Source organism: Pinus tabuliformis, chromosome 3_2 (genome assembly GCF_031772625.1).
Source record: "Pinus tabuliformis cultivar Carrire ecotype Pingquan chromosome 3_2, CPIR1, whole genome shotgun sequence".
Taxonomy (NCBI): domain Eukaryota; kingdom Viridiplantae; phylum Streptophyta; class Pinopsida; order Pinales; family Pinaceae; genus Pinus; species Pinus tabuliformis.
Genome location: NC_142302.1, coordinates 1,230,852,426 through 1,230,924,514, shown reverse-complemented (window position 1 = coordinate 1,230,924,514; position 72,089 = coordinate 1,230,852,426). Strand labels below are relative to the sequence as shown.

Here is a 72,089-nt window from a genome sequence, read left to right as displayed (position 1 = left end):
TGTTTTCTTTGTATTTTGGCCAATCAAAACAACCGATATATACATAAGCCCGGTTTTTTCACAATTCAAAGTCTAACACAGTTAATTACGGTTAAAGCGGATTAAGAATTATTAAAACATCCATAGAGGAACTCAAGAGCCGATTAACAGAGCCGAAAAGCCAGTAGTTATCCTCATCTTCTAGTTCAATTATTTCTTGTTATTGTACGTTCTTTGAGTTGTCTTTTACCCTCTATAAAATTATATAATAATTTTTACTTCAGATAGTTAGAGAAGTAGTTAAGTATTTTTATAGTTTCAAAGATCAGTAACTATTCCCAATGTATAAAAGAGGAAAAACTACAAAGAAAAATGTTGTTGTTTGATTTTGGAGAACTCAGAGACTAGGCCACTGTATTCCTAATATAATTGTTGATTTATGAAAGAATCAAAAGTTTCTGTGAATTGTTGGGTATAATTTTGTAACTTCTTTGCCATGTGTCATCTTATGTTTTCTTCTTTCAAGTATAGTAATGAAGCTGCAGGTCTTTATTTTCTTATGTAGATAAAGTTAAAATTCCTCAAAAGAGTGCTCCTATACTTGAAGTTTTCACCTTCCTTTCTAAGTTATAGATAATAGTTTCTGTGTAAGGTAGCATATTATCTTTAACTTCTCCAAGGGTCACAGATAGTAGTTTCTGTGCTAAGCAGCATATTGTCTATGATTCAGTTCTCATTTTCATAATTCTTCTAAGTTACAAATAGTAGTTTCTATGAAAGACCAACATATTATCTTTAACTTTTCCAAGTGTCATAGATAATAGATTCTATGTAAAGCAGCATATTGTCTCTGACTTCTTCCTTCTTCATTTATCATTTATATTCAGCAAGTAAATGGCATTCTGAGATTTTCAGGTCACATATGTATTAATAGTTAAAAACCAAGTTTTCTAGGTCCTTCATTTGAGAACACAACATATAATCAAGTGACAGTAATTACAATCATTAATGTCTTAAGCACAATTTCTACATAGCCAGGAAATTGGTTTCTTAAGGTACAACATTAATTGGCGCCGTTGCCGGGGAGAGAAGACAAGAACACTTTTCCCTGGGTTTTTCAATATTTTCCTCTGGTTGTTCAGTGAGGAGGAAATATTTGGTTGTTTTGAATCAAAGTAATAACTCTGGCTTCAAGGAGACCCCATACAAGATCAAACACTTCACAACAGAAGGTTCAAGCTCTTTCAGATCTTGAAAGGCTAGTTTCTAGGAGGGCTGGAAAGTCTAAGATCCCAATTACACCCATCCCTACATTGTCTGCATCAGGCAGTAACTTATCTGAACATTCATATGATAAAAAGTCATCTTTTTCATCATCTTCATTTTAGGAACCTAACTGTCAAGAGCAATCTTTAGAGTCCGTTACTTTTCATTTACCTGCTATAATTATTCAACCTGAACCAATATCCACATTACCACCTCTGCACACTCCATTTACTTCTAAGTCAGGTTCTGCATTTGTTGGTAATCAAGATTCAATAAACATGGTGGTACCTGCATTCTTGATGAATAGGTATGCAACTCTTCAATTGCCACAACCGTTAAAACAAATGCCACAGGAATACCTCAAGATTCTTCCTCATATTAGAGGGGAAGATGAAAAAACTACAGAGAATCATGTGTTAGTATTTTGCAATTTTGCAGTAAAACAAAAATGTTGAACATGTAGATGTTGTTATAATACTTTTTGTTCAGTCCTTGGATGGAGAAGCAAGGAAATGGTTTAAAGGACTTCCCAAAAATTCTATTCCTTCTTGGGAAGAGATGGAACGTTTATTCATTTAGAAATTGGGAGACAAAAAAAGACCATGGGTATTCATTAACAAAGTTTAATGCGATAAAGAAGAAGTCTGATGAAACTGTGGTTGAATTTGTCAGAAGATTTAACAAATTTTACAATAGCATTCCAGCGGAGATTAAGCCTCCTCCTGCTGGTGCAAAAATAACTTTTGTAGGGGCATTTGAATCAAATTTTGTATTCACATTAAGGGAAAGAAGATCTCCAACCCTTGATCAAATCCAAACAGATGCATTAGAGATAGAAGCAAATCTGGTGGCTGCAGGAAAAGCACCAAAGACATAGCCTATCCAAGACAAGGGTAAGGCAAAGATGGAATCCTCTCAAAGTCAAGAATTGGAGGATATGTGTAATGTAATTAAAACTTTGTCAGATAAGTTAAATAAATTAGAGTTAGAAAATAAGAAATTTTAGAAGCACACACAATATAATAAGAACTTTAATCCCCAATATAGAAGACAACCTTTCCAAATCTTGTAGAAGGAAAGAAAAGATCAAAATCAGATTCAAGCACCATTATATATAGAAGCAGATCCTAGTGAAGAACATGAGCAACCTAAAGATAAAATTTCTACATTATATGCAGTAGATGAAAATGACCTTGGTATCGAAGAAGAAGAGTATGAATATGATGAAACATATGCCATTCATGATGAAAATAAAATTGATGAATATTGGAAGCAATTCTCTGATTTTATGCAGGCTGAACTACATAAGAAATATGACTTGAGATCGAGGAAAAGATCAAGAAATCAAGAAAATGAAAGTGAGCAGCAAGTTTCAACTTCCTCACCAAAGGCGACTCCACAAGAATCTCAGCCTGCAAAACAAGTGAATAAAGGAAAGCAGCAGCAGAATGCAAATGGCAAGACATAGATACTTCAAGGTGAGTCTTCTCAAGATCAAGTTGAAAAAATTCCTTTGGAGAAACTTGTTTCAATTCCTCAAGTAATTCTAGTCATGAAAAAAGGTGAAGAGGAGAACGAAAGGACTGCTAAACAGGTTCACTTGTTTAGTCTTACTAAGGAGTTGGAAAAGGTAAGAATTCAGGTTCCTCTTACAAAATTGACAAGAATACCTATTTATCAAAAGGAGATTGCTGAGTTTGTTAATTTGAAAGAAAATGAGATTATAAATGACATTGTAAATCTGCAGGAAGACAAACCAGTAGTGGTTTTTGGTCCACATGTTGAGGAAATAGACTCTTCAATACTGCCTTTTTATATTTCTTTATTGGTCCATGATTTCCTCTTACATAATTGTATGTTTGATTCGGGAGCTTCACACAATCTTATGCCTTTGTCAGTAATGAAGCAACTAAATCTACAAGTTACCAAACCCTATAGGGACTTTGAATTAGTCTCACATGCCTTCATGGATTTTGAGTCTTCGCCATTAGATTGCACATAACCAAGTCCAAGATTCTTGGCTCGTTCCTCAATAGAAAGGGGTTCAATCATGCCTTGTGCATGCTTTCCTAATCCTTTGCCTTCATAACCCATCTTAATAATTAACTTGGATCCTACTCCCCTTGTATGCTTTTCGAAAGATCCAACACATCTTTCTAAAGAGGAAGCTGAAGACAAATTAGAATGGATTACCCATTTCTCACGCATGTTCTTGGTCAAAGCCTCTTGGGCTTGATGAAGCTGCAACTCCATATCATGCAATCTTTGAAGAATTTATTCCTTCTCTTGCTTCATGGCCAACAATTTCTCATGAAGCTCCATGCTTTCCCTTTTATCCTCAAATAAGATCTGCACCATATCCTTCAATATAAGGAATTCACGCTTCATATCCTCATCGAAGAACCTTGTGAACGATGAAAATTCACTTGTAGAAGTTGTCATTATGATGTCAATGAAAAAATTAACTTCAACAATGTTCTTAAAGCTTTTCAAAACAAATTACAAACCTTTTTCACCCAAATGTCTTTACAGCCATCACATATTCAAGCAGCCAACAACACACAAATCAAGTGAAAATCTTGTTCAAGCAGCCAACAACAAACCAACTCAAGTGAAAATATTGGAGTGGTTTTGAGGTCCTTTGGGGTAAGGAAAATATATTCTATTCCTTTTTGTATTCTCCAAGGCTTAGATAATTAGTAGCTATCCCCAAACTTCAGCAAACTCAAACAACATGCAGTTTGTAAAATAGTAAAACAGTCAATATTCTACACTGCTTTAAACACCTTTCAAGCTATACAATCAAGCTATTGTGATGTCAATCAAGCAAACCAAGTGCTCTGATACCAACCTGATTTGAAAATGGAAGGTACTTGAAAAAGGGTGCAAGGTATCCATTTTCATTTATGTAAATGACTGCAAAAATACTCCAAGTTTAAATTTGAAAATGTGAGAGCTTCTTATTTCTAATACAAAGATAGACTGTAGGGGAATTTACTGGATATGTCACCTATAAAGAGAGGATGAGGTCCAGAAGGTACCTGGCCCTCTACAGACTCTGCCTAAAGAAATAATAGAAGTAAACACTCAGATTTAATTAAAAATACCTTGCTTGAACTTGACGTTATGCGGAATTTTAGCTTGAAATAGGTGTAAGTCTTTTCTTCTGTTTATGTGTTTTAACTTGATTTGTTTTAGCTGATATTAAACATATATATCAGACATATAAGGCAACAAATGAACATCACACATAACAATAAATTTAATAAGGAGTTAACCCCAATCTTGTGGGCTATGTCTCTTGTCAGCTCTAGTCAACTTGACCTGGATCTTTGGGATTATGGCTTGAATTCTCTTACAAGTTCCACACTCAACTCCAAAAGGTTACTGACTAAACCTATGGGCTTAGGAAAACCATATACATCCCTGTCATGGTTGTCCTCTTTGTGCAGGCAGATCTAGGCTCCCTTGGACTTGATTCCTTCAGTAGGTGCACTAAGCTTCCCTGAGCTTCTTAATGGCACAAACTCCTTTAGAATGCTTCAAATGTCTCTAAAACCTCTGCTAATGTCTCCAGCACATATTTGACATCAACAAAAGACTGTTCATTTTCTTGAAACGAGCTTTGCATCCTCGATTAGGCCTTCCTTCATGGATGGCTCTAGGCTGCCTCAAACTTATCCTCAGCATCTCAGCCTTTAGATGTATCCAAATGGTTATGAAAACACCTTCATTGGATTCAGAAGGTTCATTACAGTGAAAATGGGCTTTTGTTTCACCTCTAATGGTTGCACATAACTCAATGCATCTCCAACACAGAATAGGCCCTAGTGGCTCCTGGAACTTCCCTGAAGCAAAAACACCTATAAACAACCTTTGTTGGCTGTGAAACCTTTGCTAATTTATTCAGAAGGTCGAAAGACCCAAAATAAAAAGAAAAAAATTGTCTCAAAATGCCTTTCCTAGCCAAAGTTATGGCTCATTCAATGAACTGCCTGTTTTCCCCTAAAGAAAACTCCAGTTAACTTTAGTTGAGGGCCAGATAAGCCCGCCAAATATGGCGGGTCCACCACAAGACAAGAACGATAATGTTAGTCTGCAACTAAAAATTGGAGCCTCTACTAGTTCATCTCCTTATGGAGGCAAAAAGGATGAACATGCAAAGCAGCACAAGAGGTATACATCTTCTCATGATCAATTTGATTGTGTTTCTGCAAGGCATGAAAATTTTACATGTTACTGGAAGAAAGTTTTCTTGTACATATTGTGGTCAATTTAACCAGATGCTGGATGAGGAAGAAAGCACACATGAAGCAGATGAAGCAAAGACTACCTTCAAAGAAGGTGCATAAGATTTGCACTTTTTGCCAAAAGAAGGGACATGTTGTCTCTCATTGTTGGACTTTACATCCAACTTGTTGTCCCACACACATGCAGCAAGACGACGAGAAGATTGGAAAAGGTGGAACCACGGATTCCAATATTGATGTGGAAAAGGAAGGTTCACATGAGGAAAAGTTGCAGTAGCAAAAGTTGCCATGGAAGTGGCTTGGTGAGAAGTGTATGGACTTCTTGACACAATAAGATGTACTCCTTTTGTACATATGTAAATTTCGGATGTATGCATGTGTTATATGCTGTAATATCTTGTTTGTTTTGAGCCACCTTAGATCATTGATCAAGACAATGTTGTTCAGTTTCATTCTAGAATTTTCTCACCGGAAAATTTCTATGTGAGTGCAAGAAAGACAGTTGTGGACAAGAGGACAAGCGCATTCAGGAAGGGAAATGCCAATTAACCAACTTAGTTAAGAAATGGTTACGCGAACCAAACTCTATTGGAAGGCAGCTAAACATGTGTTAGAATACCTCAGAGGCACCACTCAGCTTAGTTTTTGGTACAGAGGGAGTGAAGTTGTATGGCTTCATAGATGTAGATTGGGCAGGGAGTCCATCCAACATTAAGAGCACATCAGGGGGATTCTTCAGTATTGGGTCAGAAACAATTTCTTAGTATAACAAGAAGTAGAGATCAGTTGCACACGATTAATGCCATGATATCGATGGTCAATCAACTTCAGTAGTTTGACATCCGCTTCTTTAGATGGCCCTTGGTTGTGAGGTATATGTAGTGTTCATGTACTTCTTTTGCTATGCATTGTGTTGCACAAGTCCTTGATTGATGTTTGATGTGGGATCCTGTTTCTTACTCATTTTTATGATTCCTGCTTGATGTGACGTGGAATCGCCTATGTGATGTACTTGTTGTCATGATTTGTCATGTTATGTTTGGAGATCCCTTTTTTGTATGTTAATGGGATACTCACGTGTCGCCATGCATGTTTGTTTTGAGATCGCTTTTATGCCATGTTGGCGGGATGATCATCGTGCATGAGTTTTGTGTCATACTGATAGGAGTCCTTTTGACTAAGGGTTCCTATAGTGGAACATCTATTAGAGCCACTCCTGCGTGAGGGCATTTTCCTTGTATGATCGCGACATCATCTCTTGTGTACATCATCGCTATTGACAACACTTAATGAAGTGGCCTACACCATCTTGACACCAGGGCCCGGAGACGTAGTCCCTCCTGGACGAATTTCGTTATCAACGCTTTTGTTTTTATGTTGCTGATGATTGACATGTTCCTCTTCTTTACAACATGTAGATGTATTCATTAATGTTCTTTTAAAAATGCAATTTAACACATCACGAAAGTAAAAGATCTTGGAAGTGTCCTTTGTCACACCCGGACCTGGATCAAGTGGTATCAGAGCGGTCTTTGCGTTGATGTGAACTGTAGTGTAAACAATGGAACATGCAACGACAGAGGATGAAAAAGCGATGTACGACAACATGCTCAAAATTTCCAAAAGAGTGGAAATCATGTATGAAACTCTACATAAAGAGACAGAGGAAAAGGAGCGATTGTAGCGTGAGTTGCAAGCCACGTAAGAGGGCCAGGAAGAACTGAAGCAAAACAACCAAAACCTTTAAACAAAGAACGTTAAATTGAAGATGCGTCTACATGAAGAGAACGAGGAGAAACATAGTCTGCTACGACAACTGTAAGGAAAGGACGAGGCCTTGGAAAAGCTGTAGCATGACCCATGTGAGGTAAAATGTGATTCTCTAAATTCATGTATGTGTCCTGAAGATGATTTCGCTATTTTTGAAAATCATGCCACAGGAATTGGCTCCAAACTGTTGACAAAAATGGGGTATGAAGGAAAGGGCTTGGGCATTAATGGCCAAGGCATTGTCAACCCCATCAAAGTAGAAGAATTACCCCGTTAGGTAGGACCTGGGTATGTCAGAAAGGAAGTTGGGGAATGTACCATGATAGTTAGCGAACCACAAACAACAGATGATGAGCAACCCTCATCACTTCTTTACAAATCGACAGAGGAGGTAAAAGATGTTGATTTCCTTTCGATTTGGTCTTCACATAGTATGATGTCTGTTGGAGATTTGGAGATACCAATTACAGGGACAAACATGAGGCTCCTTACAAGGACGAGGCATAAGAAGGAAGAAAAAATTGGTATTAACAATCAATACTTAACTCAACCATTGGAGGTTGTGTAGAGACCTCAATTTGTTGGCTCGAGATACACCAAAGGAGAATGCTCGAAGGTGTCAGGTTCTTCCGAGACATCGTCGAAATCGTCAAGGAAAGAGAATGATGGGAAAACATCCCCATCATCCCATGGTATTTCCCATTGCATGGAAAGAGCTGAGGCAAGCTCTCATCGCCTTACTTACACCAAAGATAGCAAGGGAAGGTATAACCACTTTCAATCTTGGAATGTTCATTTCGATTATGATCATGTTGATACTAATGAACGTAAAACATGGCATCAAAAATCATGCACCTTTTGTGGATTACATAACCATACATTTTCTAAGTGTTGGAAAAGAATGGCAACACACAAAAGGATGAGGCATGAAAGACCCTCTCAACAGCATGAAAAGAAACAGGTTAAGCAGATATGGAGGAGGAAAACCTACTAGTGTCATTGCAATAGAAGTGGCCATCAAAGAGCCACTTGTTGGAGGCTCCATCCAGAGCAACACCTTAAAGACAAAGCGTCGGTGCATGAACCAGGTGAAGCAGTTGTTCGACAAGCAAAACCACCTTAAGGAGGGGATCCATTCACATTGATAAGTGAAAAATGGTTTCAAGAAATGTTGTCATTTCATGGTCATTCTTTTGTAAATCATTTGTTGCATTTTAAAATGTAAAAGTGATGATGTGTTTCCATCACTTGTTCAGCAACAATGATGACTGGTCTTATTCTGAGTTGCATGATAAACTGTGAAAGTGATGTCGAGTTTCCATCACTTGCCAAAGAAACAATAGTGTTTGGCCTTATCTTTGTAAATCATGTGTTGCAGTGATGATGTGTTTTCCATCACTTGTTGAAGCAATAATGATATGTTGGCCTTGTTTTCATAGCTGGGGTATTATGTCCATCTTGATGTAAACTTGACCATCGAGTATGTGTCATAAACACATGGCAAGTGTGGGACGCTTGGGTCATTAGTTGGTCATGTCAATCAAGCATGTAATTTGCAAAACAATGTACTATAGGTTACAGAGGTTGTAGGTGTCATCTCACTGCTTATGGCTTCGAAGAACAAAGGTGAAGGAGAGGGAAGAGAGGCGTTTCAGGACGCTTGTGATGCAGACAAGGTACAAAGAAGTTGCAGATTATTTTTCATGCTTTTGGAGGACCAAAAGCTCCTCAGTGGGTAGGATTGATTCAGGTGGCTCCAGAGACACACATAGGACAAAGAGGACTCAGGAAAGTTCAAAAATCAAATTTTCTGGATTATGCTTGAACCAGGACCAGAGCGTAGATCTCGTCATCTTGATCACGGTGGTGTGAACGGTTCGTCAATCTGAGTCTGGGTGAGAAAGTTAGAAGCAATCAAAGTTGGGTTGTCTTTTTGATGACTAGGCAAGCTTAAGGAGGCCACACTTTGGACAGAACCCAACCATCGGATTCTAGCCAACTCTAGCCAGATTCTGGGCAAATTTGTGGCCCCGTTAAAAAGAATCCTAAGGCTGAAATTTGAATTTTTAAAAAAAAAGGCCATTTGTTTTATATAAACAAAAAAATATAAATATAGGGGGTGGGGGCCACCAACCCCACCACCCCCAACCACCATCATTCAGCATATTAAGGTGAGGCTGGTTGGAGTTCAACCCGCCCAGCCACGTGGGTCGGCCCACCGGGCGGCCTCATAGCCAAACCTTATACCATATAACGTACACCAAACAACCATGTAACAACGTTCCAACAACTAAATGCGCCCTATTTAAATGAGCTATAGAGATTATGGGGTGGGCTGCCTAATGCAGACCTGAGCCCCAAATAAAATTCATGCTATTTTTCAACAACAAAATAAGTTTTAATGTGGAGGGGTCAGGGTTTGAACACCCAACCTCATCCTTACTATTCAGGGATATGAACCGTTACACCAAACAATTTTGTTTTGATAAGTCCGCCTGACTTTTGATATATAAACCTCATTTTTCAGTGCACCAAGGAGGCAGATGGAGGAACCAAGAGCAGGCATGGCTTTTGAGAAAGAGGAGGCAAAATCTTGGCATACAGTTCGAGGCAACATTTTGCAGGACGGGTGAAATTTCATTTTGTCAGATTTCGAAAATTTTTGTGTTGTTTCAACACTTCTCAATGCCACGAACGCAATGGCGCTATTCGTGTCTCCATCAGAGTTTTGCATTTTTCGGCCATTTTCAGTATGAGGATGGAACCATATATATATATATATATATATATATATATATATATATATATATATATATATATATATATATATATATAGATATATATATATATATATATATATATATATATATATCTATATATATATACTTTGTTGCCAATATATAAATTTTGCTCTCCTAGGGATTAAAAAAAATCAATTGTGGTGAAAAATAAAAAATTCACTATGATATGTATGACAAAGGTAATACTTGGGGGAGTGTTTACTTGGGGAAGGTGAATGTGGGGAGGGTATATATGGGGTAGGTTAGATATGGGAAGGGTGTGATAACATTTGCAACATACCACATCTGTACATAAATTAAGAACTTTCAAGCATGGGTAGTTACAATGTTTGAAACATACCACATCTATACACAAATTAAGAAATTCCGACCATGGGCAATGGCATCATTTGTAGCATACCACATCTATACATAAATTAAGAAATTTTAACCTCTGTAATCCTATCCCTTGCTCGGGACATGACAAAAAATATTAACGACAAGGAAATACCATCAAGCAATAATAAGTGGAATCACTCACAAGATAATATTATATTACAAACCTAAGACAAGTGTTGTAACAAGATATCTGATTTCCTATGCAATTGTTGTGTAGATGGGCGATACTTCTAATTGGAAGGAAGAGACATCGACATGCAGTGCTTGCAAGAACTAGAGAAAGAAATGTATAGAAAAGATTTGTGCACCTTATTTCCCTCAGAACAATCACCAAAAATTCTTCTTGGTACACAAAGTGTTCAAATAGCGATTGCAGTGTAGTTATCAGAGTGATGCCCTGACTATTATCTTTAGAAGCATTTCTTACTTTCCATGAGCTTCCACCTTCAACGTAATAGGTATCTAGTAGGGAGAGGGTCGCAGGGAATGAGAGTGTCGCAAACCTTATGAAAAATGACCCGTAGCTACGAGCTCGATCCCTTGAATTGGTTCAAACGATGGCCTAATACAACAACGAGAGCAATGATAGAAGACCACAAGAGAGGATAGTTGGTGCTCTGATGGCTTGCTCAGAAAATGGCTTGCTAAGAAAATGGCCCAGTCGCAAGCAGAAGCTATCATGACAGAGAGCAAGGAAACACCAAATTAAAAAGGGCTTGGCTTTGGAAACAATGGTCAATGTACACAGTTTATAGCCAAGGGTTCGATAATGGTTATGCCAAGGATAGAGGTTGGGATCGACGTACTTAACTCAAACCACATAGGCTTCAAAAAAAGTATAACACACTCAAGGCAAAGTGATCTAGGTGGCTCTAGAGACACACATAGGACAAGGAGGACTCAGGAAAACTCAAAAATAAAAGTATTTTGATTATGCTCGAACTAGGACCATAGCGTAGATCTCATCGTCTTGTTCATGGTGGTGTGAACGGTTCATAAATCCGAGTCCGGATGAGAAAGTTAGAAGCAGTAAAAGTTGGGTTGACTTTTTGATGACTGGGCAGGATTAAGGAGGCTACAATTTGGACAGAACCTAGCCACTGGATTCTGGTCAACTCCAGCCAGATTTCAGGCAAATTTGTGGCCCTGTTAAAAAGACTCCTACAGTTGAAATTCAAATTTTTCAAAAAAAGGCCATTTGTTTTATGTAAACAAAAAAAATATAAATATAGGGGGTGGGGACCACCACCCCCAACCACCATCGTTTACCATATTAAGGTGAGGCTGGTGGGTGTTGAACTCGCCTGGCCATGTGGGCCGGCCCATTGGGCGGCCTCATAACCAAACCTTATACCATATAACATACACCAAACAACCATGTAACAATGCGCCTACAACTAAATGCGCCCTATTTAAATGAGTTGCAGAGATTATGGAGCGAGCTGCCCAATGCGGACCCGACCCCTAAATAAAAGTCATGTGGTTTTTTCAACAACAAAATAAGTTTTAATGTGGAGGGGTCGGGGTTTGACCACCCGACCTCCTCCTTACTATTCGGGGATATGAACCATTACACCAAACAGTTTTGTTTTGATAATTCCACCTGACTTTTGATATATAAACCTCATTTTTTAGTGCACCGGGGAGGTAGATGGAGGAACCAGGAGCGGGCACAAATTTCGAGACAGAGGATGAAAAATATTCACATGTAGTTTGAGGCAACATTTTGCAGGAGGGGTGAAATTTCACTTTATCAGATTTGGACAAATTGTATATGCTTTCAACACTTCTTGACGCCATGAACGCAATGGTGCTATCCGTGTCTCCATCATAGTTCTACATTTTTCGGCCAGTTTTAGTATGAGGATGGAACCATGATTGCTGCAAAACCAGGAAGCGGAACCATGATCCTTGCAATTTTCCTGAGGAGGTAATTTTTCTCCATGTCGGAATATAGTCAAGTTTACAGTTATTTTTCATGGTTTTTCTCAGGGATAGCAATGGCGATGTCAGATTTTCCTTTGGAGTTGCAGATTTCCAGTGACCCATGGAGCAAAACCTTTGAGGAATCTAAAAGATTCCTTGAGCCCCAGATTCTCAACTTCTTGGAATTCAAAGATTGGATAGTCGATTTTGCATTATTCAACGTCACAAATCTTATGGTGCATTTAGATTTCTCATTCTCTCATTCTATTCTTTGGCTACTTTTCTAAGTGGAATGCAGGTGTCAACATCCATGTGTGAGTAGTCATGCGATTAATGCCATGAGATCGATGGTCAATCAACTTCAGTAGTTTGACATCCGCTTCTTTAGATGGCCCTTGGTTGTGAGGTATATGTAGTGTTCATGTACTTCTTTTGCTATGCATTGTGTTGCATAGGTCCTTGATTGATGTTTGATGTGGGATCCTGTTTCTTACTCATTTTTATGATTCCTGCTTGATGTGACGCGCAATCGCCTATGTGATGTACTTGTTGTCATGATTTGTCATGTTATTTTTGGAGATCCCTTTTTGTATTTTAATGGGATACTCACGTGTCGCCATGCATGTTTCTTTTGAGATCCCTTTTATGCCATGTTGGCGGGATGCTCATCGTGCATGAGTTTTGTGTCATACTGATAGGAGTCCTTTTGACTAAGAGTTCCTATAGTGGAACATCTATTAGAGCCACTCCTGCGTGAGGGCATTTTCCTTGTATGATCGCGACATCATCTCTTGTGTACATCATCGCTATTGACAACACTTAATGAAGTGGCCTACACCATCTTGACACCAGGGCCCGGAGACGTAGTCCCTCCTGGACGAATTTCGTTATCAACGCTTTTCTTTTTATGTTGCTGATGATTGACATGTTCCTCTTCTTTACAACATGTAGATGTATTCATTAATGTTCTTTTAAAAATGCAATTTAACACATCACGAAAGTAAAAGATCTTGGAAGGGTCCTTTATCGCACCCGGACCTGGATCAAGTGGTATCAGAGCTGTCTTTGCGTTGATGTGAACTGCAGCGTAAACAGTGGAACATGCAGCGACAGAGGATGAAAAAGTGATGTACGATAACATGCTCAAAATTTCCAAAAGAGTGGAAATCATGTATGAAACTCTACATAAAGAGACAGAGGAAAAGGAGCGATTGTAGCGTCAGTTGCAAGCCACGTAAGAGGGCCAGGAAGAACTGAAGAAAAACAACCAAAACCTTTAAACAAAGAACACTAAATTGAAGATGCGTCTACATGAAGAGAACGAGGAGAAACATAGTCTGCTACGACAACTGTAAGGAAAGGACGAGGCCTTGGAAAAGCTGTAGCATGACCCATGTGAGGTAAAATGTGATTCTCTAAATTCATGTATGTGTCCTGAAGATGATTTCGCTATTTTCGAAAATCATGCCACAGGAATTGGCTCCAAAATGTTGAAGAAAATGGGGTATGAAGGAAAGGACTTGGGCATTAATGGCCAAGGCATTGTCTACCCCATCAAAGTAGAAGAATTACCCCGTTAGGCAGGACCTGGGTATGTCAGAAAGGAAGTTGGGGAATGTACCACGATAGTTAGTGAACCATAAACAACAGAGGATGAGCAACCCTCATCAGTTCTTTACAAATCGACAGAGGAGGTAAAAGATGTTGATTTCCTTTCGATTTGGTCTTCACATAGTATGATGTCTGTTGGAGATTTGGAGATACCAATTACAGGGACAAACATGAGGTTCCTTACAAGGACGAGGCATAAGAAGGAAGAAAAAATTGGTATTAACAATCAATACTTAACTCAACCATTGGAGGTTGTGTAGAGACCTCAATTTGTTGGCTCGAGATACACCAAAGGAGAATGCTCGAAGGTGTCAGGTTCTTCCGAGACATCGTCGAAATCGTCAAGGAAAGAGAATGATGGGAAAACATCCCCATCATCCCATGGTATTTCCCATTGCATGGAAAGAGCTGAGGCAAGCTCTCATCGCCTTACTTACACCAGAGACAGCAAGGGAAGGTATAACCACTTTCAATCTTGGAATGTTCATTTCGATTATGATGATGTTGATAATAGAGAATGTAAAACATGGCATCAAAAATTATGCACCTTTTGTGGATTACATAACCATACATTTTCTAAGTGTTGGAAAAGAATGGCAGCACACAAAAGGATGAGGCGTGAAAGACCCTCTCAACAGCATGAAAAGAAAAAGGTTAAGCAGATATGGAGGAGGAAAACCTACTACAGTCATTGCGATAGAAGTGGCCATCAAAGAGCCACTTGTTGGAGGCTCCATCCAGAGCAGCACCTTAAAGACAAAGCGTCAGTGCATGAACCAGGTGAAGCAGTTGTTCGACAAGAAAAAGCACCTTAAGGAGGGGATCCATTCACATTGATAAGTGAAAAATGGTTTCAAGAAATGTTGTCATTCCATGGTCATTCTTTTGTAAATCATTTTTTGCATTTTAAAATGTAAAAGTGATGATGTGTTTCCATCACTTGTTCAGCAACAATGATGACTGGTCTTATTCTGAGTTTCATGATAAACTGTGAAAGTGATGTCAGGTTTCCATCACTTGCCAAAGAAACAATAGTGTTTGCCTTATATTTGTAAATCATGTGTTGCAGTGATGATGTGTTTTCCATCACTTGTTGAAGCAATAATGATATGTTGGCCTTGTTTTCATAGCTGGGGTATTATGTCCATTTGATGTAAACTTGACCATCGAGTATGTGTTATAAACTCATGGCAAGTGTGGGACACTTGGGTAATTAGTTGGTCATGTCAATCAAGCATGTAATTTGCAAAACAATGTACTATAGGTTGCAGAGGTTGTAGGTGTCATCTCACTGCTTATGGCTTCGAAGAACAAAGGTGAAGGAGAGGGAAGCGAAGCGTTTCAGGACGCTTGTGATGCATACAAGGTACAAAGAAGTTGCAGATTATTTTTCATGCTTTTGGAGGACCAAAAGCTCCTCAGTGGGGAGGGTTGATCCAGGTGGCTCCAGAGACACACATAGGACAAAGAGGACTCAGGAAAGTTCAAAAATCAAAGTTTTTGGATTATTCTCGAACCAGGACCAGAGCGTAGATCTCATCATCTTGATCACGGTGGTGTGAACGGTTCGTCAATCTGAGTCCGGATGAGAAAGTTAGAAGCATTCAAAGTTGAGTTGACTTTTTGATGACTGGGCAAGCTTAAGGAGGCCACAATTTGGACAGAACCCAACCATCGGATTCTAGCCAACTCTAGCCAGATTCTGGGCAAATTTGTGGCCCCGTTAAAAAGAATCCTAAGGCTGAAATTTGAATTTTTCAAGAAAAGGCCATTTGTTTTATATAAACAAAAAAAATATAAATATAAGGGGTGGGGGCCACCAACCCCACCACCCCCAACCACCATCATTCAGCATATTAAGGTGAGGCTGGTTGGAGTTCAACCCGCCTAGCCACGTGGGCCGTCCCACCGGGCGGCCTCATAACCAAACCTTATACCATATAACGTACACCAAACAACCATGTAACAACGTGCCAACAACTAAATGCGCCCTATTTAAATGAGCTGCGGAGATTATGGGGCGGGCTGCCTAATGTAGACCTGACCCCAAAATAAAAGTCATGCTGTTTTTTCAACAACAAAATAAGTTTTAATGTGGAGGGGTCAGGGTTTGACCACCCAACCTCCTCCTTACTATTCGGGGATATGAACCGTTACACCAAACAATTTTGTTTTGATAAGTCCGCCCGACTTTTGATATATAAACCTCATTTTTCAGTGCACCAAGGAGGCAGATGGAGGAACTAGGAGCAGGCATGGCTTTTGAGACAGAGGAGGCAGAATCTTGGCACGCAGTTCGAGGCAACATTTTGCAGGACGGGTGAAATTTCACTTTGTCATATTTCGACAAATTTTATGTTTTTCAACACTTCTCAATGCCACGAATGAAATGGCGCTATTCGTGTCTCCATCAGAGTTTTGCATTTTTCGGCCATTTTCAGTATGAGGATGGAACCATGATTGCTGCAAAAATAGGGAGCGAAACCATGATCCTTGCAATTTTCCTGAGGAGGCAATTTTTCTCCATGTCAGAATATAGTCAAGTTTACAGTCGTTTTTCATGGTTTTCTGTAGGGATCACAATGGTGAGGTAAGATTCGCCTTTGGAGTTGCATAGTCAAGTTTACAGTCGTTTTTCATGGTTTTCTGCAGGGATCACAATGGTGAGGTAAGCTTTGCCTTTGGAGTTGCAGATTTTCAGTCCAGCCATGGAACAGAACCTTTGAGGAATCTAGGGGGAATCTAAAAGATTCATTGAGCCCCAGATTCTCAACTTCTCGGAATGCAAAGATTGGACAATCTATTTTTCACTATTCGACATCACAAATCTGATGGTGCATTTAGATTTCTCATTCTATCATTCTATGCTTTGGCCACTTTTCTAAGTGGAATGCAGGGGTCAACATCCATGTGTGAGCAGTCATGCAATTGATGCTGTGAGATCGATGGTCCAAACAGCTTCAGCAATTTGACATCTGCTTCTTCAGATGACCCTTGGTTGTGAGGTATATGCAATGTTCATGTACTTCTTTTGCTATGCATTGTGCTACACAGGTCCTTGATTGATGTTTGACGTGGGATCATGTTTCTTACTCATTTTTATGATTCCTGCTTGATGTGATGCTGAATCGCCTATGTGATGTACTTGTTGTCATGATTTGTTATGTTATGTTTGGAGATCCCTTTGTTGTATGTTGATGGGATACTCACGTGTCGCCATGCATGTTTGTTTGAGATATTTTTTATGCCATGTTGGCAGGATGCTCATCGTGCATGAGTTTTGTGTCATACTGATAGGAGTCCTTTTGACTGAGAGTTCCTGTAGTGGAACATCTATTAGGGCCACTCCTGTGACAGGGAATTTTCCTTGTATGATCGCGACATCATCTCTTGTATACATCATCACTATTGACAACACTTAATGCAATGGCCTACACCTTGACATCGGGGCCCGGAGACGTAGTCCCTCGTGGACAAACTCCGTTATCAACGCTTTTGATTTTATGTTGCCGATGATTGACATGTTCCTATTCTTTACAACATTCAGATGTATTCATTAATGTTCTTTTAAAAATGAAATTTAACACACCACGAAAGTAAAAGTTATTGGAAGGATCCTTTGTCACACCCGGACCTAGATCACAAAGATAATTCAATGTTCTACCAAACACACAGAAATTTGGGACAGAGGAACAATATGTAGCAGAGAATGAAAAATAAAATAAGAGTTACAGAGAGGAACAAACTAAAATTAGGGGTTGACTCTAATACCATGTCAGGCCAGGAGGTAACTCCTCAAATGAATTGTGTTTATTCATTAAGATTACTCGTCGTTATATACATGATGGGGTGACTCTTGGGCTTCATTTTCCATTATTTACTATTTACATGATATACAAGTGTTCACCCAATCCCAATGATTAGGTGTCAACAATGAGGATTGTCCTGGCATGTCATATATCATTGGAATCAACACAACTATGAGCATCAAATGAAAATGGTCACAAAGGTAAATTAACCGATCTTTGTCCTAAAAGATCTTCAACAAGTGCAGGGCTATTTGGAGCGTCAAGGTCTTTTAAATTTTTCATCCATTTATAGCTTCAATTGATACAAACCAATCAAATATTAAAAGAGTTCAAAACCCAACATTAGCATGAATGACAACTCTATTCAACATTAATAATAATTTGAAGAAAATTATAATTTAATTAATTTTTATGATTAGCTTAATTTTAGCAACATAATATTTATCATAAATGGTTTGATGCTTATCATAAATTGATACCTATCTACTTTTACAAACCATTTAATTTAAAAAAAAAAAAAAAAAAAAACAAAAAACTTGACCAAAACTTAAGCACTTCATCATTTTAACATCAATAAATAAACAAGATAAAAATCAAAACCTTAAACATAGTCGTTAACCTTGAACATTAATAAATGTGAAAATATTACTAAATAAATACAATATAATTAAATTTAATATTACATTCAAAATATTTAGATGATAAATATTTTGTATTTCTCATATGCATGAAAATTGAACAACCATAGTTGAAAAGTAAACATAAATCAAACATACTATTATTGAACAATCTCTAGGTTGATCGACGAAAAATTAAAGGATTCAAACTACTCCCTTAACTTTCAATATATTAATTGATTACGTCCTCAAATGCCAATACCATAATGAATCATCCCATGAATGTGATATGAAGAACTTTGCTCGTGTAAACAGACCTGCACAATTGGAGCTCATTGACATAAATGAAGTGTATTCTAATGGAATCATTGTATTTACATAGTTTGAATATCACAAGGTACATAAAAGCCGCGATTGCTCTTCATTTAAAAAAGTAATGTCATGTGTTACTTAAAACATCCCATCCTTAACAAAATATAAATAAACTGAAATTCCATACAACAATTTTTTTAGATATTAGTACTCTATATTAATTCAGATATATGTTGACACCGAATCCTCTGCGATTGGGTCAATTTGGAATGTGAGCAGTCATCAGAAGATGAACTGAGTAGTTACATCCTTTGTATATAACAATAGCTACCTAATGAAATAAATCGAATCAGTTTTCTGCCAAACTGGAGTTACTCCTGGCCTGACATGGTATCAGAGCCAACTCCTTGTTTTAGCTATTATGCTCCTTGTAACTCCTCTATCCTGGCCTTTGCCTCTGCCTCTGCTTTATTCCCTTCTGTTCTAAAATAATCTGCCTCTGTCGCACTGCACATCTGTCCATACTGAGACTTGACGGTGCCACTGTAGAGATACGCCACCAACTCCTGTATGCGTTGTTGAATGGATATACGAGTGGGACGTTTGAATGTGTTGTCTCATGTGGGCGTTGGAATTGAACCAACACTTCAAATACGCTGGGTATTGGAATGGATTTGTGATGACAAATTAACAGTACATGTGCATGTTTTCCTTCTTTTCCACACGACAGAGACTGATTGTATATGAGCTGTGCGATGTGGGTTGTATTAATGTTGTGGTTTATATGAGCTATGCGCTGTGGGTATATAGTATGCGTTAGTGGGTTATCAAAGCCTCTCATTGTTCCGGTATTCTCAACTGTTCAATACGCCTCTTATTATTCCGATATTCTCAATTGTTCAATACGCCTCTTATTGTTCCGATATTCTCAACTGTTCAATACGCCTCTCATTGTTCTGGTATATAGTATGCGTTATATGGTATCGACTGTTCAACGAAGCAGTAACAACCTAGTATATGGTATATGGTTGAGTGCGGAAGGGTTTTTGCATTCCCATTTGCGTTGAATGTTGTATATTAAATGGTATATATTGATTGACAATGGTGATCTAGCGCATTTTTTTAGTATGTCTTTAAAACGACTTTAACGTTGTCCCATATTTTAAAAACTATCCAGCACTTTAACGCTGCCATATTTTTATTACTGGCTTCAAAGTCTAGAGAATCAAAGGGATTTATGGTGATTTTTTTTTAGTCTTTTCAGTCAACTTTGAAATTGTAATACCGTTGCTACTCCAACTTTGTAGAGCTCGCGGTTGATGCCATTGCTGCTCCAACTTTGTAGAGCTCGCGGTGAATGATTGATTATTTTTAAACAACCAAAATTATTTCCCACAGAAATTTTTTGAGTACAATTTCACTTTATATCAGCAGAAGTTTTTTTTATCAGCAGAAGTATTTTTTTACAGAATGCATTCAATCATCTCTATGGTAGGAATAGTTCTCACTGGCAAGGAGAACTATCCTGAATGGTCCCGGATGATAAAACACACCCTCATCTTCAATGAGTTGTGGAAAGGAGTGTGTGTCGGAGAAGGAGACAATGACCCAGTGCAGCCTACATCAGACAAAGAGCTTGTCATTTGGGAAAACAAGAATAGCAAAGCCTATGCTTTAATCACAACATCTGTAAATGAAGAGGTGAGTCACCATATTTCATCATATTCAACTACCTTAAAAGCTTTACAAAAGCTAAAAGAACTCTATGACTCACATTCTGCACTTGAAGTTGTTCAGCTCATGATTAAACTCTTCACTCTTGAACTGAAAAATAATGATCCTCTTGCTCTTGCATCTGAAGTAAAATCTATAATGCATGATATCAAATCCACTAAGGTTGAGCTGGATATCCCTCTTATTGCTTTTCTGAAGGCACTCTATCCTACTTACTCCAATTATCTTGAATCTTTACAAGCAAATGGAAATCTTAAAGATATAACCTTTGACTCTCTTATGAAAAAGTCTGCTGAAAGAGAGCAAGCCTTTGGAAAGAAGACAGCCCCCAAATCTTCTGAAGAGACTGTGTGCCTTGCTCATAAAGAAAAGCATCTTGCTTAAGATTCTACAAGAGGAAGAGGTGGACGAAGAGGAAGAGGAAGATACTTCAGAGGCAGGGGGGGCAGACATTCTCAAGGAGAAAAGGTAGACTTACATTGCATTCGCTGCAAAAGAAATGGATCACATGATGCCTCTACATGCAAGCTACCATGGGACAAAATTGAGCATAAAAGAAACCAACAGAAAGGTAAAACTGATGATACAGACAAAGGTAAAGCACCTGAATCCGTTCACTATATTGAGGCACAATGTAACATTGGAGTAAATGAAGATTTGTTTAATGCTTCACTTGCTTCTTCGAAAAATGATTGGTTGCTTGATTCAGGAGCAACCTGTCATATGACTCATAGAAACGATTTTTTTGAAGATTTCACTGATAATGTTGATGGAGCAGTGTACTTTGCAGATCAGTCAAAAATCAAGCCATCAGGGCTTGGCACAATCAGGCTTAAACTGCCTGGTCTTCCAGACTTTCTTCTGGATCATGTTCTATATCTCCCACAGCTCAAGAGAAACTTGTTGTCCTTGGTCCACATCCGCCAGCAAGGTCACTCCATTCATATGTTTGATGGCAAACTTGAGGTAAGAAAAGCTTCTGACCACTCACTTGTCATGAGGGGAATAGAAGAAGAAAGGCTTCTCAAACTGCAAGGAACCTCTTCTCATGCACAACATTTCTCATATATTTCTCATCATGAAGAAGGTACACTTCCATCAAGTTTATTATGGCATGCTATATTTGGACATTTAAACTATGACAGTCTCCGCTTATTGAAGAAAAATGGTGTTGCTGGTTTGCCTACAATTCCTAGGAAACATAAGCAATGTGATGCTTGCATTCTAGGAAAGCATAGCAAACAGTCTTTTCATGATTCACATTCAAGAGCACATAGGAAGCTTGAACTCATTCATTCAGATTTATGTGGTCCAATGCCTGTTCCTTCTGCAAATGGAAATAAATATATCATGACATTTATTGATGATTACACCAGAATGTGTTGGGTTTATTTATTGAAGAACAAATCTGATGCTTTTCAAACATTCAAGAATTTTCATAAATGGATTGAAAATGATGCACAATCTCATATTGGGTCTATTCGCACTGATAATGGAAAAGAATATACATCAAATGAATTTGAAAACTATCTTCGCCAACATGGGATCAAACATCAAACAATTGTGCCTTATAATCCCCAACAGAATGGTGTAGCTAAAAGAATGAATAGAATAATCTTGAATATGGTACGATCCATGTTTTTCTTCAAAAATGTAAAGATAATGTTTTGGGATGATGCTGTTCTATGTGCTGCATATATAAAGAATAGATGTCCATCTAATGCTATAAGAAACAAGACTCCTTATGAATTGTGGTATGGACATGTTCCTTCGGTAAAACATCTCAAGATCTTTGGTTCCACCTGTTATGCTTTGATACCAAAGGTACATAGAGACAAACTTGGTGCTAGAAGTCGTAAGTGTATCTTCCTGGGGTATTCAAACACCTCCAAAGCATACCGCCTCTATGATGAAGCAAATAAAAAGTTTGTTGTATCTAGAGATGTAATTTTTCTTGAATCATCCAAATCTGACAATGTTGTTGAGCGGCAACTTGATCGCTTGGATAGATTCGCAAAAACGAAATCATTTCAAGAATTTGATAATCAGATTCCACATCTTGAATGGGGGATTCCTATACTAGATCAACATGTGGAATCTTCTTCTGAAGAACAATCTCCCCTGCATGAAACTCCAACAATGGATGATGCTTTAAGTGATGTAATTGATAGAATTGGGAGACTCAATCTTGATTCAGTCCCAACTCAATCAACAGAGCAGCCTGGACCATCTCAGAAAGGTCCCCCGAAGTGGCTGACAAAGACACTTGAAAGTGTTCATCCTGATGAAATTGGAAAAACAGGAACCAGAAACTCAAACCAATAAAATGGAGGTGATGTAGATGACTCTAATTCACTTGTTGATATGGATGTTACTTATGATTGTGAATTGAGCTTGTCTATAGATTTTGAACCAACTTCCTTCAAAGAAGTTGTTTTTCATGATGAATGGAAAGAAGCGATGCAAAAGGATTATGATGCCCTCATAAAGAACGACGCTTGGAAGCTTGTTGACCCTCCATTTGGAACCAAACCAATTGGCTGCAAGTGGGTCTACAAGAACAAGTACAAAGCTGAAGGCTCACTTGACAAGCACAAATCTAGGCTTGTGGCAAAAGGTTTTGCACAGAAGGAAGGGGTCGATTATGAGGAAACTTTTGCCCCCACAGCAAAATGGGCCACCATCCGGACACTCTTTGCACTAGCAGCTCAGAACGGTTGGAAAGTCCATCAAATGGATGTAAAAACTGCCTTCTTGAATGGAGATCTAAAAGAGAATGTTTTTATGTCCCAGCCTGAAGGATTTGCTGTGAAAGGACATGAACATAAAGTATGCAAACTTGTGAAGTCCTTGTATGGCCTCAAACAAGCACCGCGAGCCTGGTATGAAAAACTAACTGAGCATCTTTTGAAACTCAACTTCAATCATTTTGATCTTGATGATGCAACTTTATTTGTCAAGAAAGTTGGCAAAATAGTTGTATATCTTGTGGTATATGTAGATGACCTTTTAATGATAGGGAACACTGAAAGCTACATTGCATCCATAAAGAAGGAATTGGGGAAAAGTTTTGAAATGACTGATTTGGGCTATGCTCATTACTATCTTGGCTAGTTAAAACAGAGAGATACTTTTGATATTCTAGGGTGGGGTTGATGACCTCCTTATAATATCTTAATTTTCTTTTAGCTGCTAAATCTTTCTCACACCACATTTTTTCTTTGAACTTAGCAGTAACAATATTTTTAATATTATTAATGTTTTGCAATGCAACATTCTTATCGATCTCCCAATGGTTTAACCAAGCCCTGGTGTCTTTATACCAACCTCGTTTGAGCCTTAGGTGGTTTTGGCTGGAATTTAAGGCAAGCTTAGGAAGTCTATGGTCTCCTATGTTATTGAGTTTGTGCTTGTACAACAGAAGCCTAGTCATAGCTAGGCTCTCGATAGGGGAAAGACCCACTTCCATAAGGAGAAAAGGATAGGGTGTGTTGCTTTTAATTTTGAGGTTATACGTTATAAAACGCTTCTGGATTTGCTCAATCTTTCTCCAGGATTCTCTAGAGATGCTACAACCCCAAACCTCACATCCATATAAGATAACCGGAGTGACTAAAGTTTCAAAGAGGAACTTCTTTCTATCCCACATTATGAGGTTTGTCATTTTACAATTATTTTCAAGACCAAAATAAGCTTTCCATCCCCGATTAATCCTTTTCTCAATGCTATAGTTCCAGTTGAGCTTATGATGAATATCAATTCCTAGGTACTTGCAGGAAGACACTTCCTCCAAGTTACTATTGTCATACATAAAATTAGCGTAAGTGTCCTTCTTGAATTTGATAATCATAACTTTTCTTTTTTCAGTGTTAACAATCATACCCATGGTAGAGCAGAAATCCTTAAGAAGTATAGTTTCTTATCAAGATTAGATGGGCACCTTGCGAGAAGAACAATATCGTCAGCGTAGAGAACTATCCCATCTAAGATCATGCCAACACATCTTGCTTCCTCTAAACAACCTTCTAGCTTGTCGATGTAAATGCCAAATAGGGTAGGGGAGAGGGGGCAACCTTGTTTAACTCCGATATTACACTTAATATCTTTCGACCACCCCTCATTTCTCTTTAAATTGGCAATTACATTCTCGTATAACCTTATAGCGGCAACTCTCAACTCAAAAGGAACCTTTAGCTCTTCTAATCTATTCCAAAGGTTGTTTCTAGGAACTGTATCGAAAGCCTTTCTAAATGCCACAAAGCAACAAAAAAGACTGGATTTATTATTGCGGCATTCCTCCACAACGATCCTAAGCGTAACGAGGTGGTCTGTTGTTGAGTGCTGCTTTCTAAAACTTGCTTGGCCTTTAACAAATCACTTCACTTTTAACACTCTAGTAACTCAAATTATTAGAATATTTGAAAATCTATTTTCATTCCTAGAGCTTTAGTATTTAGTATATATCAATCCATTGTTATCTAGAATCAAGGATGAAAGTATACTAAGTGGATGGATCTTAAGATGGGATGAAAGTATGCTAAGTGGATGGATCTTAAGATGGAATGAGAAATGGAAGATGTAATTCTCTAGTTCAAAAGCAAAGCCTTTGGAAATTATATTGCAAAATTATGATATGAAATTAAGATAGGGTAGAAAATAAAAACTATTTAGAAATGGTAGTGAAAAGCGATATTGAAATTTAAATAGTGTTTTAAAAACTATATTTTTCTTTAATTGATGCTATCAATTAAAATTTTTACATAAGAAAGAGCATGTTAGATCTATATCTACAATAAAACCACAAACAACATATTATGGCACTACCCAATCTAAAAACAAAAATGAAGCATTGAATATGAATGATGGTAAAAAGAAGAGCCTTTATTAGCTTACTTTAAAGGAAGGTGTAAAAAGAAATTAAATTTTAAAATTAGGGGAATTCATGGATTGTAGCATGGCTTTGTAACTTGTTATAAATGAAATGAGATTTCAAAGTAAAAAAATTATTCCGATTCATATTTGTCATCAAAATTAAATTACTTAGGAAAGAAACTGAAGCCAACCATACAAAACAACACAAAATAATGAAAACCCAAAAAGATAAATCTTAGGCATTGGTATTTCTGATAGTGTAAAAAGTACTAATTTTTTGAATTCAAAGAAGTGTATTCCTTAACATGAAAAACCCAAATAGATCAATCTCACACATTGGTATTTCTGATAGAGTAAAAAGTACTAATCTTTGAATTAAAAGAATTGTATTCCTTAACATGTATAATTAGACAAGATACTAACAACAAAATTGACTTTTAATGTTTTAAAAAAATACTAAATAGATAAATCTCTCTCATTGAGTAAAAAGTACAAATTTTTGAATTAAAAGAATTGTATTCCTTAACATGTACAATTAAACAAGGGACTAACAACAAAGTTGAATTTTAATGTTTTTTAAAAATAGTATTGGAAGATGTTTCCAGGGATTCAAAATAATTATAAATTTTATAAAAAAAAAATAAAAATAAAAATTTGAAAACTTATTGTATAATCTAATTTAGAACATTTTGACATTTATTACTTTTTACTATATTTATAAAAAAATCATTAAAACAATAAATTTCTTAAAAAACTGATGTTTTGATAAGACTGAAATAAATAGAGAAATAGCCCTAAAAAGAACCAGTAAAAAGAACCAGTGAAGGTATACATGGTTAATATATAGGAAAATGGAAATAAACACACTATATAATAAAATGATAAAATTCTATTATTAATTGTTAAATTATTACCATATTTAAAGTTTATAATTTCAAAGTAATATAATATTAAAATTTAGAGATTTTCTAAGAAAAATATAATATGAGATTTTAATTTTCTGTAACTTGATACTGATGTGAAAATATAAAGAATCGATATTAAAACATAATATGGATATTAGGATTTATTTTTTGTTGTTGTAGATTTCTCGTAAGGAAGCATATTCTATGCTTCTCTGGTTAGTACTTTAAATAAAGATTTGTTGGTTGGAAAAAAAATGGATTTTTTTCGAAAAAGAAACATTCGATAACCTGAAGTGTAAACAAGACGCATTATATTTGTATTTTGAATAAAAATTTGTTGGTTAGTAAGGGAAAAAAAAAATGTGTGATGAGTTTGACTGAGTTAATACATATTATATATTTGTAATATTATGATAGATTTATTTTAAATACAAATTTAATATGTATCTATAAAGATTTAATTTTTTTATGTCTAATTTTTTTTATGAGTCAATATTATTTAAATGTTTGTATAGTTATTATTTTTATTTAAAGAATATATATTTTAATTTACATAATAAAATTTCAACTTTGATTACAGACAAACAAAATTACACATCATACTAGCTTAAAAATAAACTGCTCAACTTAAAATATCAAATTCTGTAAAATTAAATTAAGCAATGCCCGTGAAAAAGTGGTGTATTGCCTTATATGATACAAGATACAATCCGAAAGAGGAAAACAATGCTGCAAGACGATTACGATTCACGAATCGTGTTTATTATGCAAAAGATTCCTTTATAATGTAAAAGGATGAATGTGTCACTTCAAAACTACTCAAGCATGGTGTCAGGTTTCGTTGTCACCAGCCTCTGCTAACGCCGTGCTCAACACTGAAATCTTATTTACATTTCTCTCTTGCTCCTCATGATCACAAGACTCAACTCGCTTATCACCCTTCCTGCTACATTTTGACTTCGCCTTCACATATCCCTCAGTGGTACTGTTATCTTTATTCATCTGCCGCACAATGGTAGCATCCCACCCTCTATCCCTAATCGCAATCCCTGAGAAAGGAAACTGAAGCAAAGTACCACTGGAACCTGGGTTGGTAGTCCTCTTGTAAGAACCCAACCATTTGGCCTTCATGTAACGATACTTCCTCCACGGCGGAATGCTCATATCTCTCTCTCTCAGCGACTTCCTAGCTGCGTTGCACATGATCTTCACGATGCCACATAACTTGTCTCCTTTCCCCACGAACAGATTGGGAATCTTGTGGAGTAGGGCATTGTATTCATTAGTAGCTCGGGCAATTTCGAATTGTGCCCTGAAATCGATGTCCACGAACAAACGCTCGTTTTTCAACTTCGATTCCTCGGTAATCACATCAATGAACTCGTAATCGCCTGTACACCCAAGCCCACACCAAGTCTATACGGCCTCAGAGAGATGAACGACGGGCGCAAGGCGGGCGCGAAGTAAACGACGAGGGCATGTGTGAGAACGCACCCGCACTTGGGCGAGCCGACATTGGAGGCAAGCTAAACGTGGGCGTTCGTGTTAATAATTGGAAGGTCGCCCGAGGATGGATTTGCGACCTCACTAGCATATATATATTGAATGGACTGCGATTCATTTCAAACCATCGAACATATCTTCGCACTATTCATATGCACAAGGGGTAAAACAACGCAGGGGTAAAGAAGACTGCGCATATCTCATGCGCAGCACTTCTAAGGTGCAGTTTTGATTTTAAGTGCGGTTTGGGTGAGGCAAGCGTGCCGAGGTGGGAGTTATGTGCAGATAATTGTGTGCAGGATTTGACAAGGTGAAATAGGTGGCTCGGGTGAGCATTCCACTTTGTGCAAAGGTGCACATAATTTGTAAAAGGCTGGTTTATGAAATTATTCTAAGTATTGGCTTGGAGATTGCCAAGCATACTTGTATTGTAATATTAAAGAAGCTGTTATAATATATTGTTGGGCAGACTTTCTGGGAGTTGCCCCTCCCTTTGTACTTGCTTATTGTTGATGTTTTCGGTTTATTGTTCATGGTTAATAATTGAGAATGGTCTTCACTAAAGTATAAAGGATAATGCTTTATTCAGTTACAAAAACATAAGCTAAGTATGTTCATGTTGAAGTAAGCATAGTCCACGGGTGTTAGTATTGTTAAAAAGAAAGCGCTCAGTGGTGTCGCACCTCGCTACAAGCGGTTGGAAGATCACCGCAGGTGTAGGGGCGTGACAGTTGGTATCGGAGCTCAGTCGAAGCTAGTGAGCAGGGTTGCTCATGGCGGGTGAAGATGATGCAAATAAGGTTATGGAGAAATCATGGATGAACAGTCTGGGTTTCATCGACTTGATGGTTCATGGCAAGACCATTCAAGCTCTGGTAGACACAGGTGCTACACATAACTTTATGACGACACGGTTAGCAAAAGGGGCTGGACTGATGATCTCCCCATCAGATATGGAGGTCAAGGCAGTAAACCCTAGAGCTAAGGTGGCAGGTTTGGTACATGATATACCTGTGCAGATAAAAGGCTGGAAGGGTCAGTTGGACTTCACAGTGATGGAGATGAACGACTTCGATGTGATACTTGGACAAGATTTCTTGAAGGGCAACAAGGCTATTGTTGTCCCCTTCTGTGATGAAGATGTTGCAGGCATGACTACGATGGAGGATGAACTTGAGGCTGATCAAGTTGAACCAGGATCGTGCAGTTTGTCAACATGGATGGATGAGGTCACTCACATGGAGGAGCCTCATGATGATGAAGTAAGTAATGATACTTGTGTTTCATTTGGGCATTTGGGAGATGGACCATGTGCAGTGAAGGACAAAGTCAGTTTGCCAAGGCAAGGGGACATCTTACCATGGATGACTATGATGGAACCTTGTATGGAAGAGCAAGGATTGTCAACTATTGCAGGGCTTGTTGGGGCCACTTGTGACTTTGTGATGAAAGGTGCAAGGACCCGGGACAAGGGTGGAACTTGATGATCGTTGTGGAGGATTGGGTCATGCTTTAGCCACATGAAGGATTGGCTAAGTGCCCGGCATGACTCATGGACAGATTGAGGAGGGCACACACTTGTGATGTTTTGGGTGGACTTGTCATGGCCGAGACCAAGAGTAAGTCTTGATGGACACTTTGGTGGAGGAGCTATGATGAAGGGACTCATGACATGATGATGAGATGGTTGGGTGACCGAGTTCACTAAACCGAAGATCGAAGACTTGGATGAGATGGCCAGATGTTGTGATGTGTCTACTTGGTTGGACTACATGGGCAGCTTAGTCATGGACATCAGGTTGGAGACTTGAAGACATGAAGCATGGTAGACCTATGCAAGGACATTGTGTGGAAGCTCTTGTAGAGATGTCAAGGGGCATCCAAAGAGGAGTGCTAAGGCAGGAATGTTATGCAGGAGGACTTGCTAGTGTGACATGGGAACTTGAGGATGGCACATTGCAGATGATGAAGAGGACTTCATGGACCTGAATGGGGCACATCGAGAGTTGGTAAGATTGAAGACTTGGATGGACTTGTGAGCAGCTATGGAGCATTCCTACTACATGGAGAGCTGAGGCATCTTGTATGTTTGCTAAGGTGTTGATTGGGGATGGGTTATGGGGCTCATGAGGACATGAGATTGTTGTGACTTATAAGACTTCATGTATGATGGACTTAAAGATCTAATACATTGAGGAGCTGAGGTCAGGTGACTTTGATGCAGTATGGGATGCATACTTTCAAAGTGCATGTATGGGCATGGCTTGGAAGGGTGACTTGATGTAGAGGATCGGTATGAGGCACTTTGGAGTGATGGAGTTACAACGATGATGATGATGATGCCTTGGTTGAGCCGAGACTCAACTACTTTCTACACATGGGCACTGATTTGATCAAGGATCATGGGCAGCACATGGATAGATGAGACAAGTGCATACTTGTTTCTATGAAGACTTGAGGATGGCACATTGCAGATGATGAAGAGAGCTTCATGGACCTGAATGGGGCACATCAAGAGTCGGTTTGAGGAGATGTTCCCTTCACTTGGAGGAGACACACATATGGGCAACATGTTGCAGATGAGATGGATGGAGTTTCCATGGACCTGAGCATGGATTATGGAGATACATACTTTGGTATGGTGAGCTTGGTGGCAGCGGTCACTAGGCCGGGACATAGTGGAGAAAGAGTCTCTACATATGTTGCAAGGATGTTTGCCTTGTGTAGAAAGGTCGACATCGTGTATGAATGATGATCTTGGTAGAGAGCTAGCAGGATGATATGTTGTCGAGGACGACAACGATTTCAGGTGGAGGAGAATGTAAGGCCTTCGAGAGATGAACGACGGGCGCAAGGCAGGCGTGAAGTAAACGACGAGGGCATGTGTGAGAACGCACCCGCACTTGGGCGAGCCGACATTGGAGGCAAGCTAAACGTCGGCGTTCGTGTTAATAATTGGAAGGTCGGCCGAGTATGGATTTGCGACCTCACTAGCATATATATTGAATGGACTGCGATTCATTTCAAACCATCGAACATATCTTCGCACTATTCATACGCACAAGGGGTAAAACAACGCAGGGGTAAAGAAGACTGCGCATATCTCATGCGCAGCACTTCTAAGGTGAAGTTTTGATTTTAAGTGCGGTTTGGGTGAGGCAAGAGTGTCGAGGTGGAAGTTATGTGCAGATAATTGTGTGCAGGATTTGACAAGGTGAAATAGGTGGCTCAGGTGAGCATTCCACTTTGTGCAAAGGTGCACATAATTTGTAAAAGGCTGGTTTATGAAATTATTCTAAGTATTGGCTTGGAGATTGCCAATCATACTTGTATTGTAATATTAAAGAAGTTGTTATAATATATTGTTGGGCAGACTTTCTAGGAGTTGCCCCTCCCTTTGTACTTGCTTATTTTTGATGTTTTCGGTTTATTGTTCATGGTTAATAATTGAGAATGGTCTTCACTAAAGTATAAAGGATAATGCTTTATTGAGTTGCAAAAACATAAGCTAAGTATGTTCATGTTGAAGTAGGCGTAGTCCACGGGTGTTAGTATTGTTAAAAAGAAAGCGCTCGGTGGTGCCGCACCTCGCTACAAGCGGTTGGAAGATCACCGCAGGTGTAGGGGCGTCACAAAGTCTCTCCCACATGAAACCAAAACATAAAAATGACCGCAATTATTAAATCTAAATGCGTTGTGTTTATAGTGATAGTACGGACAGACCCAAAAACAGCATCAACCCTCTCTCGACACAATCACGGTTTTATGAGGAAACCGTAGGTTAAAGGTTAACTAAAAAGGATTAATAGTTAGACCGTAGAGGTAGTGCTATTTGGAAAAGACACAATACTGACCTGAAGGATGCCCAATCGTTTGATCCCACCGTGACTTGCAGACGGCCGCGTTGTATCCTGCTAACCGGAGACTCTCCATTACGAATCAGCGAGAACGACTCTTCTGCTCCGCATTCTCTACAACATTAAAGCCCGCTTTTCTCTCAGCTGTCGCTACAGCTTTCTCTGCATCTCGCAAGACACGCATCTCAAAAGCAGAGCTGCTGCTCCAGGAAACACACTGTACACGCACCGAAATCTAGTTAGGGGTTTTAATGAAATTTATAACTTACCTCCGCCGCTGGCCAGTAAACCCTAAAATTGGCGTATTAACAGAAAGACAATCGTTGTGGCTAGTGCAGTATCTAGAACCAGCTATGAAACATTCAATTTGAAAGATAGAAAATGAAATAGCACGCTGGGGAAAGATCCTTCAAAGTGTTCAACATTAAAGGGTTAGAAATAATTTGTCATAAGGGTTCAACAGTACAGAGTGAGAAATAATAATTGATAATAAGGGTTTTTTCCCTCTGTAAGATGTTGATAACTATAATGTTTGAGGGATCTTCTCCATGATAAGGTCTGTTGCGGGATGGCCAAACGAAAGTCTAAAACCAATGATTTCCCCTGGAGCTGACAACGTATATAGGGTTTTATGTAAAACTAAACTGTGTCGAGTACAAATAACCCAATTCTCAAGAGAGCTACGAACTCTTTATATGGGCAGCCTTATGGTCAACGAATTATTCCACATTAAAGAGGGATTATGAGAAAAGGATGAGGCCAGAAAATGTGAAAACGCAAATGAGTATGGCTGATATACCTCCAGTATCTCGCAGAGCTGTTCTCTGAAAATCGCCATGAAATCTCGAGGATTTGAGGCCTTGGCATCGTCTTCGCTGTCTTCTGTGAAATTGGAAGGCGAACATTCTTCGTGTGATCCATGCCGGTTGACAGTCCCATGTCCGTAAACAATGTCGATCGCACGGTCACTACCGCTGGTGCTACTGCTGCAGTGAGCGGCCATGGTCACCAATAAAGCTTGGCCTGATAGCTTCATTAAGAGGGTCCGTGGCACACTTGGCTTTGATGGGTTCTAAATGTGAGTGGAGTGAGGAAATACGCACGTTGGGTTTGTGGCATCTCTCAGGCTTGCTTGATGTTTGCAGCAGTGTCCAGAGTTTTCAGGTGCGGCTGCTCGCTTGCGATAAAGGTCGATGCCGCAGGCTTGACCTTTGAAGGCGAGACCGTTCGCTGAATCTCCGCCGCGCAAAAGTCTGAGGATGACTATAAAGTACTATCAGGTGGGTCGGCAGGCAGTTGCCAAAGGGCACATTCTTCGGAACCTTGGCTCTTCGCGTAGCGAGGGGTCAAAGCAAGCTCATGCAATAATTAAAAGCGTTGGGTAAATAAGTTAAATACTGTAATTCTCAGTGATTATCCACGCTAACAACATTATGAAAGCGGTGTAGAATTTGGTTTACTGAAACAGTTCAGACGTTTGGTAGATGGGTCAAATGTTAATCTTCAAAGGTTCCAACTAAAACCAATACGGCAGGAGTCTATATATAATTAATTTAAAAGATTATTTTTCAAATAAAATGTAATAATAAAATTGGGTAGTTCTTTTTACCTTTTCACTTTCCTCCGTGTTGAGTGTTTATCTTAAATATTGCAAATTTCAACTCTTTACCACAAATTTTTCCATGAACTAATTCTGCACTATTGCCTTAAATGTTGCAAATTTCAACTCTTTACCACACATTTTTCCATAAACTAATTCTGCACTATTAATCACAATTGTGAAATCTGCATTCAAAAATTAAAAAAATATTCAAAGTCATGTTCATTTAAAAATAAATTAAAATGACCTTTAACTTACCAACATCAATGAATTATATTTTTAAAATTTTAATATATAAAAATATATTATATATTTAATATTTAATCAAATTTTAATATTAATATTATAAATTTGAAATTTTATTTTTTTAAATTATATAAATATTTATTTTTATCTTTAATTTTTTATTTTCAAATTATAAAATATTAAACTTAAATTTAAAAAAAAAAATCTAGAATATTTCATTTATATATTTTTTAAATCTAAATTTTTTACACTTATAAAGAAAAGGAAAAATCAATTACAAATTCCCCGTCAATCCTCTACTTTTATCGCAGATGAGAAACAAAGTCAATCCTAGATCTCTATATCTAAATTATTTACACCTAAGATAGACCGTGGAAAACAAATTAATACAACTTTCACATTAATAATTAATATATATATATATTTCTATATATATATATATATATAAAATTTTATCATTCTTAATTATATGGAGTTAAAACTAAGATTTAGTTAATTAGTGATACAAAAAATGGTTAAATTAAATTTACTCTAACTTACCAATTAAGTGAACCTTCTTGATTCATTATAAACTATTAAATTTAATAATAACATTAACCAAATTAACTTTCCCTATCCATATCCCTCGGTCCTAATATAGTTTCTTGGTTAAACCTAGCCGTTTCATGGTCAAATATAGTTGTTCCTCGTCCAATACAGTCGTTGGATGATCTGCTCTCTCTATTTAATTTGCTGCCTTAGTTTGATTCTTCAACGTGTCTTGACGATGAACCACACTTGTTGATTCGAAACTCGTCGACAAATATATCATGATGTGATTTCACCAAAAAATCTTCTCAAAATTATATCTTATCAATCTTTTACAAGTGTATTGACTTAACAATGTCATAATAAAATTTCAACTAATAATATTATTTGAATCAAATTTTATATTACAAACACTTATTTCAAAATAATTTGATTTAACAATAACCACCTTTAAACCAGAGGAAAGAGGGAGAAAAGTAAATGAATCTCATCTAAAAAGAAATAATTAATATTAAAAATATGTTAAATGCGTTGATTGAAAAAAGTTTTATAAATTAATGATTTATTTTGCTTTCAGTAGACGTTAATCATCACATCACATCATATCATATATATATATATATATATATATGCAAGCTAGTTTAATAAAATGAATTTTTACGTTAAAAACTATATGTTTTTAAAATAATGAATTTTATATTTTCTTATTTAAAGAATATCATGTCAGGAGTATTACTAAGTTTAAGAATATGTAAATTATGGTTGTAATTTTTAATATATATTATTTTTTATAATTGAGATTTCATGTATGATTATATTATATTTTATGATTTCTTGTTTTTTAATTTTGTCAATTACTATATATTTATTTTTAATAGGTTTACTTATCACTTTGGTAGAGTTGATTGTGATATTTTAATATTTGCAAAGACATCAACCATGATGATTTTTGAGATTTTTGTATCATAGTTTTAACCTATATGTGATGTTCTTTATGTTCCTAATAAAAAGTATTGTAATATTATTACAATTTTTTAAGTGATATGAGTTGTTGTTGGAAGGAATATTAGGTAAATTATAATATTTTATCTAATATTCTCCCAACCAAATTTATATGAGTAATTATAATAAATTACCTAATAGCTTAAAATCTACTCAATATTTTCCCTTACCCCCATATAAGTGGGGGCTCTTGTAGGGGTGAGAGGAAATGTTTGGTATATTATAATAACTTACCCAATATTTCCATGTGCTCCTGCCCTCAGATAAGTGAGATGATGAATGTTGGGTAAATTATTATAATTTACCCAATATTTCCTATAGCCCTACCTTCTCAATATTTCCCCCAACCCCACCCCAATATTTCTTGCTACATAATAAAGTCACTATTAATATGGTCTTGTATATATTATTATGGTTTGGGAGTTGAGGTTAGATAATTTTTTGTCTCATTGTCGTTACACTAAAATAAATAAATAAATAAATAAATAAATAAATAAATAAATAAAATATATATATATATATATATATATATATATATATATATATATATATATATATATATATATATATATATATATATATATATATATATATAGCTTAAATAAGATTATTATAAATGATTTAATAAAATGGAAATTTCTTTCTTAGGAAATCATATTAAATTTGGAATTTTAGAAGTGATTTTTCATGTATCAATTATTATGAAATCATAACTAAGATTATTTTTACACCAGACAAATGCAATGACATGATATAAGTTTTACCTCCCCAATGCACCCCCCAAAGCAAGGATTAAGCTTATAGGAACATAAAGCAGTCAACAAGCAGCTCACTTAAGTCATAAATTGACAACTCAAGGATGAAATTTATGATTGATTGCGCATAGCTTGGTAGAGATACATTTACACTTCAAGGATCACCACTTATAACACATAGAGATACTTTTAGACTTGCAAGATCGCTACTTCTAACCCTCATTAAAAACCCATAGATGGTCAAGTATCATACTTGAAAATGATGAACCTATACAAAAATTTGATTCACTTTTATATCATGATGAAAACCCATAGATAATTAAGAATCATACATAATAGTAGCATCCGAGTTTCCCAACCATAATGATCACGATTCAAACAATGAACATTCCTATGCCTAGTTGGGAAGGTCCACTATAATATAATTTACCCATAAATATTAGGAGATAGAAGCTATTATATTTCATTATAATTCATAATCTAAATCTAATTTTTTATCAAAGAAATAATTTAATAATAATCCAATTGATGCCCTCAACTAATCAAACATCATATTTTTTAATATCTCAAGAATAATAAGTCCCTTTGAACAATGTATCTTCGCCTTCTTATTATTGCCATCAAGTCATACATGGGGCAAAATTAACCTCATGTTTAGGAAATCAAGTGCTATAATTATCCTCACATTTTTTACCATAGCTTACTTTAGCAAGAATTTTAAAGGTATTTTCCCCTTTACACGACACATTAAATATAACCCTCCTTTCCCTTAAATGAAATCTCCACCACTTTATTAATGGTGTAGTCTAACTTTTCACCAAAATTCACCAACTTCGGGCAATACAATTTGAAGATTTTTTGTTTTTTAAAATGCATTTTTGAATGCATAAATGGATTCAACACCATTGAAAACCCATGGAGCACTCAAATTATGCTATTAAAAAATTTAAACTCAAGTTTTTAAAAACGTCTCTCAAATTTTGATTAAAATTAATGAGAAAAATGATCATGAAAAATGTCATATCGTCTATAAAATTATTTTTCCACCGAAAAAATGCATTATTTTTCCTTCTCCTTTATACTTGCATTATTTCCATACCAAAGAAAAGAGAGAAAATAAGCCTCACCTTCTACTTTGGATTTCTCTCATAAGGATTTCCTAGATAAAATGTTTGTGTTCATTGTTAATGGTGTGTGATTCTATTTGTTTTCACTATTTTTTGTATTTTATCTTTTTTCATTCATAAGAAAATAGCTAACGAATCTAGAATCAAAAGGAATTTAACCCTCATAGAATACATTTCAATTTATCTTATTAGATATGTTGTGATAAAATATCCATTGTAATGTCCATAACAATTTTATAGATCAAATTGGTATCATAGTAAGTTTTTTGGTGGATATTACAGGAAATTGTAGGGTATTCAAAAAAGGTTTTAATTAGAATTTCATAGAACTTTATCCATGGAAAACAATTCTATTCATAACAAACTTGATTTGAAAGAAGAGAGATTCATGATGCTTAAGTGAAAGTCACTTATGTTAGCCTCAATGTTATCCTTCTCACGGTGACCCTATCAAACAGGCTTGGAATTGGAGAAGATGGAGGGTCTAACTTAGAGATAAGATCAGAGGGTAATTTGGGGTATCATGAAGACCTAGAAAAGGAGTTAAATGAAGAACTCAATAAAGAGTAGCCAAGTTTGAGTGCCAATATCCATTTATATTTCTTATATAAGACATAAGTAAAGGTCGAGATAATTTTGTACCAAGGTGAGATCAATGCCTTAAAATTAAATCATTAGTTTTAGGAATCTAATGTTTAATTTATTCTTTACCACATAGACGAGTAGAAAATATATTTTTTAGACTAAGGTTAGATTGTCATGCTCTAACTTGGTGGGAAATCCATATAGACACACTTAGGTTGGAGGGTGATCTTCCATTAATCATGTGGGATGATTTCAAAAACCTCATAAATCCCCTAATATACCCTATCTTGTATGTAAAGGAAAAATGGATCTGATGACACTAATTTAGGTAAAGGTAGGGTAGGAGTGTATAGGAGTACACTATTCAGTTTATCAAGATATTCATAATGATGGGTGTCTCTCCTAATAGCCCATATGTACTCCTCACATTTCTTGAGGGTCTACACAACCATATACGAAAGTGAGTGATGATTTCCAAGCCAATAATAATGGAGATGGGCTGTGTGTAGGAAACATATTATATTTTAAGCACAAACATAAGATCCAAGTGTGAAAAGATACTAGACTAACTACTGCAAAACAATAGAGAAGAGAGAATAAATATGTTGAGAAAATTGACAAAGTAACTAATGAGATAATTTGAATTACTTGTGAAACTCTGATATGGTATTATTGTTGAACATGAATACAATATATAACCACTTTAGGAGATAAGAAATTTTAATTAGGTTGGGCCTCCCTAATGCATGCATTCAATTAACTAGTTAACATTCCTATGATAGCTAGTAAGTCAAAAAATAGAATGGGAATCCATAAATTAGAAAAATATCTAATGATATGGTTAAATAAAATTAAGTGGAGATAACAATTATTTAGAGTTGATGTGATGAACCTCACATGCAATAACTACCCATGTAATCTCAAAAAATAAGATTGAAAGTCAATATATTAGGTAGGTAGGTGTGTGGATAAGGCGGTTGGGTAGGTTATCGTAGTTATCAACATGGGATACCTCTAGTAACATTAACACTAGGTACTTCAATTTATCAGTTTTGGTTGTGCCTCTATTTTCTATTGATTTTCATGGATCCTAGACAAATAATTCAAAGAAGTTAATGAACCATATGGCTTTTCTAGTTATCATGTCTGTGGAAAGTGCAATTGGTTTTCCATTTGGACCTTCAATCTTTACAATGTTGATCCCTCGACTCTACGATACTCACACATTTCCCTTTCTTAGTGTTTTGCTCATTACGCACCAGATAATTTTTGTTTTCATGGCATCTTTATTGAGCCACAAAGGCCTTTCTCCCATTCACTACAATAGCGTGTTGAATCTATTGCGAGAGAGGTAAAATAGGATTTTGACTATGTATACTCCCCTGTGGATCAAAAATAAAGAAATCTTTTGGGAGCTAAGGTCTAGTGTGAGACACTTTTGGTTGACGATAAGGAGATTATGTCACAAGCAGCTGAATTTCTTCTTCATATGAGAACTTGTCACACCTATGAGATGAAAGTACTATTGCACCCTTGAAACATATCAGCAAACCAAAATGTTGATTTCTCATGCTTTCCTAGGTCAGGAGGCAAGCATATTGATATGAGGGCTCATTTGAATAGAATGAAGAAACAAGGTGTCTTATTTTGGCTCTATGCAAGTTGTTGGTTAGAAAATGAGGGCTTGTACTTAAGAGGTTGGTGCAAGCTCCAAGGATAGTGATCAGGTGCTCAAAATTATGCTCAAAAATCAAAGTTGTCAGAATGGTGTGGAACTTGAATGACCGTGTAGTGCTCGTCATCATGAAAGTGGCCCAACTCATTTCATGCAAAACGGATACTGTATGCTCCCAGAAAAGTGATATTTTCACTTTGTCAAATAGGTAAAAATTTGCAAGTGGCTGACAGGGATGCTGACTGGGCATCCATACCGCCTAGGTGGAAAGTGGAATATTCTCGAAATATTCTTAAAATATTCCTAGAATATTCTCAGAATATTTCTTTGAGTTGGTAAAGTCCTATTGGTCCATGTGTTTGGGTTCGGGTCAATCAGGAGGTGACACGTGGCTAAGTCGGAGGTCGCCACGTGTCCTCCTAAATCATTTTAAAATTTTATGGTGGATAGAGTGGAGGTCGGGCTCAACCCTGCGACCTCCCTTAACACAGTGCATCACCTTACCACTCTGCCTACGGGTTGTTTCTTAACATATAATGGCTTTGGGTTAATGTTAAAGTGGACTAACCACAAGGTTGGGGGATAGGCGGACTTAAACACCCCCCCATGTGAGCAAAATACCGCCAAGCTGCAACAGTTATGGCAACCGCTGATGGTGACTGTAATCGTCACCACCACCACAGACCACCAGAACATATGTGAACACTATGCCACAAACTAATAGCCTTAAATGTGACCGTCGGAGGGAGGGGTGCCAGCGTCGAGGGCTAGACCCTGGGTGCATGGCCCCCATATGACCCAGATTTTGGTTCTAAGGCCTCGACGAAAAAATTAATGTTCCTATAAATTCACCCGAAATTCAGGGAATTTGTTGCTCCGTTAGCGGGAAATGAGGCGAATTTGTAGGATGATGTCGGATTTGGTGCAAATTGTGGAGAGAATAGTGGAGAAACTAGGAGAGGTCATAAATTCTCTAGTTTTCGATCAAATTGGATGCTTAAAGAGGCTAGGTAGCCATTTTTGGACATTCTTGACTCACTGGAGTAGGTTTCAGAAGCATTTGAGCATTGTAAACACATGTTTTTACACTTTTGAGCATAATAGAGAGGCCCAAGCCATTGGAAGCTGGAGCAAGGAGACATAGCCCAGGAGGGGTGAACTCCTTTATGATGTTCTTGTTGTGATGTGTTTTTGGTGTTATTATGTACATGTTTATGTTGTTTTTTAGTCTCTTATTTATGTTTAATTTTCTCATAAAATTAATATAAAAACTCATTTTACAATTGCAAAATTCATGAATCCTTAAGCACAATGAAATCATTTTGTTTCTAATCTAAGGAGGATCTTAGCACAACAATCTAATATTCTAAATCAAATAAATTTTGGTATTAGAGAACTAGGTTTGCTTTGTTAAAGAAGGATTTAACTGTTTGCAATTTTATGTCATGCTTACAAGGTTAAAACTCAAAAGGTGAGAAGGGAAGCTGGTTGGAAGCCCTAAAGTTGGGTCAAGGGGAAGGAGAGAAATATTACCACAATCTCCAATACCAGTTTAGCCTCAAGTTGCAGTTGAGACTTCAGAGAGAATGTCTCATGAAGGAGAACCTACAAACATGACAGAAGATGAGAAGACCTTTAGGAAGGCTTTCTTTGATATGGAAGAGATGGTGAAGGTCCTCTATGAAGAGAGGAATATCAAGCTGCAAGGGGAAAGTTCCAAACCTCCCAAAGGAGAAGGTTCTTCAAGAGGAGGTAATGAAAATGGAGACAAACCTCCACCCTCTCCACCATATTCTTGATCTTCTCCTTCACAAGCAAATTCACCCTCTTCCACTGATCCAAATGGAAATCCACCCATGAAGGTACCCATGGTATTTACCCATGGTAATGATCTAAATGGAAATCCGCCCATGGTATTTCCCACCCATGGTAATGTAACTAAACAATGTTATAAATAAGGAGGCTATTTTTGTAAGAGGACATATGATCCAGCACAATGTAGTTGAAACAATCATTTGTTGATCCAATAAAAGTTAGTTACTGGTTTCTTTTCTAGTTTGGGTTTACTTTCGTTCTTTTCCTGTTGTGGCAATTACTCAAATCTTGGGCCCCCCAAGATCTGGATCAGTGGTATCAGAGAAGGCATTTCCTAACTTAAGGTTTTTTTCCTAGATCTACAAATCTAATTTGGTGATGATGGTTTCTATTTAACATAGACCTTGAATGAGTTCTTGATGAGTTCATAATATGCAGATTTGGTTGTTTGATATCAAGTTTTGGCTGGAAATTCTGTGTGTGGCTGTAAGACGTCAATGTTCTACAAGAGCTTATTCAATTGATTGGGTCACTGGTTGTGAAAAATAAATATTTTAAAGTAGTATAAACCCACTCTCTGCTAGAACTTGGGTCATTTTTAAATGTGACGATATTGACCTGCTTGGATCTATGATGTTTTGTCTAAGTTGTTCATCATGGACGAGACCAATTTTGTGGCCGAATGATAGTGGCAAAGGGCTACCTCTTCCTATATATTTTTCTTCCATAATAAATTGAGTATCAAAGATACCTAGTTCTTTGAAATTTGCTTCAATTGTTATACCTTTGACAGAGCTATGTGACCAACACCATTTCCAGTAGGGTTTAGTGCAAGGGCCTTGCATTCTGGTCCATCTAGAAGAATGGAAAAACCAGAGGGTCAGAGGGAAACATCAGATGGATCACCACCACTCATAACCACGTGCATGGTTGGGATGTCCACTGGATTATAAACTACAAGAGACCCCGATGAATTTGTACAAGTCTCTTGCAGGATCAACATGTTTCTACTTTGGTTGGAATTCATGGTGCTTTGTATTATAAGATAAAAACAGTTGCGAGGATCTTGTCCTTTTGGAATGTGAGCAATTTGTTGCATTGGGCCTCCATTTTTTAGTATATCCCACTCGCTTCTGAGTCTCTCATCCCTCAAGAAATTAAATAATCTTTGCGGAGAAACGAGGAGCCACACTGATGTGGTTGCGCTCAGTACGACGCTAGGTAGCTCTCTAGGGTCATCAACGCTCTTTCGTTTCATAATACAAACATCACCATTATTTCTCATATGTTTTATGTGCATCGATTAATCGATCATTGTCGATCCATAAATCCATAGACCATACATTGCACCTATTTATTGCAGAACTTCTGGCTCTCTTTTGGTATCAAGATGGAGCTCACTAAAAATTCTGGTGTCACGATGCCTGAGAAGATTGAAATCGAAGGGAATGTAGTCGGTATAATTAGCTTGAATTTCCTGTTTTGTAAAGCTGCCAAGGAATTTCTGAAATAAGGAGTGATCGCAGTATCTGGAAAGTAGAGCTCACACACCCACAACATCAAGCAATGGTTATTGCATGTGCTGAATGACTCAGAGATACCCATGTCAGGCATGACAATTTTGTGCCACTTGCCTTTCCCAATTCAATTGAGTTCATTGTTCTGTTCATGGTTGCATCGGTTCTAGAGGCGTACGCCATGACGGAGGCTTCTCACCAGATGACCTCCAATTTGTTGCTCCACTGCGGGGGATGCAAAGTGGGCTCCATCGGCATGGAAGCTGACATAGATCTCACCATTTTGGACGAGAACGGTGTACCCTAGTCATAGGGGTGCACAGGGTATGTCTGCATCCATGGCACTAACATGAAAAATGGATACCATAACAATCCTGAGGCCAATGAGAGCACTTTTCAGTTTGGATGGTTTCACACCAGAGACTTTAGATATCTCGACGAGGAAGGGTATCTATTCTTAAAGGGAAGAATAAAATAAATTCACTGCTATTGCACACAACCAATCCAAATCTTCTTGTATATGGGCTTTCTCATTGCGAAGGTGTTTCTCTCAAAAGAAATCTTGCCAAGAACAACAAGATGTGGGCACTCTTTGAAAAGCACCTCCAATTCTTGAATTTGCTGAAAAGTGTGTGTGTGATAGCATTTCTTGCGAGGGGGATTATCTATTGCATCGCGGTCATCTTGAGATACACCATCCATATTGTCAGCATTGCTAGATCTACTCTCATACTCCTTATCATTGCTTTTTCCTTGCTCACACTCACCAAAACTTGGTCCAACCTCGCCTTGCCCTTCAATTCCACTCGTCAAGGCTAGTGAGAGGCACAGAGAACTGTAAATATTTCTAGTTGGTCCATGCAAAGTCATGACATGGGGAGAAACCAAACGAGATTGAACTATTTCACAAAAGCCATGTTGTGATCAGAAGCATATATCGGCTTTCCATTGGAACCACTGTCTAGGAAGCCCCCAAAACTCATTACTCATGAAGTCCATTTTCTCGGCTAAACATTGTCTACCTCATAGTTGTCCCACCAACATTATAGGGTATCTCTATCCTTGGCTCTTCGTTCATCATGGTTATGGGTCAACCATGAAAACCCTTGCCCATGAAATCCATTTGCTTGGCCACACACTGTCAATCTCATAGTTGGATCACAAGCATTACAGGGTATCTCTATCCTTGGATATTCGTGCATCATGGTTATGGGCCATCCACAAACCCTCAGTTATGTGTCAACCACGCAAACCCTTGTTTTTGATAGCACTTGGTCATCCACAACTCGTCTTCGACAAAAGCTTCCCCGAGGGAACTTCACACAATGGGACCATTGTTTCCTAAGGAGGGAGGAATGATCCGAATGGAAATCCACCCATACAGGTAACCATGGTATTTACCCATGGTAATGATTCGAATGGAAATCTTCCCGTAGCACTTTCCCACCCATCGTATTCACCCATGGTAATGTAACTAAACAATGTTATAAATAATGAGCCTCTTTTTGTAAGAGGACAGATGATCGAGCACAATGTAGTTGAAACAATCATTTTTTGATCTAATAAAAGTTAGCTACTGAATTATTTTCTGGTTTGGGTTTACTTTCGTTCTTTTCCTAGTGTGTTAATTACTCAAATCTTGCCCCCCCCAAGATCTGTGTCATCTGCTAATACAAATCTAATTAATACTCATCATCATACTTCAAAAGGAACTGGTAAATCACCTTTTTTAAAACATGATGTTAAATTTGAGCTCCCCATGTATAATAGTGAAGTGAATGCAGAGAAGCTTGATAATTATATTCGTCAGTTGGAGGTCTATTGCAGAATTCAAAACCTTCAAGAGGATGACATAAAGATTCTATTAGCTTCCTTGAGAATGGAGGGTGCAACACTAGTATGGTGGATAAAAGAACACGGTAAGTTCTCAATTTCTTGGATTGATTTCATTACTACAATCAAAAGACAATTCTACCCTATAGCTTATATGGAGAAAGAAATCATGAATTGGTAGAACTTTAGACAGCTTAAGGGTCAAAATGTGCAAGATTACACCCAAGAATTCAGAAAAAGGTCTTTAATGTTAGGTGTAGATTTGCAATCATAGGACGCGTTGCTAAATTACATAGGGGGTTTACACAATTACCTTTGGCATACTATCTTAATGCTTAATCCCAATAATTTATATGATGTGTTTGTGAAAGCCACTCATCTTAAAGCAAGAGGGAAAAAACTCCAGAAGAAGGTATTAAAAAGCCATTTAAGCGTAAAGGAAAAGAAAAGGGTTTCAAAGGGAAGGGAAAGAAAAATGCATCTATCAAAAAAGGAGGGAAAGTAACATGCAAACATTATTCCAGAGAGGGTCATGATGAAGCTCATTGTTGGAATATTCATCCCGAAATGAAACAAAAAAATTCAACAAGGTAAAACAAAAGACAAGTGAAACCACTCAACATGATTTGGGATCTGATTCGAGTGATGAAACTAAAATCACAGCCATGGGCAAAAAGGAAAAGAATCCATTGCTAGCACTAATTCTTCAAATTCACAAAATGAAACTCCAAATGAAAAGAGGAGAATAGAACTTTTTCACATAAGGGTGATCTCAAAACATATCAAGTTTGATATACTTTTCGATAGTGGCTCTCAAGCCAATCTTATCTCTAAAAACATAGTCAAAATTTTAAACTTGGAAACAATTCCACATCATAAACCATATCCACTTGGATGGGTGTGTGACAATGCACAATTGCAGGTTACTAGAAAGTGTAAACTGAAATTTGCCATTACTACAAATTTCATAGATGAAGTGGAGCTTGATGTTGTGCCATTAGATATATGTGGCATAGTTTTGGGCAACCCATACCTTTATGACAGAAAAGCTATCTTCCATAGACATGAAAACAAATATCATTTGTTCAAAGATGGAGTAGAATATATTGTGAGAGCTCATAGCAAGAAACTAAATCTTTCACTTGTTAATGTGGGGTAGATGAAAAGACTAGTGAATTCAAGCAAGAATTTTGTGCTTCTAATGATCAAACCCAAGAATGATGTTGATAATGAAGCTTTTAAAGGTTGTGATTAAAAATTGAAATTTGAATTGGTTGATGTAGTTAACCAATATGATGATACATTTCAGGAACCAAATGAATTACCTCCCAAGGGAGGAATCCAACATGATATATAGTTGCAGCAGTATTGTGCTCTTCCTAATATTGCATGTATAGGATGTCAGTGATGGAAAGTGTAGAAATTAAGAAGAAAATTCAAGAGTTGTTGAATAAAGGGATCATCAAACCATATTCCTTGCCATGTGGTTCACCTATTTTCTTGGTGCCAAATAAGGATGGAACATGGTGCATGTGTGTGGACTTTTGTGCATTGAACAAAATTATGGTAAAGAACAGTTACCCACTACCTAGAATAGATGATTTACTTGATCAATTGAAAGATGCAAAGTATTTTACTAAGTTGGACTTAAGGAGTGGCTACCATCAAATTAGAATAGCTGAAGGAGACATTTGGAAGACAACATTCAAAACAAAACAAGGTTTGTTTGAAGGGCTAGTTATGCCTTTTGGTCTATGTAATGCTCCTGCTACATTCATGTGTGTGATGAATGATGTGTTGAGGCCATTCCTTGATGAGTTTGTTATAGTCTATTTAGATGACATCTTAATTTTCAATAAATCTCGTGTTGAACATGTCATGCATGTAAGAAAAGTACTTGATGTTTTGAAAAAAGAACAGTTGTATCTTAAGATGTCAAAGTGTGAATTTGGAAAAAATTCTTTAGTTTACTTGGGTCATATTGTTGGAGTAGGTGAGTTGAAAATAGATCCCTCCAAGGTTGATGTCATTTTGAATTGGCAAAGGCCCAAGACAATTACTGAGGTAAGAAGTTTTTTGGGAGCAACCCAATATTGGAGGAAATTCATTGCTATTTTTTCTCTTATAACATCTTCTTTGCATGCATTAACAAGTGTGAAAATGGTTTTTCGGTGGGGAGGAAAATAGCAAAAGGCCTTTGATGCATTGAAGTAAAAGATTAGTTCAGCTCCAGTACTTTCACTTCCAGACTTGAGGCAGTCATTTGAGATTTAGACTAATGCTAGTGACTACACCATGGGTGCAGTCCTCATGCAACATGGTAAGCCCATCTGTTTTCATTCAGAAACTTTTAATGGTGCGGTGATTAACTATCCTAAATATGACAAGGAATTTTATGCATTGGAGAAAAGTGTGAAAAATTGGAAACACTACTTGATGGGTAAGGAAACAATCATTCACATTGATCATCAACCATTGCAATACTTGCAATCTCAATCAAAGTTGTAGCAATCAAGGTACTTCCAATGGATGGGTTTTCTTCAATAATTCCACACGGTAATCAGGTATAAGAAAGGTATCTACAATAAAGTTGTTGATATTCTTTCTAGGCCTATTATTATTGCAACTAATTTACTCAAGAATATTGTGTTTTACATGAAATTTATATTGAGAAATATACATTAGATAATGACTTTCAAGATGTTTATGCAAGCTTGAGTGAAGCTAGCCAAGTAGAGGAATTGGATTATCATTTGCGTGATAACTTGTTGTACCATATTGGCAAGCTTTTTATTCCACAGGGAGAAAGAGTAAAAATCATAAGAGAGGCACACACTTCTAATATTTCTGGTCATTTCGGTGTAAGTAAGACGGTGGCACATCTATAGAGGTATTTTCATTGGCCTTGTATACTTGAAAGTGTGTCTCGTTTTATTAAGGGATGTTCATTATGTGCAATTAGTAAGGCTAGAAATAGGAAGTTAGGATTGTACACACCACTTCCGATTCCTTCACGACTATGGGAGATTGTTTCTATGGATTTTATAGGAGGTCTTTTGTTATCAAAAAGAGGTCATGATTATTTGTATGTAGTTGTGGATAGGTTCAGAAAAATGTGTATTTTGATGCCATGTTAAAAGCAAATTACATCTGAAAAAATTGATCATTTATTCATTCAGAATGTATGGGTTCATTTTGGATTGCACACATTCATTGTTAGTGATCAATATTCTCGCTTTTTTAGGAATTTTTGATCAAACTTGTGGGGATTCATGGACACCAAACTGAAAAAGAGTACAACTTTTCATCCACAAATAGATGGTCAAACAGAGGTGGTGAACATAGCAGTAATACATCTTCTTCGTGCTTACTTCAGCAAGCATCCTAAGTTGTGGGATGAACATTTTCAGAATATTCAACATGCTTACAACTAGGCCAAGCACTCTTCAACTCAAACATCGCCATTTGAGGCATGTTTGGGATACTTGCCTAAATGTCCTTTGGATTTTATTTTTGGAAAAGATGTTGTTATTAATGGTCATTGTGACATAGACAAAGCAAGAAATTTCATTCAAAAAATACAATTAGTACACCAAAGAGTTCAAGAACAGCTTGAAAAGAGCCAAGGCAAGTATAGAGCAAGGCAGGACAAGCATCGTGAAGATCACAAGTTCCAAGTCAGTCATGAATTTTGGCTTTACATTAGCAAAGAGAGGCTCCAAGGAGAAGGTAAAAAGCTAAAACCAATTAGATATGGTCCATTTAGAATTTTGGAAAAGATTGGTAACAATGCCTTCACGTTGGATTTGCCTTCATATATGCAAATTTAGGTTTTTGTTAATGTTGAGAATTTAAGGTTGTAGGAGCCTCCTTTGATTAAATATCAAGGAGAGAATATTCAAATTCCATCTATTGAAGACTTTTCTCCATAATTCCTTGATGAGCTTCAACAAGACACTATACTTGATAGAAGAACAAGGACATCAAAAAGGGAAAGTGTCGATTATCTTCGAGTGGGGCTCAAGGGTAAAAATCCTTCAAAAGCCAAATGGATAGAGATTCGAAGGGTGAGGGAATTGTAACTTCACCTACTGGACAAATGAAAGTGATATTTTGGGGTCGAAAAGGCTTCCAGTGGGGAGGAGTGATCAGGTGCTCCAAATTATGCTCAAAAATCAAAATTTTCAGAATGGTATGGAACCTAAATTACCACGTAGTGATCATCATCCTGAATTCAGCGCAACGTATTTTGTGCAAAATGAAAATTGTATGTTCCCAGAAACGCGATATGTTCGCTTTATCAAACAGGTAACAATTTTGTAGGTGATTGAAAGGGATGCTGAATGGGCATCCATACAACCTAGGTGGCAAGGGGAATATTTTTGGAAGATTCCTATCATATTTTTAGGATATTCCATTGAGCTGGCGAAGTCCTATTGGTCCATGTGTTTGGGTTTGTGCCAATCAGGAGGTGACACGTAGTTAAGTCAGAGGCCACCACAAATTTTATGGTGGACAGGGTGGAGTCTGGGATCGTCCACGTGACCTCCCTTAACACAGTGCATCACCTTACCACTCTGCCTGCAGGTTGGTTCATAACATATAAAGGCTTTGGGTTAATGTTAAAGTGGACTAACCACAAGGTTGGGGGACAGGTGGACTTAACTACCCCCCCCCCCCATGTGAACAGAATACCGCCAAGCCGCAGTAGTTATGGTAACTACTGAGAGTGACCACAACTATCACTGGCATTACCAACCACTAGACCACATGTGAATACTATAACGCAAACTACTAGCCTTAACTGTGACCGCCAGAGGGAGGGGGAACAGTGTCAAGGGCTAGCCCTTGGGCGAATGACCCCCATATGACCCAGATTTTGGTTCTAAGGCCTCGACAGAAAAATTAATGGTCCTACAAATCCACCCGAAATCCAGGGAATTTGTTGCTTTGTTAGCGGAAAATGGGTTGAATTTGTAGGATGATGCTAGATTTGGTGCAAATTGTGGAGCAAATAGTGGAGAAACTAGGAGAAGTAGTAACTTCTCTAGTTTTCATCCAAATTGGATGTAGAAAGAGGCTAGGTAGCCATTTTTGGACATTCTGGACTCATTGGAGTAGGTTTCAGAAGCATTTGAGTATTGTAAACACCCAAGCTATTGGAAGCTAGACCAAGGAGATGTATCCCAGGAGGGGTGCACTCCTTTATCATGTTCCTGTTGTGATGTGTTTTTGGTGATGTTATGTACATGTTTATTCTACTATTCAATCTCTTATTTTTGTTTAAATTTCTCATAAAATTAACATAAAAACTCATATTACAATTGCAAAATTCATGAATCCTTAAGCACAATAAAAGCATTTTGTTTCTAATCTGAGGAGGATCTTAGCACAAAAATCTAATATTCTAAACTGGATCAGATAGCCCTAGAGACACACCAAAGGGTGCTCCTACAAGCTCAACTCCTTATCAAGTATTATTTTCCAATTGTTGGTGTATAATGGTTTCTTTTTCTATTATGGGTTTACCAAAATATATTGCTATAAAGGCTCTTGATTTCCATAAATGGAAAGACCTCTCTCTCTCTCTATGTGTGTGTGTGTCTAGCAATTACATTTCCAAATTTTAAAATTTCTATTGTTTTGTATGACAAGCTTTGGAATTTTACTTTTCATATTTATATAAATTTTTATAATACAATGAATGTCTCCTAACTAAACAATTTTTGACAGCAAATATATAAATATAAATGTACCTCCTCAAAATGTTTTAAACTAATTTATCTCTCTAATAATTAATAGAAATATTTCCTATTAATCCACCCGAAAAAATATAATTAATAGAAATATTTCTTACTAACCCACCCAGAAAAAGAAGATAATTTAAATCCTTATCACCCTTTCAAAGAAAATCAAAATAACTAAACTTCACACAGAATTATATTTCTTGTAAAAACACTTCCTATAAATGAATATATCATTTGAAGTTGGTGGTTGAATCCCGTTCTGAGATTGAATTATCTCATTATGGGTCATAATGATGAATTGCTTGGAAAGGAGTGCAACTTGTCGAAATTATGCTTTCAAATGGAGCAAGGTGGGTGGGTTCATCAAGCTCCACCTCATTTATCTATTGCTTAGAAGTCATTGTATATTTATTTAATATCTTCTGTAAGGGACTCCCTTTCTTCAACCATTTCTATAATGTTTATCAACAATGGATCATGGGAGGGAGGCGAAAGCCTAGTTTCTCTATCCATTTGAGGTTCATCTGAATTTAGATTTTCTTCACCAAAAAACCTACCAATACCCTCGGAAGAGGACAAAGTATAAGTTGTTGGAAATATTAATCCCAATCACCACGTTAAACATTGTGATAGTAGCCATACTTTTCAAAAGTACTTTTGCAGGTTGTGATTTTGTTTGCAGGCAGAAGGACTAAAGTCTAAGTAGAAGTACAGTGCTGACCATTCCGAAACTCAGTAGAGAATTTAAGGCACTTAATGAGTTTTGGTAAATAATTATGGGCAAGCATTCACTTCGCGACTATTACCCACACTCCACAACACCTGCAAGTTCAGAAAACCATTTATTACATAAAATCACCCATGTTGTGTATTAATGTTTTCTTTGTCATGCATTAATGAGTCAAATGTATGTTTTGTATAAATTCATTTGCAAGGTTGAGCAAGAGAGAGGGTGAAAGTCTGTGAGGTAGTGAGGAGAAAATCGTGGAGAAATTTGTGGTGGGCGGGTGAACACAAGTTTTACCAAGTTTTACATAAAGTTACTCTGCAACCCAGTGAAGCGTAAATCACAGTAAGTTTTTGTGTTTTCACTTGGAGCTGAAGCCTCCATTTATCACGTGAATGTATTTTCCTATGTTTTGAAATATAATCTAAAGCATGGTTTGTTGCGATATGGTTTTAAACCTTCATGAATAGTTTTACTCTGTTTTGATGTGCGTTAAATTTCTATTTCAATCAAGCCTCTCTATAGTTGTGATTTAAACCTTCATGAATAGATTTACCGTAACCTTTTTGGTTTTACTCTGTTTTGATGTGCGTTAAATTTCTATTTCAATCAAGCCTCTGTGTAGTTGTGATTTCCTTGCCGCAATTATAATTTTGACTTGGTGCAACCGATTCCTGAGTGAAACTCCTCTCCTCTTCCCTTGTAAAATTTTTCTAACATGGTTTAGGAGCGGGTTAAATCTTGTTAGTGTAAAAACACGTGTTTTTACTAGCAATTAAAAAAAGTTGTTTTGAGGGAAGATTGTTTTTTCCTTTGCAGCATATTTACCAGTAGGTAGAAAGTATTTTTTACAGTAAAAAATGGAAACATCAAGAAAAAGCTTGACTAATCCTCAGATACCCCAGTTTAACGGAAAAAATTATGATTATTGGGCTATTCCAATGAAGGCCCTGTTTTCTTCTCAACACATTTGAGATTTGGTGGAGAATGGTTTTCAAGAACCAACAGATGCAGCATCATACAACACCTTGTCTCAAGAAGAAACATACAATGCCTTGTCTCAAGAAGAAAGGGATTTGTTGAGGGATAACAAGAAGAAGGATGCAAAATACCTCTTCTACAATTTTCAACCAGTTCATGAAAGTATTTTCCCAAGGGTTGTAGCAGCAACGAAGTCCAAACAAGCATGGAACACCCTCCAGATAGCCTACCAAGGCATGGAAAAAGTCAAGACAACAAAACTGCAAATGTTGAGAAGATATTTTGAAACACTTTGTATGAAAGAGTCTGAGAATGTAGACTCATTTTTTACACATGTAAATGGGTTGGTTACTCAAATAAGGTCTCATAATGAGACAGTTGAAGAAAGGAGAATAGTTGAGAAACTTTTGAGAAGTTTTTAAGCAAGGTTTGATGCCATTGTTGTGGCCATAGAAGATACAAAGGATCTCTCACCGTTTTTAGTGGATGAGCTTCATGGATCACTAATTTCTCATGAACATAAACTTAATAGAGAAACATACTCCTCATTGGAGCATACCTTCATGTCATAAGTTTCATTTGGTCAAGGTCGAGGCAGAGGAATATCATATGCTAGAGGAAGAGGAAGAAGCCCACACAGAGGTGGAAGAAGCAACCCTTCAAGCTAAAGTGGAAGGGGCAACAATCAAAATCCAAGTCAAGGCCCAAACCAAAATCAAACACAAGGTCAGAGGTATGATAAATCTCAAGTTCAATGTCATTATTGTAAAAAGTATGGTCATTATGCAAATGAATGTAGAAGGAAGCAATATGACATTAGTAACAAACCAAGTGTAAATTTCACAAAAAAAAAAAATCAGAATGTTTTTAGCTTGTAATGTAGCATATGAAAAACAAAGTGATGTATGGTATCTAGATTCAGGGTGTAGAAACCACATGTCAGGGAACATAGAAATGTTTTCCAATTTAGATGAAAGTGTGAAATCTGAAGGGACATTAGGGACTCATACAAAAGTCTCTCAGATGTTTACAAAGAAGGGGTGGAAGAAGTACATCTCAGATGTTTACTTTGTCCCTGGTTTGAAACATAACCTCATAAGAATTGGACAACTCATGAAAAATGGCTACAATGTATTTTTCAAAAATGATGAGTGCATAATTTTGGATAGGCCTCCAAGCAGACAACCGATTGCAAAGGTTCAGATGACAAACAATAGAAAGTTTCACCTAAATATAAGATCATATTTGAAAGAAGAAGGTGCACAAGCACAACTATCAATGAACTCACAAGAGGATGGAAGAAATGATGCAACTGTCACACAAGTAAACTTTCAAGCAGAGGTCAAAAATGAAAATTGGTTATGGCATTTGAGATTTGGACATCTCAACTTTGGAGGTTTGAATTTGCTGCATAGGAAAGGCATGGTGAAGTGATTGCCACTCATAGAAAAATCAGATAACCTATGTGAAGGATGCAATTTGGGCAAGCAACATAGAGAGACATTTCAAATAGGAAAGCCAATAAGGGCAAAGGCACTTTTGGAGATTGTCCACTCAGATTTATGTGGACCAATGCAGACATCATCAATTAGTGGTAGCCAGTATTTGTTGACCTTCATAGATGACTACACAATAAAGACATGGCTATATCTCCTAAAACCAAAAAGTGAAGTGTTTAGGTGCTTCTGACAATACAAAGCTCTTGTTGAGAAGCAAAGTGGATACTACATCAAAGTCCTTAGGATTGACAGAGGTGGCGAATACATCTCAAATGATTTCCTTCGTTTTTGTATGGAGCATGGAATTCACAAGAAATTTACAGCAAGGTACACACCTGAGCAAAATTGTAGGTTTTAACCTCGTACAGAAATTACCTGCATACGAATTCTAAGAAAAAAATAAACAATGCAAGAACATAACACATAAAACACATATACACAAATATTTTCCCCTGGATCCAAAAACTGGGACTACCAGCTTGATTTTTCATTATGTTCCTTTCAATGTTACAATACATATTTATACATGCCGAAGCATCCAATACCATGGACCGAAAACCATTACATCCAAAGTCATGTGCGAGTACCATGCACAAAACCATAGGTAGGTCTGCCCAACCTAATATAGGGTCCAAAATTTTTTTCCCTGAGGTGCGGCCCTAGACCCCGTAGAGGGGGGCTACCCACCCCCTTCAAACCCCCTGTGACCCCTCGACTGCGCAATCGGTGCAACGAAGGGGGGGCTCCGCCCCCCCTCTAACCCCTCGGTTAACTACGTGGGCTAGTTGTGGAAAGAATATAACACAACCCAATAAAAATGGTGTTATGGAAAGAAAGAATAATACCATTATGGAAATGGAAAGGAGTATGTTGAAAGAAAATAATTTGCCAAATAATTATTGGGCTGAAGTTGTCACATGTGCAATTTATATCATGAATAGATGTCCAACCAAAAGCATCTAGAACATGGTTCCTGAAGAGGCATAGAGTGGAAGAAAGCATAGTGTCACTCACATGAGTCTTTGGACATGTGGCATATGCACATGTCCCGGATAAGTTGAGGAAGATGTTGGACAGTAAGGGGGAGAAATGCATCTTTGTTGGATGCAATGATGAATCCAAGGCATACAATCTCTACAATCCATCAACCAAGAAGGTCATAATGAGCAGAGATGTGCAGTTCATAGAAGAGGAAGCATGGGATGGAAGTTTAGAGAAGACAATCAAAGTGAAAGTATGGATATCACATGGGGACAAAGAGAAATTGACAACAACAAGAAATTCCTCAATAGTGACTCCCTATACTCCTATTCAAGCGCAACAAAGAAGGCAACAAACAACACCATTAGAAAATAATATGATAGCATCCCACAATCAAGCAAGTGTTTCTCCAAGCACGCCACAAAGCACAACACCAAGTGAAATGTCAAACCCATATTTAGCAAGCACAAGAAGATCAATATTTAGAAATTTAAATGAGATTTATGAGCAAGATGAAGTTGATATAAGTGCTGGTCTAAATTAATTATTTGCTTTGCTTTGTCATGTAAATGACCCAATCCATTTTGAAGTTGTAGTCAAAGAGAAAAAATAGGTTGCGGCAATGGAGGAATAAATAGGAGCAATAGAAAAGAATGACACATGGGAGTTAGTGAACATTCTGCAAGGAAAATAAGTCATTAGAGTGAAGTGGGTCTATAAGACCAAGAGCAATGTTGACAGTAAGATTGAAAAGCATAAAGCAAGGCTAGTTGTCAAAGGATACAAGTAGCAGTATGGAAGAGATTATGTGGAGATGTTTTCACTAGTCGCGAGGATGGAGACAGTGCATACAGTTGTCGCAACTGCCATAAAACATAAATGGAAAGTGTATCAAATGAACGTAAAATCAGCGTTCTTGAATGGAGTGCTGAAAGAGGAAGTGTATGTTGCGCAACCACCTAGTTATGAGGTTGAAGGAAAAGAAGACAAAGTGTATCGGTTGAGGAAAGCTCTTTATGGGCTGAAGCAAGCACCGCGTGCATGGTATATAAGGATATATGCTTACTTGTTGGACAATGGTTTCGATAAATGTGACGGTGAGCCCATTCTCTACATCAAAGAGAGTGATGGTAAGATTCTTATTGTTGTCTTATATGTAGATGATTTGATTTTTACAGGCAGTGATGATTTCCTCGTCGCTGATTTCAAAGAAGTCATGAAGGGTGAATTTGAAATGACTGACATAGGGTTGTTAAGGTATTTTTGGGACATAGAAGTGAAACAAACAGAAAATGGCATTTTAATTTCTCAAGCAAAGTATGTGGAAGACATTTTGGAAAGGTTTAATATGCAAAAAATCAAGCCTGCACCAACTCCAACTGTCATGGGGTTGAAGTTGAGTAAAGAATATTGCAGCAGCAATGTCATCCTAACATTATAAAAAAGTATGATAGGCAGCTTGATGTATTTGACCGCCTCTAGGTCGGATATAATGTATGTAGTGATTTTGGTGTCAAGGTTCATGGAGACACCCAAGGAAACACATTGGCAAGCAACAAAAAAGATTCTAAGTTATGTCAATGGGAAAAAATAGTATGGTATTTTATACAGCGCAATAGATGATTTCAGGCTGGTTGGTTACACTGAGAGTGATTGGGCAGGAAGTGTTGATGACAAAAAGCACATTAGGATATGTTTTTCATTTGGGTTTCGGAGCCATTTCATGGGCCTCCAACAAGCAGCCAATATTGTCACTGTAAAAAATAGAAGCTAAATATGTCGCTGCAATAGCAGGAGCGAGTCAAGCAGTTTGGATGAGAAGGATGTTGAGGGATCTTTGCCACGACCAAGAAAGAATGACAACTTTTTTTGCAACAACACTTGCTTAATTGCATTGTCAAAGAACATTGTATTTCACAAGAGGACCAAACATATTAATGTTAACTATAATTTTATCAGAGAGTTGATTAACAATGATGAAATTGTGTTGCAACACTGCAGGTCATAGGAACAATTTGCTGATATTTTCACAAAGCCATTGTCACGTGAAAGTTTTGTTTATCTCAGAGATTGTTTGGGAATTGTCAATGGCCGCAATTGTGATTAAGGGAGATTTTTGGAAATATTAATCCCAACGACCGCGTTAAACACTCTGACAGCAGCCATACTTTTCAGAAGTACTTTTGCAGGTTTTGATTTTGTTTGCAAGCGAAAGGACTAAAGTCTGAGCAGAAGTACAACGTTGGCCATTCTACACCTTAGCAGAGAATTTAAGGCACTTAATGAGTTTTGGTAAATACGTATGGGCAAGCATTCACTCCGCGACTATTACCCACACTCCACAACACCTGCAAGTTCAGAAAACCATTTATTATGTAAAATCGCCCATGTTGTGTATTAATGTTTTATCTGTCATGAATTAATGAGTCAAATGTATGTTTTTTATAAATATGAATGTAAAAGTCATTTGCAAGGTTGAGCGAGAGAGAGGGTGAAATTTTGTGAGGTAGTGAGGAGAAAATCGTGGAGCAAGTGTGTGAGGTAGTGAGGATAAAATCGTGGAGCAATTTGTGGTGAGCACGTGAAAACCAGTTTTACGGAGTTTTACATAGAGTTACTCTGCAACCAACTAATAGTTTTTGTGTTTTCACTTGGAGCTAAAGCCTCCATTTATCAAGCGAATGTATTTTCCCATGTTTTTAAATATAAAGCATGATTTGTTGCAATATGGTTTTAAACCTTCATGATTAGATTTATTTGTGTGTTAAATTTCTATTTCTCTCCTCTACCCCTGTAAATTTTTCCAACATAAGTATCAGGGAAGTATGTACGAAAAAACGGTTATTAGCTATGGCATGGTTGTTATTAGTGGAAATGGGCGGAGAATCATTTTCCAAATCGAGAAGAGTTCGTGATTAAAATTCTTATAACTAACTCCTCGGATCATTCTGTTTGGTCAATTTAGTGTCCTAAATTGCTCTACATAAATTACCAATCCGGGTATCATACACTGATGAAGTATAGTGCATTATATGTGCTAGATGACCCTTCTTGCTTCATTGTTTTTGAGTTTTATGTTGTTTTGGGGGTTTTTGATCCTTTAATCCCTAATGATTTACAATGTACTTAACAAAATATTAAATCTAACTTTTAAGAACCTAAAGACTGCTAAGAAATGAGAACTAAAAAGAGCTTAAGTAAGATTTGGAAGCAAAGTTTAATCAAGAAATGAAAACAAAGTTTTTGTTTCTAATCATATCATTATCTCCAAATCGTGAGCTACAAACTTTAAAAAGTAAAATTGCAACTATTGTCTCTTTAATTTCAAAAAGAAGACTAAATGAAATACTGAAAAATGAAAGTAAAATTGCAACTATTGTCTAATCTGTTACAAGAACAAAACTAAATGTAATACTAAAACTGGAAGTGAAATTGCAACTATCTATTATGGAAACAAAACTAAATGAATACCAAGACAGAGAATGAAACTGCAACTAATCTACTATGGAAACAAAACTAAATGAAGTGCTTAGTTACTCTGCCTCTCAATTTTGGGAGAAAAACCTCCTTTTGATGACATTTTGAGGAATTTTGTACTTCATTATTCCAAGAAAATAAATGCAAAAATGCAGAAAAGACCCATTGCATGAATGAAGTATTCAACCAGTTAGTTTAATATGAGTTATCAAATAGAAGGGCTTTTTAGAGACATTCATCTACACCATGAGTCACTAAACTAGTAATAAAATGGCAAGAATAGTAATGAAACTGATCAATTTAATTGAAAACCTAAAGAATAATGAAACATCAAATGAAACAAACTACTCTACACTACTGAATTCAACTTCTTGATACTGATAAGAAACTAGAAAGAAATTAAGAAAAAAGAAACTATTCTGTATTGAAAGAAACTATTCTGCATTAGTGAAGAAATGATGCATTATAAACAAACTTAGTATGAAAATGATTATGAACATTGTGAGAAGGAATGGTAAATTTATAGTTTGAAATATAAAAGACAAAACAAAATGAAATGAAACCTCAGTTAGCCTAGGAGCCCTCTACAACTGCTCAGGTTATGCGTACTCAACCAAAACTCCAAGAAACACTTTTAGATATCCATGAAACACACAGTCTTCATATTAAAAACACAGGAAATGAGTTTTTCAAAATTACAGAACAGTAGTCTGAGCTTAATACATGAGAAAATTTGAACTGGTTATGCATTCTTCACAGAGGTATTTATAAGAAAATTATACAACAGTCTATGGAGAAAAATAAGCTACAACCAAAAACATGTAGCAAATAGGCACACGGAATTCTCTTCCTCGGTTGCTGGAGACATAAATCTAAGGTGATGGATGTTGGATTTGGTTGCACAGATGGATGTTGAAGTCCGTGGGTTCAGGAAGTTGTTTCAGATCCAATCACTGTGAAACGTGTACAAAATAGAGTCTTGTTTGCCTTAGGTATCTACGTTTGACTTCTCGTTTGATCGGAGTCTTGTGCCATCTTCCTTGTCGACCTGGGCTAGGTGAATAGGACAAGATCCATGTCATGATGTTTTCTAAGCTGCCCATGTAGTTATTTTCTCCTTTTGACAACTGGAACTTGTAAAAGCATGGAAGTAGTTGCGGAACAACTGATTAGCTGCAAAATAGGCTGCGTTCCATAGCTAAAAGACAAAAACTTATTCCATCAACAAAACATAAAAGCATAACATGTAAATCACTAAAATTGTTCTCCTTAAGGCAATGTATACTTGTTATTTATGATAGGGATGCATTTTATTCATGGAAAAACAAAGAAAAGGAATGAGAAGAGTAGCTAAGGAAAGGGCAGTTTTGAGGCTCAACATACCCCCACTGCAAAACCATTGCATGTCCCCATGCAATCAAAATTGTTCCTCCTCCATTGCATTAGTTTTGATACTTCAGACAACACATCCAATTTCCTCTTCTTGCTTTTCTTTGCACCAACTGCCATCTTTGGTTTCCTCATGAGAAATATGTACTTGAGGTTAATAAGTGCCTTGTTCAACTTCTTATTCTTCCTTTTTAGTTTTATGTTCTTTTTGTACCATAAACCCAAGTGAAGCATAGTGTTGTCATGAATAGCTCTATCTAGCTTATTCTATTCCTTCAAGGTTTCATTTTCTCTTTGGATGTGGCTATTCAGAATTTCTAGCTCAAAGATCTCCTGTTTGAGGGAGCTAGTTAGAGTTTCTTGTGAGGTAACAGGCTGCTCTGGATTAGCTGAAGTCCCTGGGTCTACTGATGTACTCTTTTTCTCTAATGACTCTATGTAGTCATAGATTTGCTGTTGTATTGGATCAATGCTAGGAGAAGCTCTACTTGGGCTGCCTTCAAAATTTTGTGGAGGAGAGTTCTGTGGACTTTGCTCATATGGAATATTGTCAGGGGACTGAGCTGGAGTTTCTTCCTCTAAATTTATAAACTGGGCCTCTTTTGATTTCACCTTCTTCACTTTGCCTCGGAGTCTAGAACTCCTCCTCAAGTTTTGGAAGCCTATGGTTTCTTCTTTTGTATCCTTTTTCCTCTTTCCTTTCTCCTTATCTTTCTTGATCTGTTCCTTGATCTTGGTTAGTCTTTCAGAAAGTAGTTGTTCATCCTCCTTCGGTGATGAAGGTTCAGAAATATCCCTGTTGATTTCTTCAACACTTTCTTTAATTTTTCTCCTTTGCTTAGTTTGCTTTCTGATCTCTGTTAATTTTTCAGAGATTGGTTCTTCTTCATCATTTTTTTGTACTAAAGTTTCAGGGGTGCTTTGAATGGTGAGATTGGTCTTCTTTCTCCTAATTCTTTATATTTATTGATGATAGCACTAGATACACCTGGGTGTACTTTATAAGAAACAAAAGTGATGTGTTTGAATACTTTAAAGAATTCAAGAGTATGGTTGAAAAAAAAACAGGAAAGAGCATTAAAATTCTTTGATCAGATAAAGGTGGTGAGTAAACTTCAGGAGCTTTGATCAAATATTGCAAACAAAATGGAATTATGTAAGAATTTATAGTACCGCATACACCTTAGCAAAATGGAGTAGTTGAGAGAAAGAATAGAACATTAGTTGAATGTGATCGTAGTATGTTAAAAAGTAAAGGACTTTCTAATAGTTTTTGGCTTAAAGCCATTAATACAGTTGTATATCTTAAAAATAGAAGCCCTACTAAGTATCTTGAGCACAAAACACCATTTGAAGCATTTTATGGTTTTAAACCTAAAGTTAGTCATTTAAGGATATTTGGATGTAAGGCCTTTGCTCATATTCCTAAAGAGGATAGGAGAAAGTTAGATGCCAAAGCCATCAAATGCATTTTTATTGGATATTGTAATAATCAAAAAGCATATAAAATGTATGAGCTAAGTACTTACAAGGTCTTTTCAAGTAGATATGTTATATTTCATGAGCATGCAGATAAGAAAATAAAAGAAGATGAACATAATGTATGGGAGCCTCCTTATGACAACTTTAAGGAAGAAGAAGAAGTTGTGGAAACAACTCAAGCTCAAGAACACATGGACATTGCAGAAGACATGTCAAGAAGTCAAAGTCCAAGAAGAAGTGATGAAGGAACTCCACAAAGAAGAAGAAGAGGAGAAGGTACTCCACAGTGTAATTAACCTCTTAGAAGGTCAACATGATAGATTCAAACCCCTATCAGGTATAAAGATTATGCTTTAATGTCTCAGGTAATGACTGCTTTTGAGCTCTTAAATTATGAACAAGCTAAAAATCATAAAGAATGGGTGAAAGCTATGAAAGAATAATATGACTCTATAAAGAAAAATGAAACTTGGGAATTAACAGAATTACTTGAAAATAAAGTCCTTGTAAGATTGAAATGGTTGTACAAGACAACATTTAATGCATATGGTAGCATAGACAAGTATAAGGCAAGATTGGTTGCAAAAGGTTATTCACAAAAAGAAGGTATAGATTATGAAGATACCTTTGCTCCAGTTGCAAAAATGAATACAATCTGAAAAATGATAGCATTGGCAACTAAACATGATTGGAAGCTACATCAATTAGATGTGAAGTCAGATTTTCTAAATGGTTATTTGAAAGAGGAGATTTATCTTGTTCAACTAGAAGGATTTGTAAATAAGGGACAAGAACATCTTGTATGCAAGTTAAAAAAGGCCTTATATGGACTAAAACAGGCACCCAGATCTTGGTATGAGAAAATCAACAAATTTGTTTTTCAGCAAGGATTTAACAAAAGAAAAAATGATCCTAATTTGTATGTCAAGGCAGATGAAAAAGGGGCTATATTATTACTCTCTATATATGTTGATGATCTATTAATAATAACAAGGAGTGCTGATAAGTTGATTAAAGATATAAAAATGAAGTTATCACAGGAATTTGAGATGAAGGATCTTGGTGAGATGCACTATTGTCTAGGTCTTGAAGTATGGAGAGATGATGGAAGAACCTTAATCACACAAAGAAAATATACAAATGAAGTACTAAAGAGATTTCATATGAATGGATGTAAAGCAGTGAGTACTCCATTGGAACAAAATATCAAATTGAGAAGTGATGATGGAACAAAAGAGGTGAATGGAACATTGTATCGACAATTAGTGGGAAGTTTGAATTATCTCACTATCACTAGACCAGGCATTGCTTATGCAGTAAGCATACTTAGTCAATTCATGGATAAGCCTCATGAAAGCCATTGGTTAGCTGCAAAAAGGGTCCTTTGATATTTAAAGGGAACTATCAATTTTGGTATTGGATATACTAATGCTTGTAATGTTGAATTGACAAGTCATTCTGATTCTGACTGGTCCAGAAATCTAGATGACAGGAAATCCACCACTGGATATGTCTTCAATATAGGATCAGGAGCTATATCATGGAGCAGTAAGAAACAAGCAATAGTTTCCTTGTCATCAACTGAAGCAGAGTATAAAGCATTATGTAGTGCCACGTGTGAAGTTATATGGCTCAGAAGAATACTTGAAGATGTTGGTGAAGGTAAACAAGAACCTACAGTGATCAGATGTGATAATAAAAGCACCATCAAATTGGGGAACAATCCTGTATGTCATGCAAGGTAAAATCATATAAACACAATATCATTTTGTAAGAGAAAAGGTACAATCACAAGAAATTGATTTAAAATATTGTAATACAAATGAGAATGTAGCTGACATATTCACTAAGCCTCTTGGGAATAAAAAATTTGAATTTTATAGAAGTAAGTTATGCATTGTAGAAAATCAAAATTATGTTGTAAGCCTAGATGAGACTTAGACAAGCAGGCATGTCAATTAAGATTACATTTGCGTCATATGTATTATGCTATAGTGTATTTTGTGTGTTTATCTTATGGTTGGAATTAAGGGGGAGTGTTGGGAAAACATTAATTCCAGTCACATCATTAACTCTGTTAGGTGTCAAGTCTTCTCAAGAGTTCAGGAGATGACCTCGAGACTTCTAGAGGTTTCAAGTAGCGTCCTGAAGAAGCCACCGATAACCAGAATGCAGAAACCTCTCAGCTGTGTATAAAACTCCTTGCTTCGTAATGGAATGAGCATGTTGTGTTTTGTGTTCAGTGTTCATGCTGCGTTCTTTGATTTACCCTTAGATAATTGGCCTGCCAAAATCTAATAGTGGACATATACAACCTCACTCATTTAATACCCATTAACACACCACTTATTTTCAAAAATCAAAACTGAGCATGGATGTGTTGGTACTACTATTTCTAGAACACCGACTCACCTGCAGGATGTCCAATGGTTCGCTCCCACCATGACTTGCAAATGCCTGCATTGTATCCTGTGAATCACAAATATTTCATTACAAATCAACACGAAGTACTCTTCTGCTCAGCATTCTTGCAGACATTAAAACTGGCTTTTTCCTTATTAACCGCAATAGCTTTCTCTACATTTCGTAGCAGACACAACTCAAATGCAGTGCTCATGAGAGAGCAAACATCTTGATAAACTCCAGTCAATCTATGTTAACATATTTTTTGCTAAATGAGTTCACACAACTAACAAACACATTAATATTAATATTAGTATCTCAATGATAGATATATATTTAATACATTTTATATGCATTAAATATTTAAACTCTAATATAATATTTTTTATCATATAGATTAAATATTTTATGTTTATTTTGGAATAAGATTTTTAGAATTTTAATTTAATAATGTATATAGTGGAGATTTAACTTCTACTAAATATTCTAGAATATTCATAATTATATACATAAATTAAAGGTTGAGATTTATTTGAAAAGTAGTTATGCTGTGGTTCACCCTTTGCGAAGTTTAATTCCCCAAAGTTGCTTCCATTCTCAATCCCTTACCATGAGGTTTGAACTTGTGACCCAATCCCTCCCCATGAAGTTTGAACTTGTGACCCCAAGAAACCCAACACAAACCAACTAATCTACATTTCATGGGTTAATTAAATTGGTTAATTAAAAAAATTGTCATATGAACAAGCGTTATGAAATGAATTATGATTTTTTTGGGCATGTGATATTGATAAGACATTCCAGAGACGTCTGTGAAGGCTACAAGAGGCGACTGTCAACAAATGTATTCATTGGTTCCTTCATCTTAAATGATGACTAGGTATGTTTCAATGGCCATCTCTGGCAATACATAATTGGTTCTAGTGGTACATTATTTTTTATACATTACTATCTCGACGGACGCTAAATATATGTATGGAATGGCGGTCTTTGGTTTCAAATAGCATGTGCTTCTTTTTATATGATGACTTTGTCATTGTTTTGGGGTAGATTTTGTGGGATTATTGCTTCTTTTGGATCTCTTTTCCTTCCCCGACTTACATGATTATATTGAAGGTTGTCTGAGACATTATACTATCATAGGTTGTCCATATATTGGTTTTGTCCTTGATTGCAGTCTATATTTTAATATGTATGTATATGCATAAGTTCCTACATCTCAGGGTGAACTGATGTCCTTCTGGACTATATTTCTTAACATTTCTTGCCCACAATTTCATGGAGGGGTAGGATCCTATTTTTATCCCACTAATTTCTATTCCATTTGGAACTGGTGGATTGACTCCTCCATTATTTCTCGGCCATGAAAAGAATTTGGTTTTAGGTTATGCAACTGGTGGTGGTCATGTCTGGAATGCTGTTGCTATTGCTGCTTTGAAGGGTTGGATGACTGGGTTGATTGTATGAAGGGCTATGATCAACATTCATGGTCTTTTTCCTAGTCTGGTTTTTTCGTGTGCCAGGATTATTTTCCATCCACCACCTTTCTTTTTTCCGACATATAATTTGAGTTTACTTGTGGTGGGGCACCGAGGTGGCTATAAATTGATGGGACTTGGGTTGTTCATCCATTAATTATGTGTCGTTAATATTATACTTTTCTTGGCATGGGTCGATGTGGTTGATATGTCCGTTTCTAGATATATATTTTTTTAATATATGTGGTTGCCACATTCCTTTTTGAGGTTGATAACAAGTGACGATTTTTCTATTGTGATGTTATGTGGGAGTCATGTGGATTGTCTTGGACATTGGTTTCTAATTCTATTGTGGGTCCCGATGACATGGTGGTATGATTTCTGACAGGTTCACTGGTGATTTCTGAGCATATTTGGATCCATTAAGTCTGGGTCATTTCATCCATTATACCTCTATTTTCCCATGATGGATCACATGGGCCCCTTTGATCCGGATACTTCATCACATGAAGCATTTATTTGCGCCACGTTGGAGGCGGAGACACAACATAAAAATCCATATGGGTCGGCACTCGGGGATGGCTCGAATGGTACAGGTTTTGGCTGCCAGGTAGATGTCTCTGGAGGTGTTCCAGGTGGTGCGTATGCATAGTTTCTTCCATTGCATGGACCTATTGGTTACTGGAATCAACATTCTTGAAATAGAAATTCTATCAAAATATCATCTCCTGCGCTAATTCTTAGTTTTGGCCATGACGAATGCATGACCGGGTTAGTAGTTTACAGAAGCATGCATTAGTTGGTAGATGGCACTTTGCTATGATGGGGGAAGACGAGATGAGGAAATGGGTGGAAGCTAAATGGAAGTTTCTGTTGGGTTACATGTCGTCGGTGGTGAGGCTCATGAATGATTGGTATAGTTTCCATTTTCTGTGTCAGGAGGATTTACAGAAGATTAAGGGGTTACCATGGATTTGAGGGTGGGGAGTTTTGGCCCTCCATGCATGGTACATTGGTTTCAATCCATTGAAGGAGACGCCTAAAAATACTCTGATTTGGGTTAAATTACTTATTTTTCCTATTGAATTATGGATGTGACATGTTTTCATGGACATTGGGAATGCCATTGAAAAGTTCGTTTACATTGATCCACAATGCCTGAGTTCCCGAGACAAGCGTATTGCTTGGATTCTGATTGAGAAATATTACAGTGGGGGCTTCCCTGATCATATAGAAATCTACAGGGAGGATAAACCTCTAGTTCAAAGATTAGATTTCTGGGGTATTCTATAGAGATGTCTCATTTGTCATCATATAGGTCATCTGATGGCACAATGTCCTCGTCGTTTTGGTGGCATGCGCTCGGCGTATCGACGTAAATATCATGGGCTTTTAGTTTCGAAGGGTGGCAGGATTGATGAGCCTGCTACAGGCCTGGCTCTTGGTGATATATCGGGCGATAAACATGATATATCATGTACACCATTTTTCTCTCTCCCCTTCAATCAATCTGGCTTTATGTCTCAAAAACGTGTAAATATCATACCTATTGAGGTTCCCTCATCTCCTATTACCTCTAAGGGTATTGGAGCTCCATTGTCTGATGACTCACTACCCATGTCAGACAAGAATATTCCTTTTTCTAGTATTGACTCGTCATCATCTGGGAATATGCCCCCCTCCTAATGTCACATCGTGATATCTTACCATCACATATTATGTATTTACATGAAAACCCATCACAACCTGTACGCATACTTGTCTGATTACCAGGACCAGACCCATATCGTCACATTCCCCTGTAACTTCCTTTACCAACACGGTGAACAGTGACCTAGAATGTTTACTTCAATGTAAGACCTTGGACCTTCGCTCTCTTACCATACATAAACCCTATGGTGCCACATCTCCACTTATCAATCCTACTTCCATAGGTAATATCATTGTTCGTCGCAAAAAGAGTCAGGATAGTTGCCGTTTCAGGGTGGTGCTACGGCTATCCATTTTAGTCCTTCTTAATCTAATGTTCTGGTAGATGTTCCCATTGCTTCATCCATCCCTACATGGGCCCTTAGAGAAAATTCAGCCTCCTTGGGACTCTCATGAACTTCATTTTATCTATGAACATTTAGGGATTGGGGGCCGCTATGAAATTCTTGGCTCTCAAAGAAATAATCCTTTCTTCTTGCCCCTATATTATTCTTATTCAGGAGAGTATGCACTCATCACAACAGGCGATTGTTTACTTCAGGAAAATGCTCCCAGATTGGTACATGGTTGCTACAAATGCTATTAAAGTTAGTTAGGTGGTATGGCTTCCTTATGGGACCCCAGATGGGTTCATATGAATGCTTTCTCTTTTTTTGCTGGTATTTTGCTTGTTGTTTGTATTAGAGGCTTCCTAGGACACATTCATATTCTTAACATATATGCCTCGTACAAAGACCATCTCATATTTTGTGAAGGATTGGTTACATCTGAGATTTGAATTCTACAGTCCCTCATTATGGCTGGTGATATGAATTTCACTATTGGGATGGACAAGATATGGGGAGGTTCCAAAAAAGTTGATACTATGGCTAATATGTTTAAAGATATTATCATGGACCACAAATTTGTTGATATTTGTCCACCCAATATTGGTCCTACCAGGGATAATGGGTGGGCGGGTAATGGTTATGTGGCTAAACACCTGGATAGGTTCCTTATTCATGAAAGGTCTGGTGGATAGACTTGGGTCTGTACAGTCAAGCATCATAAGTAATTTTATTTTGGATCACAGACCCATTAATATTCTATGGCGATGGGGGGATCTCAGATATGGAGTTCCTTCTAAATTCAATTGAATTTGGTTAATGAAACTTGGTTTTGATGCTCCTGTGCGGGAGTGTTGGCAAGAGGAATAGGCACAGGATCCTTCCCCTATGACAAATATTATAAGCAAGCTCAGGGACTTTAAGGTGGTGGCCAAGAAATTGGACAGATGGAAGAAGGCCCAAATGAAGATAGAATTAAATGATATTACGGTGGCTCTAAATAAACTACGGCAGCTAATCATTCTCCCAAACCCCCAATGTCTATAAAGATGGACATACACTCATTAGAAATGAAGAGAAATCAAATTCTGAAGCTTACGGAGGCTTCACAGAGGCTGAAAAGCAGGGCTATTTAGCTCCAAGAAGGTGATAGAAACACCAAATTCTTTCATAGATTTTCCAACCACAGAAGAAACATAAACATCATATGGGCGATTAAGGATTCTTATGGAAACAAATGTCTCACGCAAGAAGCGATTTCTAGTGTGGCTATACAACATTTTGAATCGGAATACAGGAAGAGGGTGGTGGACAACATAGAGGACCACATCTGGGGGGAGGATGTATATCCAAATATGTTTGACGCTACTGCAAATGAGGCGCTTTACAAGGAAGTCACCGGGGATACTTAAATCATTCAAGAAAGACAAATTTTTGGGTCCTGATGGATGGACTGTTGAGTTATTTACACATTTATACGACATATTCCAGGGGGATATTTTGGCCATGGTCGAAGAAACAATAATATGTGGGTTTATACATCCTCATATAAATTCGACTTATATCACTCTCATCCCAAAGGAGTCATCCACGGGACCTTTTTAGATCATAGACCGATCCCACTGTGTAATCTTATCTATAAGATTATATCAAAGACTATTACTGGCAGGATGAAGCTCATTCTATCTCAACACATATCGCTTGAGCAATTTGGTTTTCTACAAAATAGACAAATACAGGATGTTGTCGCCATTGCACAGGAATGCTTGCATACCATACAAAAAAGATAATTAAATGTTTTTGTCATGAAGGTTGATATCCAAAAGGCGTATGGTTGTCTTGACTAGGGATACTTGAGAATGGTTTTATACGAAATAGGATTACAGGCTAGAAATATGGAATGGATTATGGCTTGTATTACTAATGTGCGATTTGTTGTTATAATCAATGGATTTCCCACTGAATTCTTCGCGGCAAGCCGTGGGCTCAGACAGGGCTTCTCCCTATCTTCGTTACTTTTCATATTGGCTATGGATGGTCTAAGTGTTCATATTAAGCATGCTGTGGTGACTGGTAATTTCACTCCTTTGGTTATGGGCTATAACATCAAGGTTTCTCACAGTTTTTTCGTGGATGATGTTTTGATTATGGGCATGATAAATAAGACCATTTGGCCAGATTCAGAAATGCTTCAGGGCTCTATATGAATTTATAGAAATCAATCATACTATATGGTAACTGCGCACAGGAGGATATTGAGTTCATAAAGGAAATATTTGGTATTGGCGCTGATTATTTGGAGGGAGGCTTAAAATATTTGCGATATCACATAAAACCCAATAAATACAGACTTATTGACTGGATGTAGCTAGTGGATTGGTATTATAAAACGTTTTGGTGTTGGGAGAACATATTCCTTTCACTAAGGGGCTACATTACTCTTGCTCAATATGTGATTACACAGTTGAGTGTGTACTGGGCACACTTATATTATATTCTGGTTGCTATCATAAAGAAACTAAATAGAATCATGGCACACTATATCTGGACGGGTGGTATTACCAACCAAAAATATCACTTGACAAAACTTGCCACAATTACCACACCAAAAAGGATGGGAGGGTGGGGTATACTAGATTTGAGATGATTTGGATGGGCGTTGTTACAAAAATCTTTGTGTCGGGGTATCTTTAGTGGCGGCATATGGAGAAATATTATAAAACAAAAATATCTAAAGGATCATGATTTTGCTATTTGGATGCATCAAGACTTTATAGGGACTCATTCAGGGTCGGTTATTTGGTGCAACTTTAAGAAAATCAGTCATTGCTTCTTTCAGAACTTATGCTGGGCTTTTGGTTCAGGGCACTGGACTCTAATTGGACAAGACTACATATAGGGTTTTAATAATGATTTCCCAATCTCGGAGGCACTTATATAGAACTTTCACAATATGGGTATATTCTATTGGAACCAGGCCATCTCTACATGGAATGTCAGTATCCTATATGGAAAGTGGAGGATGAGATGGGTTTGGAAAGATCTATAAGGATGATATGCACAAATGTATTATGCTCCTGGGCAGATGTACTAGTTTATGCTAGTCGCCAATGGAGAGGAAAGATATATAGGGATGATATGCACAGATGTATTATGTTCCTAGACATATGTACTAGTTTATACTAGCTGCTAATGGAGAGGAAAGATCTATAAGGATGATATGCACAGATGTATTATGTTCCTGGACAAATGTACTGGTTTATACTTATTAATATAAATGCAGTGTTTTTTTCTTGCTGAAAAAAATTGCTAAATATTAAAATCTCTATGATAAAGTTGAAATAAATCTCCATAATAAAATTGAAATAAATCTCCATAATTACAATATTGTTTCATGATATATATATATATTTTGTTATTATATAATAATAATAATTTAAAATCAAGTTATAATCTAATTGAGTTTTTATTTTTTAAATTTTACTAATATAATTTTTATAAAAAAAAAAATTATTTATTATATATCATAATTTAAAATAAAATTATAATTTAATTAGTTATTATGATTTTTTTTATTATAACCACTTAAAAATCTAATAAATGTTGTGATATTTACTCTGGATTGATCTCAATCTAACTCGTCTTATAATATCTTAATCACGTGGGAGTGGGGAGTGGTGGACAAAAATGGCGAATATACTTGATAAAAGTGTAAATATGCAATTTAAGGAAGATAAATCCTGGAAGATGCAAACTCATTGTTAATATTAATTTGTTACTCTCTCATAATACATATAAGGCTGGGAAAAATTGGCAATTACGTTACTGAATCCGATGATGTCATACAATCCCCATGTCTGCAATAAATATCAGAATGGCTTGTCCAAAGTCTGAAACTGATTACGCTGCAACTTACCATGGACGATGTTAGATGATCTAGGTTTCAGTTGGAAACTAACGACATATCTCATAATTATCAAGAACCATGTAGGTATCGTCTAAGATTTCACAACAAAAGAGGATTCCGAAAGCCAAAACGGACAGATAATGTGCACCACAAAAGAGGATTCTGAAACCCAAAATAGACAGATAATGTCAAGAGCCAAATGACGAAGTGGGGTATGACTGATATACCTGGAGTATGTCACAGAGGAGCTGCTGAGACGGCATGAAATTTTCTCCACTCCTTGAGCCCTCGCCATCTAGTTGACAGTCTTTTGTGAAATTGGGAGACGAACAATGTTGGTGTGATCCATCTTGATGTACAATCTCAAAACCAAAAATCATGTCAACAAGCCTTTCGGAGTCGATGTCATAGTTGCTACCTCTTGTGCTGCAATGGGTGGGCTTATCTATGAAGGGAAATTTTCCGTATAACCAAGCCCGAACACCTTCATTGAGAGGATCCATGACACGCTTGGGTTGAGTGTGCTATGAGTGGAGGTATAGAAAAGGAGTAAGGGAAACATAGAGGTTGGGTTGCTGGTAAGGGAAACACAGAGGATGCTATAGAAAAAGGCATCGTTCAACCATATTTCAAATTATATAAGTAATATCAATAGTAAACTTTGAAAACAACTTATTATTATTATTATTATTATTGTTTTCTAATTAGTCATTATCTAGCTTTCTTTAGAGATTAAACACTCTAATTAATTTAATTTTTTGATAAGTAGCTTCATGCTCGATCATTCCTCTAAAATTTGATTCTAAAACTAATGAAATCTAAACTCCACGCAATTCATATTATCAACAAGATAATTAACAAAACCTAAGAGTAAAGTTTATAAAAACTACAAACTCATGATGATGTCTAATAAATTGAAAATTGCCCAGTCATGAATCACCTGTTGGAAAATGTAATTCCACTTGTCTAAGTTGTGACCTTCTATGTAAAGATTCTGTTCCTATTCTATAGGAGTGGTTTCCCTAGTTTGGTGTGCGGTTGAGATATTCTCGAAACCAACAAATTGTGTGTCCAAGATAGTTTTCCCATCTTGAGACAATATTCCTGTATATATGTAATATCATATTTGATTAATAAAATATACAGATTTCCTTTACAAAAATTTAACATGGTATCAAAGCCCCTGAGGGCCTGGCCCCTCCTAGGCCGAAGGAAATAAAAAGTTTGATGTTGTTGTTTGTATTGTTTGTCCATTGTTTTTCGGTTTCTTTAAGTCCATGTGCGGCTGATTCAAAAGAAATCATGTTATGCGTGTTGTTGGTCTGGATCGTGGAGACTTTTGTGGTGAACCTAATGTGCTGAGCCGAGGGAAATAGAACCCGACGTGGAAGCCCATAGCGAAAATGGTGCATGTCTGTAGATGCCCACAAACCCCAATCTTAGAGGTTGCCTGTGCAGTGCAAATGTTATGCTTGGATCGTGAGCCTGGGATAGGACTGCCTACATATTCCATATTCCGTGCTTTGGACAGTGACCATATTTTGTTGGATCATGAGATTGGGTCATTCCTTGCACTATTTGGTGCTCTATACAGTGTTGTGGAGTCTGTATTTTCAGCGAACTATTCGTGGTTTTTAGGTGAATTTTCCACAACGATCCCAACATCAAGATTAGTCAAATCCTAGTCAGCATTGGAAGGTAGCATGGCT

The 72,089-nt window shown here is 36.9% G+C and overlaps 1 pseudogene across 1 annotated transcript; it reads right to left on the bottom strand.

Annotated features, from left to right (window-relative positions):
* Positions 1 to 26,844: 26,844 nt before the first annotated feature.
* LOC149185189 (uncharacterized) lies at positions 26,845 to 70,675 on the bottom strand (annotated as a pseudogene). Its single transcript, XR_016256838.1, has 7 exons — positions 70,608 to 70,675; positions 63,068 to 63,207; positions 62,969 to 63,025; positions 33,296 to 33,375; positions 32,390 to 32,750; positions 31,588 to 31,807; positions 26,845 to 27,621 (listed from the first exon to the last, which is right to left on the bottom strand). The product of XR_016256838.1 is annotated as an uncharacterized LOC149185189 (transcript).
* Positions 70,676 to 72,089: the final 1,414 nt, after the last annotated feature.